The sequence below is a fragment of the Carya illinoinensis genome, chromosome 1, assembly GCF_018687715.1.
Source record: "Carya illinoinensis cultivar Pawnee chromosome 1, C.illinoinensisPawnee_v1, whole genome shotgun sequence".
NCBI classification, from domain to species: domain Eukaryota; kingdom Viridiplantae; phylum Streptophyta; class Magnoliopsida; order Fagales; family Juglandaceae; genus Carya; species Carya illinoinensis.
The window spans coordinates 38,637,297-38,699,846 of NC_056752.1; the positions used below are offsets into that span (position 1 = coordinate 38,637,297).

Sequence of the window (62,550 nt, forward strand, 5' to 3'; positions counted from 1 at the left end):
AGGATCCTTATATTTTGCAAATACAATCAGCTTCTCAAAGGACCTCAACAGCAACATATTTGGGTAAGTTAAAAAAAAAAACAAATTTTTTTTTTCTTTTAAACATTTTATCCTAATTCCTTTTTTCCAATTTTAAGATAATAATTTAATAATTATTATTTTATCAACTCTAAACAATTTTTTTATTATATTTTTGAATTGACTTAATAGGTACAAGAGGTCGTCGCTCTTTTACACATAGGCATATACTACAAAATGTTCCATTTGAAGCTTCTTTCTTACCAAATATGCCATCTTGTAGACATTGTAAAGCAAAGAAATTTTTCCACGAAACCAACAACTTTTGCTGTGCTGATGGATCAATCTCTTTGGCAACAAATGTTGTTCCTGAACAACTGTATAGACTGTTTGTTTCAAACGATCCTAAGTCTATGCAATTTCGAACATACGTTTGAACATACAATAATAAATTTGCTTTTACATCTTTTGGAGTTAAATTTGATAGAAATTTGAGTAAGAGAAACAGAGGTATCTATACATTTCGAGTTCAAGGTTAGATCTATCATTATCTTGCTGATTTAATTCCTTGAAACGGTCAGCCTTCAAATTTATAGTTATATTTCTATGATATTGAACATGAATTCGAAAATCGTATTGTTGATTCAACAAGAATGGATCCATCAATTATTGCACAGCTCATGGATATTCTTCGTGTCAATCCATATTGTACATTTTTTCGTTCTCTTGGGGATCTACCAAGTTTGGAATATCAAAAAATACGCATCAGATCAGATCCTGGTTTAAATCAACGAGTATACAATGCTTCTACATCGTCAGAAGTTGCAGGAATTTGGGTTGAAGATGATACTCTAGAACAAGTAAGACCTCGTGACATCTTTGTTTATAACCATGTCGGTGGAAGTCACATAGTTCAATATTATTTTGGATGTTACGATCAACTTCAATATCCATTGTTATTCCCTTTTGGCGATATAGGATGGCATCAAGGTATACAAAGAATCAACAGACGAGATGCATCTATATCTAATCATACTCATGCTGCACAATCAATTGATCCACACCAATCAATATCTGCAGAAGAATTACTTAGACGAGAAGAGCAAGGTTATATACACCACTCCAAATAATTTATATATTTCATCTACAATTTATATATTAAAATATATAAATTACTAAATTTTTAACTATGATTTTCTGTAGTGTTGAGGAGAAACAGAAAAGATCCATTTGTTTCATGTCGTGAATACTATTGTTATAAATTATAAATCAGAGAAGATGTCAATTCAATTCTTCTACTATCTGGTCGATTGCTTCAACAATTTGTTGTCGATATGTATATTAAAATTGAAACATCAAGATTAGATTATTTTCGCAGTAATCAACAACATATTCGATCTGAATTGTATCAAAGCATTGTGGATAGTATCAGTATTGGAGAAACAAATGCTTCTAGAATTGGAAAACGCCTGATTCTGCCATCATCTTTTATTGGAGGTCCAGGAGATATACAAAAAAGATACATGGAATCAATGACTTTAGTTCAACGGTATGGAAAACCAGATATCTTTCTAACAATTACATGCAATCCAAATTGGAAAGAAATCTCAGCTGAGTTGAAGCCACATGAAGAGACTCAAAATCGTCCTGATTTAATAGCTCGAATCTTCAGAGCAAAATTAGAAGAATTGAAGCATCAACTATTCAAACGAGAGATATTTGAAAAAGTTTCAGCGTATGTTTATGTCATTGAACATCAAAAAATAGGACTTCCACATGCACATTTTTTTATCATCTTACATCGAGATTGGAAATTATATGCACTAGAATCTTTTGATCAGATTGTTTCTGCAGACTTACCTGACAAAGATAAGAATTTGCATCTATATACAGCTGTTATAAAACATATGATGCATGGACCGTGTGGAGCCTTGAATCCAACAAATGTGTGCATGAAAAAGAATGGTCACTGTAAGAATAATTATCTGAGACATTTTGTGCCGAACACAACCATTAGGAATGATTGTTTTCCAATATATAAACGATCTGATGATGGAAGAACTGTGAAAATTAGAGGTCATGATTTGGATAATTGTTGGGTTGTTCCATACAATCCTTATTTGCTTGCAATGTTTGACTGTCATATTAATGGAGAAATTTGTTCTACAATAAAGGCAGTTAAATATCTTTACAAATATATTTACAAAGGTCATGACCGTGTTGCCTTTAATTTGGTTTCTGAATAACCAAATCAAAAAATTGATGAAATTCAATAATTCCAATCAGCCCGATGGATTGCTCCACCAGAAGCAATGTGGAGAATATACGGATTTATTATCAATGAAGTGCATCCAGCAGTTTATAGCTTGCATTTACATCTTAAAAATCAGCACCAAGTAATATTTCAAGCACATAAAAACTTGAATAATGTGATCAGCTCTAATCTTTCTCCAAAATCAATGTTAACAGAATTCTTTTCGACAAATCAAGTTGATGAAAACGCCAGAAAGTTGTTGTATAAAGAATTTCCAGAATTTTATGTTTGGAGTCAACAATATAAAATGTGAACTGTTGAAACGGGTTGTTATAGGCCGAATTGTGACAGCAAATCCTTCTAAAGGTGAAAGATATTATTTGCGAATTCTATTGAATCATATAAGAGGTCCTTTATCATTTGACGACCTCAAAATAGTCAATGGTGTTTTGGCCAGTACATTTCATGAAGCTGCTACGATGCACGGTTTATTAGAAAGAGATGACAGTGTAGAAGAATCTTTACAAGAAGCATCTCTATATCAAATGCCTTCTAATTTGCGTAAGCTATTTGTAACTATTTTGGTCTACTGTAATCCAACTAATCCAAGATATCTTTGGGAAAATTTTGAACAAGATATGTCATCTGATTTTGAATTAATTGAAGATTCTCAATCAAATGTGAGAATGCAAGTTTTACGCTCCATCTCCATGACACTTGAATCAATGGGTAGAGACATTAATTCATTCCAACTTCTTGATCGAAACATTCATTTTGATGAAGATGAATTTTTGTCCAGAGAGATTGATAATGAACTAGCTATTTTTATTCCAGAAGAGGATATTACTGCATCAACACTGCTTAATAGAGAGCAACAAATTGTTTATAATTTGGTTTTAAAAAAGGTTTTCACAAATCAAAGTGCTGCATTTTTTATAGATGGGCCTGACGGAACTGGAAAGACATTTTTATATAAGGCACTTCTTGCAACAATAAGGTCAAGACATTTAATTGCTCTTGCAACTGCTTCATCTGGTGTAGCTGCATCAATTCAACCTGGAGGTCGAATAGCACATTTACGATTTAAAATACCTCTAGACAGTAACAAAAATTCCATATGCAGTATTAGCAAACAAAGTGGACTCGTAAAACTGCTACAAATAACAAAGTTGATTATATGGGATGAAACTCCTATGTCAAGAAAAGAAGCAATAGAAGTATTAGACAGAATGTTGAAAGATGTCAATGATTCAAAACTATCTTTTGGTGGAAAAGTTTTTATATTTGGAGGAGATTTTCGCGAAATTTTACCTATTGTTCCAAAAGGAACAAGACAGCAACAAATTGACGCTAACTTGGTTTCTTCTTATCTATGGCCCACATTAACAAAAATTCGTTTGACTGAAAATATGCGCGCAAGATTGGATCTAGATTTTTCAAACTATATATTGGAATTAGGCAATGGAATGCCACCAATTACAATCGATGAATATGTCAAAATTCCTACAGCCATGTTAATTCCATATCAGAATGATACTGCTTCTTTGGATCAATTATTAGATGCTGTTTTTAATGATATTTCAGAATATTCAGTAAATATTTCAAGCATGATGAACCGTGTCATATTGACACCAAAGAACAGTTATATAGATGAGATAAACAATTTGTTGATACAGAGATTTCCAGGAGATATCAAACAGTATTACAGTTTTGATGAAACAATTGATGCATCTGAACAAGCAATCATGGAGGATTTCTTAAATACATTGACTCCAAATGTATTCCCTCCACATCAACTATTGCTTAAACAGAATTGTTGTAACAGCCCGCTAGAAATTCAATTGTGAAATTTCTATTAACTTTAAGAACCTAGTGAAGACCCCATAAGTTTTCACGAATCCATTAATCGTATAGGTTTTTGTCTAAATACATAGTTAGTGTTATTATTTACTATGGTATCATAAGTGTGTTTTTTATTATTGGAGATAGTTAGAAGTGTCAAAATGTATTATGGTTTGTGCCATTAAACTCGGAGGGTTATTTAAGGTCTTATGGCGCAATAACATTTTTTCATATTTTCGGACAAAACGTCTGTTCAAAACTGGAGATATTATTGGATAAAAATATCTTAAACTAATTTTGTGGATATTATTGGATAAAAATATTTTAAGCTAATTTCGTGGATATTATTGGGTAAAAATATCTTAAATTGATTTTTGTAGATATTATTAGGTAAAAGAGTCCTACACTACACTCTCACTCTGGGTAAGAGAGTCATACACTTAACTCTCACTCCAGCCTCATCTCTTCCATATCTCATCCATAAGTATCTCCATCCACCCCTCCCCACGAAATTATCTTCATTTATACTTTCCATTAAAAGAATATCAAACGCTCTCTCTCGGACAGCTTTTAGGAGTTCTTTTGCACGCCCATTTCGAAGTTTTTGTAAGTGTTTTATCATAAAGTCTCCTTCATATAAGTTGTTTCTTTTTTAGTCTAGTTTACATGGATATCTAATTTGTCCCATTTGAAGATCATTTGGTCAGTAAAATATAATGTAAACTATAGAAAGGTCATTCTGGGAGATAAACTGGAGAATATGTTATAGTTTGGAGTTTTTAACCAAGCTAATGGATAGATATTGGTCCGAAATTTTTATGGAGTATTGTTAATATGTATATATGACTATTGGTTGAAGATTTTTGCATGATTAAAGGTTTTGATGAAATATTTTCTTAGATTTAGAAACTTAGAAACTGGAAAAAGAAAAACAGTTTCTGTTTTGAGAAAGTTTAATTCTTTGGTGGTCTAAACCTATTCTAATGACTTTGATAAATTTATTGGAGGATCCTAAGCATCTTATATACATGTTATATTATTATTTTGAAGATATTTGATGTTAGTTTCAAATATATGAAATTTTATGCAAAGAGATATTCAGATAAGCCAAAGTGTGGATGTTCTTGGCTAAATTTATGTTTTGGTTAATTTCTAACCATGTGATCTTGAATTAGAAGTTTATATATGTTTTAGGACATCTTTTTAAATCATGTGATGGTTTGGTTTAAAGATCACATATTTATAAGTCATAGATCAAAAGGTTGATCAAAACAAGTTAGAAAACAAAAATCAATGGAAATAGCATATGAGAATTTCGGCCCTATGGAGTTTTAATAGTTGTGATTAGTTTTAAATTTTTCTAAATTGATATTTGAATTGAGGATAAAATTTACATGAGGTATGTAAATTTTGGTGACATCTGGAGTTAGTATGCAAAATCCTTAAGTTATGGGTAAAACAGTAATTTTCCTACATGCAGAGAGTAAAATGAAAATTTTACTCTTTAAGTTAGTATTTTTCATATTTTAATTTATTAGTGATTTAATGCTAACTTTTAGAATCACTAATTACAGTTCCTCATGATCGCGCTTAAGGTTTTATAAGAAATGCGGAGATCGAGGTAAGTTAGCTTTTAACTTACTAGCAGTCTACTGTGTATGTGTGCTAAGTAAAGGAACTATAGTGTATGTATGTGTGTTATCATATATGTCTTGCCATGCCAAGTTATCACGTAATTGTCTGTTATACAGAATTTATTCTATCATCAGATTTTATATGTTACATAATATGTTGTCATGTATTGTTGTACATTACAAGTACGTCATACTAAGTATGTCATCTATTACATGTATTTCAAGTCATGTAATATTTACTGTTGCAAGTATGTCATGTTAAATATGTTGTCTATTATATGTTATGCCATGTTACGAAATATTTCTATCTCAAGTTGGTCATGTATTTTAAGTTATGTTCAAGTTACGTTATGTTACGTCAAGGCTTCAGTCCTTTCGTATTCCAGTCACGTTTCATCTTGATTACTTATGTATGGGGTCACAGCAATTGTGGCGCATACACTACGTGAGACACAACAATTGTGACACGTAGAATACATGGGGCTACAACAACTGTGGAGTATGTATTTAAGCAGTTAAAGAATAAGTTTCCGTAGAATACATGAGGCCACAACAACTGTGGAGTATGTATTTACACGTAGAATATATGGGGCCACAACAACTGTGGAGTATGTATTTTTCATGTTAAGTCAAGTTTGTGTAGAATACATGGGGCCACAAAAACTATGGAGTATGTATTTACACGTAGAATACATGGGGCCACAACAACAGTGGAGTATGTATTTTTCATGTTAAGTCAAGTTTGTGTAGAATACATGGGGCCACAACAACTGTGGAGTATGTATTTACACGTATAATACATGGGGCCACAACAACTGTGGAGTATGTATTTTTCATGTTAAGTCAAGTTTCAGAACAAGTTCATGATAAGTCAAGTTTCATATCACGTTCATGTTAAGTCAAGTTTCAGAACAAGTTCATGATAAGTTAAGTTTCATATCATGTTCATGTTAATTCAAGTTTCAGAGCAAGTTCATGCTAAGTCAAGTTTCAGATCAAATTCATGTCAAGTCAAGTTCAGTTCATGTTTCAATTTAAATTATGTCAATTATGTTATGTTGTACGCCAAGTTATGCTTTAATTACTTATAAATTTGATTATGCATTTATGTTTTTACTGTCATGCATGCATCATTAGCTTGTGTGGAGGTTTTTTGTTAACTTACTGAGATTTGTAATCAAATCTCACTTTGGTAGTCCCAACTACCATTCCCCCCGAATGGTAGATCTTGTTACAGGACCTGAAGGAGAATCAGGAGCTGATCAACTAGACACAGTTGACTAAGCGACGGTGCGACGTCAATGTTAATATAGTAGTGAACGTAAATTACTACTTGTACGATGGAGTTGCATCTCTAGTACTTTTTGGATCATAACCATTTTGGACTAGTGTTGTGATCTGTTCAATAGATCTTTATGTATGAAGTATGTTTTAAACATTTGGGATATTTTCAATTTGGTGCATAGTATTGCTAAAGAAAAAAATTATCTGCTACGAATATTACATAATGTTAGATGCATGTTAGGAACATTGCATCTTATATGTCATAAACGGGGGCAGGTAACCTTGTGTTGCATGTCTCGACGTTTCAAATGTCCGTTCAATCCCAAACGGAATTTGGGAGCGTCACAATTGTCCTATTATGTTGCTTCAAAATATTAATCCTTCTGAAGGATTATGCAACGGAACACGGCTAATTTGTCATAATTTTGATCATAACGTCATTCATGCAGAAATTGCAATTGGCCATCAGACTGGCAAAAAAGTTTTCATTCCAAAGATCCCTTTTTTGCCCAGACCAGATGAAAATAGTGATTTTCCATTCAAGAGAACTCAATTTTCTATCAGATTAAGCTTTGCAATGAGTATAAATAAATCACAAGGACAAACGTTAGATTTTGTTGGAATATATTTACCTTAGCCAGTTTTTTCACATGGACAGTTATATGTTGCTTTATCAAGAGTAAAGACTATTTCTGCCGTCAAAATTTTAATACGACCAATCTCAATGGAGCCACCAGAGAATAATTCTATAAAAAATATTGTATATACAGAATTATTAACAATTGCAGCTTCCGATTGAAATTATACAGGTAATTAAATATTAATTTTATAATATATTTTTATCTCTAAAACTAAATTATAAATTCATTTGTTTATATATATTTCATTAATTTGATGTTTTTATATTACATTTTTACTAATTTTATTTTTTATATATTACTTTTTTATTACAACACTTACACATTTTTTGTTGTTGTAATTTGCACCTTTTCAAGATGCGGCCAATTTTCACATCAATTAAAGATATTTCTCCAGCCGTAAAAAACTGGAAAATCAAAATGATCGTCGCAGAAAAATTTCCCAAAAGAACTGGACAGCACTCACTAGTCAAATACCAAAATTTGACATTAATCGATCAAGATGCATAATATCTATTTTTACAATTTGTCTTTTATTACACAAATTTAACTAAATATTAAAATATTTGTATTTTCTATTATTTAAATTTTCCTCATATTTAATTCTATTTTATTTTCAAATTTATTTTTTTTAAACCAATTCTTTCAAAATCATTTAAAAAAAATTATTATAAAAAATTCTTACTTAAATTTTTTCATATAATGCAGAGAAATCGGGTTCAAGCAACCATGTTTGGGACATATATCGATTCAAGAAAAAATTCTCCGCATATCTTTCAGTCGTATTATATCACAAATGCATTTGTCAAACCATTGGATCCTAAATTCAGAACAGAATCATACGAATTTCAATGGATTTTAAATTCCAAGACAATTATTGAAGAAGTACCAAACGATGAAATACATTTAGAGCTGCCAAAATTCAATTTCATCTCTATTGATCAATTAGATCCCTACAAAGACTCAATTGCAGAAATAGATAAACTCTTATTTGTTTTAAATTTTTTATTGCCAATTAATTAACAGTTTGTATATTTTTAATCAGATCTACTAGCAATTACAATTCAAATCAGGCCATTCAAAGAGATAACATTAACAAGTGGACCAATTACCATTCAAGAAATTTACGTCATAGATCAAAGGTAAGAAAATCTATTAATTTTTATTTTCAAAATTCTTTTTGAATTTAACATTTATAAAATTTTTATTAATTGTTTTTTTTCATATGTTATAGTTTAAATCCAGTCAGCTTAACTATATGCGGACGCTTTGTGGAAGATGAATGTCAAAAAATTTCCGAAATAATTGAAAGAAAACCAATCATCCTTGCAACAAAACTGAAAGTTCGGTCATATAATGGTATCTTCAATAATTTTTATTGTTAAATATTTTTATAAATAATATATTTTTTAAATAATAATACTCAATATTTATAATGTAGGTTTGTCCTTATCATCGCGGCCAACAAGTGTCTTCACAATTAATCCTGATCTTCCTGACGCAGAACAACTACAAAAATGGTGATTAATCTTTAAACAATTTTTCATAATTTTTTTTTATTACTTTCTAACTTTTACTTTCCTTCCATATCAATTTATTTATGTTCAAAATTCTTCATGTGCATATATTCAATATTTAAATTATTTCTTTTTTCATCTTTTTTAAGGGCAACAATTAATGATGCAATACTAGATAATATTATTGCAAAATCATTAACATCTCCGCCTGCATCATTATCATCAATTGGTCTACGAGAAATAACAAAAAATTGTGATGTTGCTGCATTGATGAAAAGTTTACAACCAATGGAGGTAAAATGCTCTTCTTTACTACCAATTTCAAATTATTACTCATATATCTTATCTAACAAATTGTTTATTACATGTTACAGAAAGCAAAATTCTGGATTAAAGCAAAAATAAACATCATCAACTTTCACCAAATATTTTTTTATATGTCTTGCATCAATTGTAATAAAGGAACTGGACATGACCAGAATGAAAATTTCCTTTGTTACCACTGCAAACACCAAACTGTTGCTCAACCATGGTATATATTTTTAAATTTTATCATCTAATAATTCACTCTAAAAATTTTAAATATACTTCTTTTTATCAATTTTAACAAAAAATCATACTCTAATTATTTCTAGGTGTCGAGCATATGTTGAACTTGATGATAAGACAGGAAAGTTAGCTGCAGTGATGTTTGGCAAAATTGCTGAGGAAGCATTAGATTATTCTGCAGTTGATTTCATGAATCACAATGGAGAGGTAAATTTTTTTGTTTATGTAGTTTCTATAGCTAACATAAAAAAAAAAAAAAAAAAAAAAAAAAAAAAATTACTTTTTTATCATGATAAAATACTAATCATTTTTTTATTTTTATTTTTTTATGAATTAATTATTTACAAATTTATTTATTCTCTAATTTCATTAAATTTAAAACATATAGGAGCATCTGCAATTTATTGAGAATGTTGCAGTACAAGTTACAGAAAAACAGTGGATGCTCCAACTTACTGCAGATCCAGAAATATTCAATCAGCAACAACATAAAAATTTTAATGCTCTCTCTATTGGCCCTGTCCAATTTGGCCCAAAACTACAATGATCATGCAACAGAAAAACAAAATCTTGTTTATATTTCTATTTTTTTGTTTAAATTTTGTCTGAACAAATTTTTGTATGAGGTAACAAAAACAAACAATTAAGCAAACGTGCACAGCACGTTCAGCCTCCCCTAGTGTGTATATATATATTAGTGTACTTTCAGGCAAAGAAATTATATTATTTCCTAATATAATTATTAGAGTACAAGTTTAAATAAATTTCAGTCGCATTCCACAATATCCAAACTGACAACATGGTTATTTTAGCAATGATCAATCGCTACAATCATGGTTTCGATAGTACCAATATCGGATGCACGATCGAACACAATCACGGCACACTTTTTCAGATTTTCTCTCTAAAACACGTGGATGGATCTCTTCTCTATGAAACACGTGGACATAATGACTGTTCTCTTTCTTTTTACATTTCGTGCATTTTGATTTACTTTTCACATACATTATGGATGGGATGAGCCACCGTGACTTATGCTACCATATATACCATATTAGTGGCATTCAGCATCTGGAAAAATAAATTATAAATGCATCAACACACAATTATAAGTTCTCACAATCCACTATAAAAAAAAATAATAATTTATAACGGATTATATGTAACGATAATGACTATTTGTGATCTAAACAGACTCATTTTGACAGAAAATAATTAACCATAATTAAACAGTTTTCTTGTAGTGACCCAATCTCATAAAGAACCATTCCATCAAATCTGATTAACGATAATTTTGTCAAAATCTAAGGAGCAATTTGATTATTTTCAAAAGTTTATTGAGCGACAAGTTCAAATGAAAGCATCACAAAGATCAATCATCAATCTGTGCCCGAATGAAGTATTTAACCATTTATTTTTATATAAGATTAAATAATTAATAAATTAACCAAATAACTCATAAACAATCATTAACTTCATCATATTAATTCTAGTGTTGATCATATGCTATTTTCACATTATTAGTTCTAGTATTCTTAATTAAGCTATACCAAAGTTTCTAAATTGAATTTTAAATTTTAATTAAGATAGATCATAAACATGATGTCTTGTTCCTTGTTCTACTTTAAATTAATGAATTCTTGAATGCCACTTGAAAAATACACGAGCTTGCACGCACAGTACTTCTAGTTTTGTTAGTTTGTCTGTCAAGGAAATATTTAACTCACAAAAATAAATTTAAATTGACATGATTTAATATGTTACGTTTAATATAAAATTAATTTTATTATAATATAGATATAATATATCATATAAACCCATGTTAATTTATGAATTTATTTTTATGAAATTTCTTTCTAATTATAACATTTCTTTTGTAAAATTGAGTCGCCTGCCTAGTGATTTTACCTTTGGGTAGTTATGTAGGATGGTATATATATGGAACTAGAGGCCAGATTACATTTATTCAACCGGTGATTACATAATATTTGCATGCATTACTAGCTGCTTTTTATTCCACCTCTTACATATAAGTACCTTATCCATGCATGCTGGCGCATGGATTTACATTACATGATACGGCGAATAAGATCGCTAATATTTTTGGATTAGAACCCACCACCAATTCCCCCACCAGAACCACCGCCTCCTCCAAAGCCACCGCCACCGCCACCACCTCTTCCTCCTCCACCTCCACCTCCTCTTCCTCCCCCAAACCCTCCTCCAGAACCACCTCCAAAGCCGCCACCACCGCCTCTTCCTCCTCCAGAGCCACCACCACCCCCTCTTCCTCCTCCAAACCCTCCTCCAGAACCTCCACCACCTCCTCTTCCTCCTCCAAATCCACCACCACCCCCTCTTCCTCCCCCAAAGCCGCCACCACCACCTTTTCCTCCTCCAAATCCACCACCACCACCTCTTCCACTTCCAAAGCCTCCACCACCACCTCTTCCTCCTCCATATCCTCCACCGGAACCACCTCCAAAGCCACCTCCTCTGCCATCAGAAAACTCATCTTTCTCCAATTTCCGACATTCTGCAAGGCCTATCACCAACAGCACCAACATCACAACAAACACATGACCAAGGACGTACTTGGAAAGCTTCACCATCTTCTCCGGAAACCAAACGTCCGATAGAAGTACAAGAGAGAGAAAGGCTTGCTTGATGTTAGCAAATCGAGTAGCAGTGCCTTTTATAGAGGAGATCGAACATTCATGCATGCAGTTGAGGTGATGATCTCCTTGCTTAATTTCGCGTGCATGGCCGCTATTGTGGACTACTAATTAATTGCTCACTCAAGTGGTGCAAAATTCAACTGTGTCTGAATAAGGAATGATGAATAGGTGGCGACCTCATAATGGCATACACAGCTCCCAACTAATTCGAAAATGTTAGTGCATGCCCCACCCTTACTGAGTATTAATATTTAATATTCCAACCTGGCCTCGTTTTGTCCATTTTGTTTTTTTACACATAATCAAGAGATAATCAAAGAATAATAGAACATGTTGTTGTGAATCAATTGAAAAGAGAGAAGAAAAGTCAAGAGAGAGAATGAGAGAGAGGTTTTTGTTATTTCCATAATTTGACATATAAATATACTCATATCTATATATATATAGAGTTACAAAAATCTTAATTGATGGCTAAGAGCTGGTCAACAATGATGACTAAATGTGATCATATAATACAAGTTGGTTTATAACACTTCCCTTTAGATGATTATATTTAAAGAATATGTCTCGTTAAAATCTTGCAAAAGAAAAACCATGTGGGAATAAACTAATGGCGAAAGAAAAAGAGTATAATATTCATGTGTACCACCAAATGTTTTAGGATTGTCTCATTAAAACCTTACAAAGGAAAATCCAGTGGGATAAAAATTTAGCGAAGGAAAAATAGTACAATCAACACAAGTCTTCAATACATTACTCCTCCTGAAAAGTGCATGATAATAGGTTTTCAAGTCTCCGCATTTCAATGTTCTGCATAATCCTTTTAAATATTGCAGTTGGTAATGCTTTAGTGAATAAATTTGCCAAATTATCACTTGACCGTATCTGCTTGACATAAATTCCACTGAGATAAGGTACTTTAGGACCAAGAATTTCTTCATCGTCTTCACAAAGACGAAGTGGATTTTTCTGCTCATCGAATGATCGAGCAACCATTGGAATATTCAAGAGATGAGTTTTGTCCATATAAAAGTGCTTCAAGACTTTATAGTGAAATTCACCATATTGACTTAAGATCATTAAATTCACTACTTTTCTGGAATTGTACTCTTCTGGAGTTATTGTAAATAACTTAGTTAGTGGAGAATTCATCAAAATTAAGTCACTAATCTCATTTTTCAATAAAAACGGTGGCCATCTTTTTAGACCAGAGAAGCACCGCAGGCTTTTTCAGCTCTTATGTAGCTGTCAAGCGCCGCAGAACTATGATGCTATATATCTTGTCTCTTATAGATAGATACTTTACGAGAGATGCTGTGAAATAATAGAGATGTTTTGTCATAATTTTCTCTATAAAAGAGATATTTAGCTCATTTTCATTCGCATCTCATCTTCTTCACTTTTTTGTAATTATATTGCATTCTTACTTTACAATCTCTTTCTGCATTCTTACTCTGCAATGGCTCAATAATCTTCTCATGGCTAGTATATGAGGTATTCTGCACCTCGTTTACCAGTTGTTTCTACTTCTACCGTAGGTGCTACAATGCAATACAATAACGATCTGATTAATAAGTCAAATAATGAAGCTATCTATGAGCTTGTGAGTTTTTGTACCCGATACTCATCAAACATTATCTCATTTTCTCAGCGACTACAATCTAAAACTTGTGGGGTTAACAAACTCCACGAGAATATTTCTATCTTTCAGCGACTTCTTATGGAATCCAACATGAAGATATGAGCAATAAGTAAGAGAATAAGAATTTAAAATCCTTGTTTAAATTTTCTTTTCGATTGCCTACTCCTTTATATAAAGATGTTATGCAGATTCTTGAAAAACAAGAGCGTTTAAAAAATGAGGCGAAGAGCCTTAAATTTTTATAATTTTGTTTCGAGATAATAAAATAATATTTCACAAATATTCATATTTGTATTTCTATCTTCTGGTAGATGTTCTGTGTGCTCCATTTTATTTCTCTTTTAATAATGCACACTTCTTAGAAAATCGTAATATGAATCTGAAATACTAATTGCATTTAAGAGATGGTATTTCAGAACTAATAATTTCATTCATTTCCACTTTGAAGCCGCAAAAGTTTCAGATTTATATTTTAAATATGTGCAGTTTTCATGAGCTCTTCTGAAACTTCAATGACATTTAAATCATCTATATAAACTTCAATAGATACTGAAAATATATGAAAATAGCTTGTTTCACATGCGTTTGGGTTGTTTTAGATCATATAAGGATTTTTGAAACTTAATAGAATACATATTTATGGATGTATTCAGAGTAAAAGGTTCAGACATTTTATATCCTTTAAGGATTTTCATATATATGTCATGATCCAATGATCCATATAAATATATGCAGTTAATTATGCATATCCAAATTCTAAGTAACTTTCAAGCTAATAAAAACCTCAATATAATTTCAACCATTTTAAAAGCATATCAATATTCTTTTGCGAGAAACCGACTCATGATTTATATATCACATTTTCATATTAGAAGATTCAGGCATTTTATATCATTTATATAAATATTCACTGATATTCAACAAGCATCACCTCTTTAGGTGTTTGGACTACGAGTCCATATGTATCACATTTTACTAATGATATCAATTCTGCATGAATTGTCTGCAAGAAACTAACTTGAACTTTATATATCACATTTTTATTTTCTTTATATAAATACACACTGATATTCAACAAGCATCACTTCTTTAGATGTTTGGACTACAGTTCCCTATGCATCATATTTTACTAGTGATATCAATTCTACAGGAATTGTTTTTTTTTTTTTAAATTTGGCCAATATTTTTACGTCTATATTCTTCGACGGTTCTTGATTCACTTTTTTCATTACTTCTCGTAATGTTAATTACCATCTTATATGAAAATACGTTGTCGACTACGGTTTTATTTCTATCAAGAATTTCTTCAATATTCATGAAATGTATCGATATCTCGTTATTTTTAGGTACCTGTCCCTCTTCAAGGGAAGACATTTTATGAAAAACCTCTACAGAAGGCACTCTTCAGGAGATTTATACTCTTTAAGAATTTATATGGGAGAATTTTATACAGAAAATTTATATGGATCTTATTACTTGTTTTGTTAGTACGGCCTCTTCAGGAGCACTAAATTATTTGTACTTTTCTCTTTCGAGATGGTTTATCTTTTGTATCAATAGGTCTCACATGCTTTTAGACATGTCTTATGTTCATTAGACTGTTAAATTTCTTAATTGTCCTACGGGAATTTCAGTCCTCGCTGGGATTTTAGCAGTTAGAATATAAGACATTTTTATTTTATTGCATCCATAATTTAATTATCATCTGAACTTTTAGTTCATCTATGATAATTAAGATAACGTCGAATTATTTTATTTTATTTGCTTCTAGGAAATTTTTCTTTCCACTCCTGGTGGTAAGACTTTCTAGTAAAATAATCTTCTAGTTCTTTTATGGACGTCCATATGAAAATTTATTCGACTTATCATAATTGATTTCGGATGATCAAGATAATCATGAAAAACATACAAATATTTTGAATCATATCACTTTTGATGCGTCATAATATTGGATTCAATAGTTGTATATCATCTCAAAGAGAAAGCTGGTAGTTTTTCCAATATGAACTTCTGACCCGAAATTATAAAAGTATTATAAAGATATTCATTGACACATTCAATCTCTTAGTTTTTTTGAATAAAATGTATCATTCTCTTCACTTCAGTGAATAAAATGAAATAAATCCAATATCATTCACTTCAGGGAATGATGTGGAACTATTAGGACGTGACTAATGATTTCTTATCAAAAGTTCATTATTTTGCTTAGCCACTAGAAGACCAGATATAATTTTAGAATATCTTATGAACTTTTACACTCGATATTGCTACTTCAGGAGCACATTCGAGGCATCATTTTAAACATATATTCTTTAATGACTTTTCTCTACACAATTTCAATTATGCAATTTCAGGTGCATTAATCATAATAATCTTTTGATACATGTATCACTCATTTAAATTATGAGATATTCAATAAAATTATTGATTTAGAACGATCTTTCAGGGATGCTCAATTTCTATTTCAATATGAATCTTAACATCAATAATTCATAACAAGTATAAAGAGTAAATAGAATTTGTATATAAATTATGTGAATAAAAATTTACCACAGATATAACTGAAATGTAAATTATCAAAATTTTAATTCACTATAGATATAACTGATATGTAAACTATGTGAATAAATATAAAATTTTATCAAGTAATAAAAATGAATATAATCTATAATACTCACCTTGACAATTGTAAATAATATATTAAAAAATTTAATTAAAGTAGAAGATCACTAAATTCAGAATCATCAGAACTTTTTAGTCATCGATTTTGACTCGTCGTCTTCCAGTAACCCATTTTTTACTTTTATCATTTTTTTTTTGACTTGCTGACAAAAGCATTCTCTAATTTATTGTTCATTCATCCCAATTCCAGCTGTAGGTCTTATTTTAATAAAATAAAAACAAATATCAGCATTTGCGGCACGTCATTTGACCCTTTCCGAAAGATCGTTCTAATTGCTTTTGCCCAAGAATCACAAGAATAAAAAATGAGGCCTTAACAGTAAGTCTCACATTGCTCAAGTAAGACTCTTGTATGACCTTAGAGTTCTATATAAATGAGGCCTAGGGTGCTCATGGCATATGCAAGCTTGTGATGAACAAGTCTCACTCTCTTGTGATTCTTATGAACAAGTTTAACAAATTTAAAAATTAGTAACATAATTTTTATGTTATTAGTTTTTAAATTATATTATTATATATATAAATTTTAATTTAAGATTTAATTATATAATAATTTGGGTCTAAAAATAATATTTTTAGACACAAAAATTTTTTTAAGCCCATTGAAATATGAGATTCTTGAAATGGGCGGGGGGCGGGGTGAACACCCCCCGCGCACCGGAGCGGGGGGCCCCGCCCCTGCCTCACGGGGGTGGGGTGCGGATGAAATATTCATCCCCCGCATCATGCGGGGGCGGGGTGCGGGGAAGGGGTGCTACCCACGGGGTGAGATGAGTTAATTCAAACGGACCTTAATATTTAACACATATGATGCAAGCGGGTATCGCCATCGGGCCAGGCCTAAACAGTCATGGGCCAGCTTCTTGCTTCACTTTGACGCTCTTGAAGTCAAAGACTGCTTAAAAGCGAACAAAAACTTGAATGTAAATATAGAAAACTCGACTGCCCTCTTCGGGCTGCTCTGTCGTTCGCACTCCACAGCAGAACCAGTAGAGTTAGGGTTTTAGATTCTCGCATTTTGTTTTTGCAAAGAAAGCTATCGGTCAAAAAAATGGAGGGAGCAGACGACGGAGGCATTGAGAGAGTGGTGGACTCCAAGGACTTGCAGCAACAGAGCAAAGCCTTCGACAAGCTCACCGACCGCGTCGAAGATCGCCAGCTCGACTCCACTCGTGTGCAAGAGGTTCGATCCTCTTTCTCTCTCTCTCTCTCTCTCTCTCTCTCCCTCTGAAATTTGACTTTATTCTCTCTGTTTGGATGCTAATAAAACGCAGGAAAATAAACGAATTTGAGACGCACTCACTGGCATTTCAAAAAATGGAAAAGATTTAGTGTTCATTATGATTATGTGTTTACTTTTCCTCAAGGTTTTTTTGGATGACGTGTTAGGCGATGGCGTCGATCGCTGCATCAGCAGAAGCGGATTGGAAAGCTACAAAAATGAGGTAAGTATGGATTCTATGATTTAGCTTTTGATTTCGCGAGCTAAGAAATTGATCAATTCATGATGTCACGTTTTACAGTCTTACAGTAGATATTGTAGTTAATAGTTGAACTATTATAAATTTTTCTCTGATTTTTGTTTTTTTCTTTTGAATGTGGAAAATCAGTGTGGCTTTAACTCATTCTCAACAAGCTCTGAACGGTATTTGTCAGATTAAAATGCTGCTTTCTGAAGAGCTAAAACTATTTTTAGAACAGAATTAAACTAAATTTTAATGATTATTTTATGCCCCTTTTTAATCCATCAGAAATCTTGGTAGCTGGAGTTTGATACCTGATGTCCTTTGTCTTTATATTGTGATTAATGTAACCTGGTTCTGTGGTTTTCTTGTTACTTTTGAACTGCAATTCAATGCAAAAATAGCTCATTAGTGCTTGTGCGTGTATGTATTTGACTGCAATGGTGGATTTTTTCGGTTAACTACGTTTATGGAGGTTTTTTCTGTTGAATGCGTTGGAATCTTTGCTTTGACTTGCATATTCATTTTCCTGCATCCTGTGCAAGTATGCATTCTGTCATCCTTTTCCTTTGAAAGATTACATGTCATGTTTGTGTCTCTGAAATACATAAAACAGCTCCCCATCATAGCAAGGTCGTGGCATTCTTTTTCTTTTCTTTTTTTTTTTTTTTTTTGAACGGTAAACATAGTTTTATTAATCATAAGAATAGGCAAGAGCCCAAGCACACAGGACATAGACAAGAGCATCGCCTATGCATGCTCAAGGTTGTGGCATTCTTGATGTTGCTTTGCTTCACATGCTTCAATTATTATGGTACTATTTATATTTTGAGGACTGCTAGAGGTACCCGGCGATGGGTACCTGTTGCGGAATTGCCACGTCAGCCGATATAATAAATAAATTAAAAAAAAAAAACTGTAAATTTTTGAGGATGCAGTCTCTCCCCACCGCCGGTCGAAATCTCGACAAGTCACCTCTCGCTACATGTCCTCTTCCTCTTCTTCTACTTCTACGCCTTCTTCGACTTCCAATTCCCGACGATGTCCATCGCCGTTGGTTTCTCGGACGACTACGATGACGCCGATGCCTTCGGTATCGTCTCTGGCTAAACGTTCACAGTCAGTGGAGAGGAGGAGGACGGCCACTCCTCGGCCCAGTTCTCTGGACTCGAGAGCTGGGAGCGGCAATGGTGAAGTGTCTGCGGCTCAGAAGCTATTGTTCACTTCGGCGAGGAGCTTGTCGGTGTCGTTTCAGGGTGAATCGTTCTCGCTCCAAGTCAGCAAGGCGAAGCCTGCGCCGTCTCCATTGCCGAGCGTGAGGAAGGGTACTCCGGAGAAGAGGAAGGCGACGACACCGGCCAGAGCTGTCGATAAGACTGAAAACTCGAGGCTGGGGACGGATCAGCAGCGATGGCCTGCGCTGTGCCCATCGACGACGACTCCTCCAACGGGACGACCTCCTCCACCATCGACGGAAAAGCAGCAAACTGGGTCTCTTTCCAAATAGATTCAAGTTTTTGCTACGGTCTCTTTCCACCATCGACGTCGCAGTGCTCTTCTCCTCCACTTCCCATCGCCGGCATCCTCTCCACCATTTACAGAGCAGGTAAGGAAAATAAAAAACTGAACAAAATCAAAATGGGTCTCTTTCCAACCAGAATTGAAATAAAAATTCATCAAACTCGACTAAAAAAACCCAGAAAGTTTCGGGAAGGAGATGATAAAGCTTGATCTCAGAGAGAGAGAGAAGTTTCAGTGAGAGAAGCAGTTATTATGTGAAAAATCAGTATTGCGTTTTGTAACAAGCAGCAAACTGGAGCTTCGTTATCTGTTTGCTCTCACTGTGACGAAGGGAAGGGGGGGAGAACCGGGTGTATACGAAACACACCGTTTCATTTGCACACGTGGAGGGACGTGTACGCAGGGGGTACGCATTGCCGGGTGCAAATAGAGTTTTCCTTATATTTTACTAATAAATTTTCTTATTGAAAAACTTATAAAAAAGTCTTATTGAAAAAAGTGTGAGAAAAAATTTAATAAAAGGTCTTATATTGTTAAACATCTTATGGGCAATTAGGAATTCTTACAGTTTGGAATTCAATTCAGACTATTTTGAACTATAACACCATCAGAGTCGTTTGGTGCATGTGGTTTTGACGGGTGGAAGTTAAATTTACTAAACGCACCGCCATGCTATTATTGCCATGATAGTAGTAATGACTAGAATCTCAGGCTTATTGGCAACATAACTGTATTAGCTACCATTAATTTCTTAATTAGGAACTTCATTTATCAAAAAAAATTTCTTAATTAGGAACTACATGATGCAGCTCAAATTAACAAATTCATTTTTTTTCCTTTGAATTTGTTTGTTGGGGGATAATTTCACCCTCTAGTACTATATTTCTGCATTTCTTTGTTGTTATTCTCACTGTTTTTCAAGCAAAGATGGTTTTTTCTTTCATGCAGAGAGAAAGAACTGGCTGCTGTTAAGATCAGGGCAGCTGACTTTGACATAATCGCAAATGAACTAGAGGTTTGTTGCCTCATATTTTTCCCATGCTCTTTAGCGTATATCCCTTTTGCTGCCAAAGGCTCATGTTTTTTGGTCAACATTGGGAACAGTTGGACCCAAAGGTGGCTGAGAGAACCTTACGGGAGCACAAAGGTGACGCTGTTGCTGCTATTCGACATTTGCTAAGGTAGAAAAGGCATTGGAGTTATGAAATAGGAATGATGACCTTAACCAAGAAAAGAAATATGAACGATGAGGACTTGCAGCTAATATTATTTTGTCAGTAGAAGTATCTATCTTTTGTCTTCATGACAAACATGTTTGCTTCTTAAATATGCATTTGGCACCATGTGAATATTGACTCTGAGTAGTTAGGATGGCTGATTAATGCTTTTCAGTCAGTTAATACCAGAATAACACTCAATAGTCATCATTCCAGGCCGTGAAGGCCGAATTGCTTTGATGCGTACGGTGCACCCCTGGATATTGGAATCAAATCGATTTTTAGGCCATAGGTTTAGGAAAATGCTAAACATGTTAAGTTTTGCTACAAAAATCTTATAAACTGGGTTGGCAGTTTATGTAATTGGTGCCACATCACTCATGTAATAAATATTGTTTTGACTTGCATTTTGATCTAAACTTTTGATTTTTGATGCATCAATTTGTACTGGTAATTTATATTTCTTTCTTACACTTGGAAGTCCCGAATTTTGAAATTTCAATTTCTTAATATTTGAACTTCTCTAATCGTGCACCTTTTCTTCTTTTTTAATTTTTTTTAATTCCCCTATCTAATCACTCACTCCGGTAGTTGAAGTGTCACAAACGACACGTACTAATCAGATCGACGACATGAACTAGTGTTTTCCATGATAGGGATGCAAGTAATTACTAAGGAGTTACTTTCTCTGTAGAAAAATGACAAACGAACGTCACATTTTATAATATTTTACACTAATATTTAAAAGGAAGGGTATTTTTGTAAACTATTTTATAAAATTAACATCACTTTACAAAATTATTCTTATTTTACATGCAGAGTAAATTATTGTGAAATACATTGTGTATATATCATTTCTCCGATGAGATACAAAAATTTTATCTTATCTCATCATTATAATTTTTTTAAATTTCTACATAAAATATAATAAATAATTTAATTTTTTTAAATTTTAATTTAACTTTTTTAAATTTTAAAATAATAATAATATTATTAAAAAATAATATTTTAAACTTTTATCTCAAATTCAAAATTTTTATCTTACCACCAAACTTCAATTTAAAAGAAAGTATACATTCAGAACTTTGCAACACATAAGTTCACACATCATCTAACTTTTTAAAAATATTTTTTAGATTTACTCTTCTTAAACTAATTGGATTATAGGCTTATATTTAAAATTTTTCATATATAAAAGAAGCAGGAAAATAGAGAACCACGAGTTAAAACAAGAGAGCTAATACAAATGAGGAAAGTGACTGCTGCTAGTAGCTCTCTCTATTTAACACGAAAGTAAAACTTGGATTTTCTTTTGTACAAATTTTGTTTTTAAGTGACTTTCTTATATTCCCCCATCTAAAATGACTTCCCAGCACAGAGCATTCAGTATGAAGATTTGGTTATGATGCCAAGTGAAATAAACAAACATCACGAAACCAACCCATATCACTACCAAAATTAGGTTGCTCACATGAGGGAGAACCACTGTTTCTTCCCTAAGTTTTCCCTTCCCTCTTCATTTGGCCAAATGTTAACCAAGGATCTCTCAAATTTCAGCTTTGTGGTTCCAGTTTCACGGGCTGGTCATGATGGCGGTCGGCGGCCAACACTTTATAAGCTTTATGGGTGCAATCTTTGCTAAAAAAAATGCTGGCCATATCTGAAGAGAAAACCAAAGCACAATGAGTTGGGCCTACCATTAAGAATGATACAGCGCAAGGAAGAAGATGAAAATAACCTACTAAAGTGGGCAAAACAGAATGTGGGAATTCAATAATTGCATTGCTCTGTCATGTACAACCGTGGCTATTTATAGTTACAAAATAATGAGAATAACAAATAATGAATAATCAATTTATGTGTACAACTCAGCAAAACAAAATAACAAAGGGTATATCGTCTTCCAAATGCATTATTCTGGGTGCATATCACGTGTTTGACAAATTGTTTCCTTAAACTTCAATTACCTCCCACCCCCCCCCCCCCCCCCCGCGCCCGCGGAAGATGGAGAGTAAATGTTAATGACTCCTATCTTGGTAAGTAGTTGATTGAAGGTTGGAGAATGAAGGGGTTTTGTAAGTAAGTCAACTAACTGGTCAGATGATGAAACGTGAGCAGTGGTCACTTGGCCTTAAGAGATCTTATCTTGAACTAGATGGCAGTCTAGTTCGATGTGTTTCGTTCGTTCATGGAACACTGGGTTTGCAGCAATGTGCATGGCGGCTAAGTTATCGCATTACAATCGAGCAAGTGTTTGGATCATAATTTAAAGATCATTGAGTAGGTATCGAACCTAGCTTAGCTTACATACGGCAGCTGCTATGGCTCTATATTCTGATTTGGAAGATGAATGAGAAATTGTACTCTACTTCTTTGATTTCCATGAGACCAAGGAGTTGCCAAGAAACACGCATAAGCCAATGGTTGATCTTCTGGTGTCTGGGCAGTTAGCCCAAGTGGCATATGAGAATGCTATAATTTCCATTTTGGACGTTGCAGGGAGGAAGATATCTTGCCCCAGGATACCCTTCACATATTTGAGAATTTTGACAACGGCATCATAATGTGGGACTCATGGGGTATCCATAAAATGACTCAACAAATTGACACTGTAACTTAAGTCTGGCCGTGTGTCGGTCACGTAAATTAACTTGCCAACCAATTTGCGATAAAGAGCTGGGTCATGGAAGAGTTCACCTTTGTCCTTCCGCAGTTTGATGTTTGGCTCCATTGGCAAAAAGGAAGGTTTGCAAGTTAATAAACTAGTTTCGGCAAGTATATGCAGAGCATACTTGTGCTGACAGAGTTGAATTCCATTCTAGGTCCGAGCAATCTCCATTCCAAGAAAGTACTTAAATGATCCGAAATTTTGTTGCCAAGAACTGTTTGACTAAAGTGCTGGAATCGGAATCAAAACCCATTAGAATTATATCATCAACGTAGATGAGCAATGCTACAAATGCAGTAGGGGTGCTCTTGGTGAAAAGACTATAATCTGCCTTTGATTTTTTGAAACCGAACTTAGCTCAGCGAGAGAAAAGGTGAGTTTTTGCTGAGCTGAGTTTAGTGTTCCACTGACGCAAGGCTTGTCGCAGACCATATAAACTTTTGTGAAGGCGGCATACCTGATTGGTTTTAGCCGCGGCATTAATAGGAAGAGGTCGCATATAAAGCTCTTCATCAATCTCTCCATATAGGAAAGCATTGTTGACATCCAATTGCTGTAGATCCCAGCCTTTGATGGCAGCAATGGCTAGTAAACATCGGATGGAGACGTGCTTAGCCACTGGTGAAAAGGTATCATGAAAGTCAAAGCCTTCACGTTGGGTAAAACCTTTTGCTACTAACCAAGCCTTAGCTCTTTCAACTATGCCGTCAACATTGAACTTATATTTGTAAATCCATTTGCAATCAATCGATTGCTTGCCAGGAGGTAAATCCACGATGGTCTAAGTCCCATTAAGTTCAAGAGCAGTAAGTTCTTGATCTATTACCTCATGCCATATTAGATGTTTGATAGCTTGTGTGTAAGAAGTGGGTTCGATATGGAGTGAGATTGAGGTGGTGAAGGCACGAAATCTGGGTGATAAAGAGGTGTAAGATAAAATAGAAGAGAGAGGGAAAGAGATGTGCTGACCTGAGCTTGAAGAAGATTCAGGCACCATTGTCTTGGATGCCAAGGCGTGAGGGACAGAGGCAATGACTTGGTGACAATGGTAGTCGAGGAGGTAATTAGGGGCCTTTCGGGTGCGAGTTGATCTTCGTATGGGTTGAGGAGTTATAGTGGGAGGTGGGTTGGGCTAAGGTGCAAGTGGATTTGTAGATGTGGGTTGAGCGGTCTGGGAAGGTGGGTTGTCAAATGTAAGAGTGAGGTTGTCTATGTTTGTTGTGTCGCTGGGCTGAAAGAGTGGATTAAAAGGTTGCGATTAATTGTGCAATGGATCTGTATAGGTGGGTGCAGTGCACTGAGAAGGTGGGTTGTGAGGGAAATCTTGATAAGGGAATGGGTCTGTATAGGTGTCAATGGTAATGGGCCGAGGTGATGGCGTGGGTGATTCAATAATGTCATTCAGGTGTTTGAGTGAGAATATGCTCTCGTGAAAAATTACATCTCATGATAGGAATATGTGATTGGTGGTTAGGTCAAGTAGCTTGTACACCTTGACACCGTATGGATAGCCAAAGAACGAGAATTTGCAAGCTCATGGATCGAATTTGGTTCGGTTGTGGGAAAGGGTGGAGGCAAAACATAGGCAATCGAAGGTCTTGAAATTGGAGTAAGATAGTTTGGTGTGATACAGAATTTCAAAAGGGTTTTTGCGGTCAAGAATTGCTTAATTGGGGTGGAAAGTCTGTTGATTAAGTACATTGCAGTGGCAACGAAGTTAGACCAATATTTCATAGGTAATTTAGACTGAAATTTGAGTGCTCAAGCTACATTAGTATATGTTGGTGCTTATGTTCGACAATGACGTTCTGTTGGGGTATAGCAACACATGTGAGCCGATGTAATACACGTTTGGAATTGCAGAAAGTAGGCATATTAAATTCCGCACCATTTTCGGATTGAATAATTTTGATTTGAGTGTCAAATTAAGTTTCAACAAAGGAAAAAGAAATTAGAGTGAGCCGCGAGCTTCAAATTTTATTTTAAGTAGGTAAATCCATGTGCATTGCATGTATTGATCCACTATGGTGAGGAAGTATTTGTAACCATTGTATGATTGGGTGGGGTTATGGCCTCAGAAACTATTTCAAACGGTTTGTTTGTTTTGGAATTAATTTGGCAAATGGTAATTTATGTTGTTTAGCAAGAAGACAAATTGGACAAGGAACATCAAGAGCACCAGAAAGCTTAAAATCAGGATTAAAATCATGTAAAATATGCTTAGTCATTGAGTTGTGTCCAAGTCTATAATACCAAAGAGTAAATAGATCAAACTTGGCAACATTATTAATAAAAACTTAAGGTAACGGGGTATGGGAAAAGCTGTTTAAACTGTTCAGGTTGGGTCTTGTGAGTTGAAGATGATATAGCCCATCACGCACCATCCTCACTCCAATCATCATCCAAGATGAAAGGGGCTAAATATAGCAAGAGTTGGACAAGAAAATTAGACAACAATTTGAATGGTGTGCTAATGATTTTGCAGATAAAGGGTTAAAAGAGAAGCCAGGGACACATAATGCATTATGAAGAATTAAATCAGTGGACAAATGCACATCACCAATATGTGAGGCAGTGCCGAAAGCGCCATTTGGAAGCTTGATGGTTTGACGAATTAGAGTAACATTGTGGGTGAAGAATTTGGAGCTACAGATCATATAATCTGTAGCTCCAGTGTCAATAATCCAAGTGTTGGTGGTGTGTGAGATATGGTTGTGTGTGCTAGTAACATTGGAAAAGGAAATACTAGACATGGATGAGAACCTCGCTCTAATACCATATTAAGAATGATACAGCGCAAGGAAGAAGATGAAAATAACCAATTAAAGTGGGCAAAACAGAATGTGGGAATTCAAAAATTGCATTGCTCTGTCATGTCCAACCGTGGCTATTTATAGTTACAAAATAATGAAAATAACAAATAATTTTTTTTGAGAGAAATGAAAATAACAAATAATGAATAATCAATTTATGTGTACAGCTCAGCAAAACAGAATAACAAAGGGTATAGCGTCTTCCAAATGCATTATTCTAGGTGCATATCAGGTGTTTGACGAATTGTTTCCTTGAACTTCAATACCTACAGTTCCTTCTGGGGGCAATCTCCAGCTGCAGAGCGGGAAGCCTGAACTTGAAGGGCATACTGTCTCTGTAACTCTCTAAGCCTTTGCAACAATTCCTGGAATGTTGGTCGGCATGCTGGATCTCTGATTTTCATGTAGTTGTAGATTGTCATATTCGATATATTTGCAAGTTGACCCATCATGGAAGATAAAAACTAAAAACTACAGAAATACGAGGTCAAGAAGAAAAACAACTAAATTGACCACTGATGCTATAATGTTCATCATATTGCATATTGATCCAAACCACCGGCACCCCCCGCGCACACAACACCAAACTACCTTTAACAATTAAATGATAGCCATCCACAAGATCAGACTAGAAATCTTACAAGATGAATTCCAGGCTAAAATAAACCAAACAGATAACATGACCTTCTAAAGTATTATGGGACTCGATCCCAAGTATTTGGGCAACTTGTGTGAATATATATATTATTGAGCTCTAAGGGGCATGGCTTCTAGTCACACATGAGCACACCAAGATGATTATTTTGCAAGGTACCATAGCTTATAATTTAACTATTTTCATTTGTAGCTCTAGAAAATGGAAATCAAACTATGTGAAAATCATACAGATAACACACCCATGCCAGCAACTTTCGATAATAGAAGCCCACTCTGGATCCGTGTCCTTAGGTATCTCTAGCCGTTGGTGCATGAAACCTACCGCTCCAATCACCTGAACGTATCCAAAAGAAATTGTTCAGATGTGCAGAATTACCTTTATCTAAAAATGTTAAAATATTAAAAAAGAAACCACCATGAATGTAACGTTCTCTTATTGCCAGCCAACGTATCTATCTACTTTCGAGTACTGAGGGAATTTATTTACTCGCAATGGTTTTCTTTCTTCGATTAAAAGTGCCTGATATATTCTTTCAAATGAAAAAAATACCTGCATTGAGTTGAGATTATCCCAAGGGATCTTCTTGGTGGCAAGCTCCCACAATATCACCCCATAGCTATATACATCAGACCTAAATGTATCCAAAGCGGTAACAACAAATGTATGTTTAAATCTGGAAATTTAATGGAAAAAACATGCACTTGCATCAAAATACTTCAAATGACATTAAAGATCACAACATACTTCTCATCTGAAGGCTCATTACGAAGAACTTCTGGTGCCATCCATTGAGGCTAAACAACATGAAAACAGTAGTATCAATAGAGAACTTCTGTGTGTCATGTAATATAATCTAGACAGATTGGGCAGATAAAACTAATAAAGAAGAAATCAATCAGTGGCAGTTTACTACCGTTCCCTTCCCAGATGTCGTTGTAAGGTATGTGTCATGCTTGAGACGTGAGAGACCAAAATCACCAACCTGTTTAGATGAAAATTGACAAGATTAATGCCTTATATTGGTAGCAGAAAAATATACCCATAATAGAAGGCAAACCTTCACAGTCCAATTCTTATCAACTAGAAGATTTGATGACTTCAAATCTCGATGAATGATTGGTGGATTGTAACGATGAAGATAATTCATCCCCCGGGCCTGTAGAAGGAATAAACAATATAATAATACATGAATCATTATGGGGAAGATATTACAAGACCCATAAATGCAAACAAATTCATTTTTCCCAAAGCTAGAAAAAAGTGGAAAAGCAGACAGCTTACTTAAGAAAAAACATTGAAAAATTAAAGCAACAATGAAACACATACTAGTACTCATACTCACTATATCCAAAGCCATATGAAGCCTCCGTCTCCAATCTAGTTTGATTGTGTTCCTCTGTAGTAAGCGAAACAAACTTCCGCTGCATCAATAGAACATAGATAGATACAAGAGACACACATCAGCACTGGTGTTGCACTACATTTCTTGGAAAGTTCCCTATCAGTGTCAATTTTGTTATACATGTAAACATGAGAAAAATGTCAGAAATGTCTGCATTATAAAATTCTGAAAGGGAAGTAGAGAATAAACCGTGGAAGGAACTCTGTAACGATGCAGCGATGCTCGGATGAAGTAACAGCTCCCATAAAGAGCAAAACATTTGGATGTCGAAGCCTTTTCATAAGGGATACCTTCAAAAACAACAACATATTTTAAACCAAGTGTTTTAACAAATTTATGTTCATTAGAAGTAGAAAAATATGATCTGCATATGGGTCAGTGTATAGAAAGGTACAAATAAAAAAGATCCCAAGTGTGGACTGCACTTCACATCTATATGTATAACATATATAATTCTTGAAGTTTTGGCTTTGTTCATGTTGGCTACATAAACTAGTATTCTTTTAGATTTCCAAACACATGCTTTTTTTTAATAATTAATAAGAGAATTTTATTCCAAGTAAATAGGCATATCCCAAGTACACCACAGGAAGTATACAAGAGAATACACCTAAATACAAGCTAGAACAAGAAACAACTAAAGCAAGTCATGAAATTATCTCCATTCAATACAAGAGCCTTAGCCCAAAAACACAAAGTACTAAAGAAAAATTCCAGGGGTTGTTTGGATAGTGAGTTGAGATGAGATGAAAGTTGAAAGTTGAATAAAATATTGTTAGAATATTATTTTTTAATATTATTTTTGTTTTGGGATTTCAAAAAAGTTGAATTATTTATTATATTTTGTTTAGGAATTTGGAAAAATTGTAATGATAAAATGAGATGAGTTGAAATCAACTCATTATCCAAACAAGGCAGTTCTCCCATCGAGCATTCTCTATCTTCAAAGCACCGCCCATTCCTCTCCAACCATAAGCACCTCATCAAGTTTTTTTGTTTGATGTCATTAATAGGCATACAAGAGAATACACCTAACACATGCTTTTTTGTTTTCTCAACTTATGTCATTTTAGTTTGGTACGCTTTATGAATAGCTTTTGGCGCCTCTTCACTCAAGCAAAGTTGTGAGGTTTGAATAGCATCAGCCAAAATTTTGGAAATTAATATACTAAGGTTGAAAACTTTATAAAGTTTCTATTTATTGTATAATGCCTCAAGCATGCTATCTTAGTTACATAGAGTATTTTTCACTTAATTATTCCAGCACATCACACAGGTTCATGAGTAGTATGAATAAGATTCAACATTATTTATGTCCCAAATACCTCGGCAACAACTACAATAACAAGATTACTAGAAGGCAAACCTCTTTTCTGAAGGAATGGATTACATCATCTGAATATTCTTGCTTGGAGAATACCTTTACAGCAACATCCTGCAATAATAAAAATACAATCTCAATCACAAACGAAGAGAATAACAGTACAACCTTTATGTGATTCTTGTTTTCACGTAGCAGAAAAGGATAATTGAAACTTAAAAAAAAAAATCCCAGTTCAATCATCAGCATCATCATTTTATACGAGTACAAAAGAAGTGTCTAATAATGCACATTAAAATGGATTTAGTTCATTTGTGTAGCAGACTATCCAATTGTGCATAACATGCAGACCAGGAAAGTTTATGCATAATTTATGGATTCACAAGCCTTGACTCGGCTAGTTGGAAGTCAACACTACAGCATCTACTCTCAAATAATATAACCTGGATTCATGTCTTGTATTTATGCACACATATAAAAACTGAAGTTCTTTTTTTTTAATTATTATTATTATTATCCTCTTGGGTGCAAACAATTTTTAGGATCCATGGACTGGAGGAACTTCCCCTTGAATTACCCAAGGGGAAGTTTTAATTTTTAAATAAAAACTGAAGTTCATTAAAGCAAGAGGACAAGAAACATACTGATCCGTACCATAGACCATGATATACGGTCCCACAAGAACCTGCAGAAGGGGAAAACACAGCAAAACAGTGTGAGATTGGTAGAGGACCAAGCAATACATAACAGGATAGATGTATACACATTAACATGCTGTTCATTCAATCACACACTTTAAAAGCATTAACTAAAATTACAGCATTTGAAAAAATTCACCAGAATAGACTGTTAGCTTAAAGGATGATTACCTTGCCCAATTTGTTCTCCGATTGTCAAGTCCTCCCACAATATTTCATAATCCAAGCAGTCAATAGCCATTTCCACCTTATTAACCGCACTACTGCCGGTACTTCCGCAGCTGCTGACACTGCTTGTGCTGTTTACATTAAATGAGGACCAGGACCCCGATGCCTCATTATTGCCAGCCCGATTAACTTCACTCACTTGGTTCTCTGGTATCGACCCAGAAGAGGGACTCTTCTGACTATGAACTGGGTCATTCTCTTGATCATTTTGCAACCAGGGCCAGATGAATCGGCCAGTCCTTGCATCTGAACCTTCTTGCTCTTTCACTTTCCATGGCCATGACATCCCTTTCTTACCAATCCATGCTTCTGCCTTAGAGGTTATGATCTTGTGAATTGCAGGTTTCCCTTCATTCTCACCACAAGAATCTCTGGAGCCTTTTCCAGGGTACTCCTCGCCATGAGAAAATGCACCAAAAGGAGATGGAGCTATATCTTCCATAGGTGTGCTAGCTCCACTAGAAGTTGTATCCTCCCTATGGTCTGAGAGACCTGCATCCGATATGCTGTGATCAGTATGGTGACTATCTCCACTCCCACCTTCACGATCTGTGCTATTCTCTCCTGTCCTAATTCTTGACTTAACTTTGCTGCTCACCTTGGATGCCTGTTTGGATGATTTAAGAATTAAGATATGCAAGACGATGATAAATTAAAGGAACTTGAGAATACTAAAAGACTAACCAAATTAGAAATTTTGGAAGCAATCGCAACTTGCAGAGGCTGCTGAGAATCAAGACCAAGTTTATTTGCGATTGTGAGGCCACTTCTAGGCCGACCAAAACTTGAATCTGGTTCTGAATTCTGTATAGCTGATAACTCAACTCTCATTTCTTGAAAGTGCCGCGAATCGCTTGATACACAAATAATCCCAATCAAACTACCATCGTCATCATAGAACGGAGTATTGGTAGTAACAGCTGAAAAACCTTCCCCCTTCTTATTCTTGACTGGAATCTGCCCAGTCCGGCTCTCTCCCCTGGTGACGCGATGTACCACATTATTTGCTACAGAAAAGCTCTGGGGTTCTATCAGAAGCTCAATGGCGTCCTGGCCAAGGGCTTCAGCTGCAGAATAACCATAAAGGTTCTCAGCAGTTCGGTTCCTGCAAAAAGTGACAGCAAAAGCAAGCTGCTATGTAAGTAATACGAAAGATCACTTATTTCCTCTTAGAAAAGAAAAAAAGAAAAAGAAAGAACACGTTAAGTAAGTATAAAAACTACAAATGCAAGTCCAGGGTCTATCGTTGACACCGTAGCAACCCAATTTCAGAATCGGGACGCAGAGTCAATCTTGAATTCTCAATTGCAAAAAAGACCATCAATCTACAGTCGCAACAAGCATTTAATAAAAAAACCATCCAAAATCCCAACACACACAAAATCAAATATACCGCGTGACACGTAATTACATATGTATACAAATATAATCACAATAGAGTTTTACTACATACAAGTACAGTCGTGCATTAATTTGTATATCAATATTCTGTGTATCAATACTGATTTATTCATACTTAAAATTTAAACCAACACTGTTTTCAATCGAATCTACTTTTTGATCAATTATATCATATTAGTACACAGATTAGTACACAATAGTACTTATAACTATATTTTTCCTTCGCAATATTCTTGAAAAAAAAAATGACAAATGAACAGACCCATCAAAAATATGTAAAACAAGCCTCTCAAGTGAGCTACTCACCAGTCTTGTAGGAAACACGAACCCAAAAAAAAAAAAAAAACGATATTAAACAATACCCGAATGCATAAAACAAAAGACGCATCAAAATCTTAAAAAAAAACACATTTAATGAACTTAACCATACTACTGACCAGTAAATTATACGTCCATTAACATCAAATATATGCACAGCCTGCCCCATGGACTGCAAGAGATTGAAATACTGTCCATCAGTGAAAGTCACGGCCGGGGCCCCCCCAGCATTAACAGGCTCGCGGCTCCGGCTCTCTCTCTGCAGCGGCGACGAATACCGAAACGACGCCGAACCCTTCTTCCGAGCGGCTGTTCCGGCTTCCAAGCCACCTCTTCTCTGCGGCAGGGCCGAGCGCTGAGGAGATACGGAGTGGGACCTCTGGTGGTGATGGTGGTTGGCAGGTTGTTCGGATTTGGCGTTGCCGGAGATCATGAGTTTTGACAACTCTTGCTTGAGGTGGGCTTGACCACCCTCCAGCTCCTGGATCTTCCTTAGTAGCTCCTCCGCTGGCGGGGTACCCATTCGGGATTTCTGGGACTCTCTCCCGTTCTCACACTCTCAGCAATTATCCACTTGGAAATGATAGCTGCATATCCAGAAGACTAAACACACACACACTCTCTCTCTGTCTCTCCTCTCTCACTCTCTCTCTCTCTCTCTCTCTCTGTGTGCGCGCGCGCGCGCATATATCCAATGTCTCAAAAACTCCGTTTGAGTAATTAAAGAAGGCCCAGTTGAGGAATAAGAACGAGTATGGGTTTGAAATTGATAGGACCTGGAGATTTATGAATCTCTCTCCTCTCTCTGAGCTTGTTTCTCTTTTTCAGGCTCTGCTTCTTCAAAGCCTCTTTATGCTCCCTCCAGCTTCTATCTCATCGTTTTCATTTGAGTTTTGTTAAGAATAAATAAAGTGGCTTATTAATTTACATATTAATATTAATTTTTTTTATATTTAAAATTTAAATTAATATTATTTTTAATAAAATTTATTTTTTAATTAATCACAATAAATTAATATATATATTAATATATAATTATATTTATAATTAAATTTTTTCTTTTTATTTATATCCATAATGTCATTATTATAAATAATAATAATAATAATAAAAAAAAAAAAGGGTTTTACCCACGTTCGATTCTAGCGCGTGCTGAATTTCAGCCAATCATCACTTAGGATTAATTTCGTTCGGTCCAATACTCACCGCTTACTTCCCCCACGCGCATTGTTGGGTAATTAGCAAAGTTTTGCCTCTTTCTTTCAAGAGGCTCTCCGCAATTGGCCCATTTTCCTCCCCCTTTCTCTTTCTATTGCCGCCACTGACCAAACTCCATATTTCTCTCTGACTCCATGCAAAATGCTATTTTCTGATAATAAATTTTTTTTTTTTTCCTTCTCTCTTTCCGACAACGGAAATTAATCATCTTTATTTTTTTTTAAGAATATTACTTTTTATCTTTAATTTATCCTTTTTAATTTTATCGATTAATGGTAAAAAATAAAATATTTATATTACATTCCGCCACTTTTATATATTTTTTATATATTTTATTGATGTAATTAATCAAATTAATTATTTAATTTTAAAAAAATAATACAGTTAATCACATTACTAAAATATGTAAAGAGTACATAAAAATAATTATACATAAAAATTTTAAAAAAATAAAAATTAGATTAGAGAATTTTGTTTAGTAAAAGTAATTTTACCCATTTATTTTTTAAAACAATATCGTAAGAAGTTGATATGTATGAAAGGCTTGTTGGGTTCATGAATGTCCAAAATAAATTGAAAATTTGTTGTATAGCAGTTAAAAGCTGTCTCTTCTGGATTTATATGCATTTTTGACAAAAAGTAAAGACTTGAGAACCGTACCACCTTTCGTTGCAACTTGCCACTCTTCCTCGGGACGCCAAAGTTTAAATTCATCTATACCTTCAATTACTGGTTGCATATCCATTATTATTTATAATAAAAAAATAAAGATCTTCTTAAGGTTAGAAATATATAAAATAAAATATATTTTAATGAAATACTATCAGTAAGGGAAACAAGTGACACTGTTATGATTAATAAGAAAAGAGAAATAATATTTACAGTTGTAAATATATAAGCATCACGTAATTATTTTAAAAATAAATAAATAAATATAAAATTTAAATAAAAAATTAATTTTTTAATAATAAATTTTATTTTTTTTAAATAAATATATAATATTTATACACTTTACGAAAAAAATGTATCATTATTGGTAAGAAAAAGGCAAGAGCTCTAACATGGCAACCATCCTAATCTCCACCCACAAAAGAAAAATATACAATATAAAATTGACCTGAAAAGCTCATTATCTATCCAAGTTTTTAAAAAGGATATGGCAATGACATCAAATATATTCAAAAAAAGGTGCACTATCCTGATTTAATAATACGTACACATTAGAAAATTTCTAAAAGCATTGTTAAAGACTAAATATCCAGGTGTATTTTTATTTTTTTTTATCCCAATGAGCCACCTTTTTTTGGCGGCTACAGTCCAAAAACTAATTGCAAACCATCTCAGCTGCTACTATCTTTTAAATGGTCAAACTTAATCCAATAGGGGTACCAAATTTTCATGCATTAAGGACAGTGGAGAATCCTGAAAGAGATGGAGCAATTGGTGATGCACATCCAAAAGTGAACGAAATAGAAAAATGCATATATTGGTCATATGACAGAACATGGGGCATAAAAATCAACTGCAGCTGGGGGTGTTGGCTTTATTGCATCTTTCAGAGAGTCTGAAACAGTATCCAATACATCATACTAACTTTAGAGGGAGTAACCTCTGAATCATGACATTTAACATTTATTTTGGGAACTTGACTGTATACTATAAACAATAATTAAAACTGTGATACCTCATATGATAAAGATAATAGTAGAAGGTATATGAGATCCCATATTATTTGGAAATAAAAAATTCTTGCTCTATATGAGGTTCTAATAAGGCTCTAATTATATTATTGACTAGTCCTTTTAAAATATAAATTATGTAGTTTAGGTCTTCTATTAAAGTGTTATAAATGATATTAGAGCTTATCTCAACCAAAAATATGGGAGTTGAACTATATTACCTACAACAGACAGGCTCGACGAGAACGTTGAAAATTTAAGAAGGAAAAATTGCAATACTCTATTGGTAAAGATAAATGTAGGTGATGTATAGAATTCTACATTGCTTGAGAATGAAAAATTCTAACTCTTTATAAAGTTCTAATGAGATTTAAATTGTATTATTGACTAGTTATTTTAAAGTATAGACCATATAGTTTAAATTTTCCATTACAGCTTTACAAAAACGCATGCTTAAAGTCAATCGACTGATCTCATCATGGAACCCTCAACAACAACAACAATTTCGATGAATACGTATCGTGGCATACCATGCAAGAAGGTCGGTACATAACTACATTAGTATGATCTTAAGACTACATCAAGCTAGAAATTAATTAGCTTCCTTATAAATAGGTAGGTGTTTGGGGAACTATTCTTGCCCAAAAGCAAAGAGAATAACATTCCAAACGGGTAGAAGGACATGCTCTTAATCTTATTGAATCAGCTGAGTCAAGTGCCTCCGGTTCAAGTGTAATTACTGGATCTGGGTTGTGCAAAGCAAACCGTCCAAAGGGTGTATGCCTGAAGTATCTCGGGTTAGAACTGAGAAAGCTTTCAAGTTTGGGCCTCTGCAAAGCTGACGACCTACTCGACACTTTTTGAGCCTCTCTGAGGCATGGGAAGTTCAAGAATAACCAAGAAATAGCATCTTTCAGACTCTCTGATATATTGGACCTCACCATTCATGTGCTTCAAAATCTTCCTGCACATGCTCAGCCCAAGGCCTTCCTGAGTCATCCATCGACTGCCATGGAACATGTCCTGAACCAATTCAGGAGGAAGACCTTCGCCAGGGCATACCATCCTTCATTGATAAAATCAATATTGGTCACAAGAAAATCAAAAGACATAAAGAAGATTCATGTCTTCACACATATTTATAGCATCTCATGAGGGAAAAGAAGTTTCAAGTAATCATCAATTACTTCCATATATAATCTGTTCTTACAAATGAATTTGGCCAAAGAAACATTTCTCCCAGTATTAAAGTGACTAGCTTAATTTATGTTTAAAGCTCATTGTTGTCAAATTGTTTCTTGACAAGTCCACATGATAAATTATATATATATATATATAATGGAGACGTAACTCTGGATGGTTAGGACAAATTGAGGCTAACCCTAGTGCAGGCAATAGGCAACTCCAAAACCCACTTCTAAAAGTCTTGCAAAATAGTCTTGATAGGCTATAGGCTATAGGCATTGCAAAACTAGCAATATAAAATCATGATAATTGAAACCAGGTTAAAGATTCCACTAAAACATCCACATCTTGATTGTCTGCCATAAGAATCCATGACGACAAGGTTAACAGATGGCATAGATCTTAAAAAGAGTGATGATGCAAGTAAGTCTCAGAGGACCTATTAGCTTATTGGACCTCAAGATTATGGAAAACAAACCGCAACAAAAATAAGATTTGGACAGGAGGGCCAGGGGGATTGGAAATTAGCTAAGCATAGACAACCTTCTGGAATACAGGATGACTACAATGGATATCTAATATTCCTACAGATCCCGGACACTAGTGCAGGCCTCTTTCGCACCGTTGAAGTGGGTAAAGCCTCTGCATTGGGTAAGAGGAATTCTTGCAACTGTAAATCATCAAGTCCTGCAATGTTATAGGATAGTACATGCAAAAACTCATCCTAGGAGTAATGGTTGCCACACAAAAGATGTTGCCAAGGATACATCAACCACTTACATCTAAGTGAGAATCAAATGATTGTCTTAAATTACATAAGTCAACCACTTCAAATCTGATTGAATGCTTAACTTGGCCGAATCAGTGTCAACTTCTTTTAGGTTCAAAATAAAGATAAAGCAACAGGCCTGGCAGCATAATTTACAAAAAATAATTCAAAGAATGATCGAGAATTCAAAAATTGACACCATGTCTATCCTAAGAAGTGCTGAAGGACAAGAGGAGTGAACAAATTAAGAGAAGAATATGAAAAAAGAAGAAGTAAAGACTCAAAGTAAAGACTTAAGAGTAAGATAACTTACATGATTCCTAATAGTATGCCACATATGGTTAGGAAAATAAAAAATTAATGCAAGTCTAATATACCTGAATTCTGTATGTACAAGAGTCAATCCATCAGAAGTTTTCTTCAAGCTTGGATGAACGTGAATCTCAACCCAACCTTCTGGAGATGGTGCATAACGCACCATATTTAGCAAGAAATCAGCAAGGACCTGCTGTATCCTCACTTGATCACCATAAACAGCCAATGATTTGATTTCTTCCGGAATATCCCTAATCAATTGTAAATTTCTTTCCCTCAGCAATATCATTACTTGGCTAACAACAACATTTATGACACTCCCGAGTAAAAATTCCTCCTTCTCAAGTTCCAATGAACTGATTCTGAACGAATTTAGAAACTAAGTCAGGTTGTGTCAACAAAATTATTGCTGAAGCATAGATATCAATACAAGCGTGAAACTTGAACAAGGTAGCAAGGACTGAACACAAGATAAGAATAATATGGAATGGAATGAAAATACAAGGAAAATTTATAATTATTCTCAGCAAGAACATTTCTATTTCTTTCCCTATTTTGACAAGTCGTAGCAGAGAATTTTACCAATGTATACATATTATGTATTGGTGGCACTGTCAAGTTGAATGATAACTCAGAGTCCATGTAGCCAGCCATATATATTTACAATATTTTGATGAGTTAACTGCAATCTAATGATACTTGCAGTCAATAATTTAAATTTCATCATAGTACGCTATGGAATCAGTGAAGAAACTATTGTAGGGAACTACCTAATATGAAGCTGATAATACTATATCATGGTACATAATTGGATGCATCAGATCAGATTTAGTGGCAAAACAGAGATGATGATAAATTATGACTAGTTTAAACTCAAATTTTAATTAAGTAGTAAAATGTTTAGCAGCCAAATGACAATAAAGATTACTACATGCAGTACATTTTGTTTTGGGTAAAACTGTAGATCAAATAATTTGTTGGAGAAACTTACCCATCTTCAATTCTCTCCACATCAACGTCCTTTATAATCTTCAACATCTGCTTCTCACAAGCAGCACTCGTCTCAAGAAACTGCTTTTGATCTTCCGTCAATTCTGTAGCCTCGAGAAGAGAGTTTGTAAAGCGAATACCACTTAAAGGATTCTTTATTTCCTGGCAAATGTAAGCTAACTCTTTCATTCTTGCAAAGCATTTCTTCTCTTGTTGCCGCTGAACTTTAAGGGCTTGCTGCAATTCAGGACTAGCTATCTGCAAGAAACAGAAGGCTCCAATAATCTGGCCATCCATATTTGCCCTCTTGTTTGCTGTCAAGAGAGCTTGTACATATTTCCCCTTTCGATCAAAGAAGGAAAATGGAAACTTGTCTGTGTCCTGCCCTCCAATTGCATTATGCAAGACAATCATGAATTTTGTCAAAGCATCGGAACCCTTTAGTCGACAGCAACTGCCAAAAATCTCTCCAACCAACATTTTTCCAATTATATCCCCTCGGGCCCACCCAGTGAGTTTTTCCATGGCAGTGTTCCACTCTGAGCAACATGTGTTATCATCTGAAGCAAATATGGGAGGGATCAAAGGATTGGGACTGTGAACAATAGCCTTGTAATCACCTTGAATGTTGATGAACTTGTCCATCACCATTTTTTGACCAGTAACATCCTGACCAACAAAACAAACTCCAACTATGTTATTTGTGTAATCCTTGCTGGAGCAAGCATTGACCACCACAAATACAGCCTTCTTCTGATGCTCAGGGCCAAATGTCCTCATTTTTATCTCTACATTCTTTTCTTCTTCACCTGCATTAGTTAAATTAAAGTAATATAAACAAGTTTACCAAAAACAGCTCCCTTTCAAAGCCAATACTAAATACTATATGTCAATTGATGGAAGATTCCTTTCAAGCTCGAAATACAAATGAATGTAGTGCTAAACAATCATAAGAATAAGATTGTGACCTTTCAATCCATGAAACAAGAGATTAATAGCCTCTCTTTTGTGGCATGGGAACCATTTCTGAACACCAACAACATGCTCAGGTCTATGATTGTTAAGTCACTGCAGTGGCACTGCATACCCTGGATTGGACATTGACACCCATGCCACTGTCCATCTCCAGATGCTAACAGCATGAGCAGCAACCACAATGGGGCATCCATTAAGTTCATTATGGAGAACACAGTGGAAATTCTTCAACCTTTGGGCCAAAAATACTTATAGTTCATCATAAGGGACAATATTGCATGTATAATTTGAATTGTATATGTAAGCAATAGGTTATTAGATATTGTCCCCCTTTTTTTTTTCAAAAAAGGGACAATATCGAATAACCCTATCGCTTGCATATATAATTCACATTATATTATTATAACGAGCAATACCTATATTTTGCAAATCACAAATTAAATGCAACATACTAATAACTAATTTCCATGCTAAAGAAATCGTATTAGTTGCTTTAATTTCAAGGGCACTCTTACATCTTTTGATTTAATTCAACATAGATTGGATACCAATATATTATCCTATTAAACTTCTTGGATTGACAGGCACAAAGACAGTAGATGTAAACTGACTACCTCTTAAAGCGAAAGAAAGAAGCTTCTCTACTGCTTCTTTAGATTCTTTATAAACAAGATCATGAGCCAAAGACTTCCCCATAGCTTCTTCAACTGAGAGCCCTGTCAACTCTGCAACCTTTGCATTCCACCCATTTATACAGCCATCAACATCTACAGCAAATATAGGGGCAGTTGCAGTCTCTATTAACCTGACCATTTCTCTTGCCACTGAGCTAAGCTCATCTATCCCTTGCAACTCTAGATCCCCAAGCTGGGCATGTATAACAGCTTTAGAATTGTTTGCCTCATCATCTTTGAATGAGTCTCGCAGAATTAGCTGCAAAGAGTGGATTGCGTCCATTTCTGCATTATCCCATGGCAAGCTGCGGCTTTTTACCACTTCCAAAAATGCCTTGAATGATGAACGTGGATGCATCCTCTGCCCATCATCCTTATCCTGAGGGTGATGCTTTGCACCACCCCATTTGATCTCTTTTGCAGTGTGGGAACGAAACCAGAATAGAAAATCCCTTTTAGTGATAAAAGCAACAGCCATCCCACAAACTGCATCTCCAAGCAAGGCTGCTCCAGGGTACCCAGCATCAGCCAAACTGTCTGTGCTTAAACCTGTGGAATCTCCATGGAAAGCCAACAACCACTCCACTATGTCCTTGATCTGGGCCTCAGTCGGAGTCACACCTAGTGGGTAGTACTTCCCTTGATAGTAGAGGGCAGCACCATCACACTTCACAAGGTCCATAATACTAGGGCTTTGAGTAACAATTCCAGTGGGTGAGTCACGAAGAAGCATATCACACAAGAGGGTTTGAGTCCTTAAAACATGCTTCTCCAACAATTGTGATGCCAATTGCAACTCCATATTCAATTGAAGTCCAAAAGCCTGCATTAGGAACTCACAAGCATAGCGGAGCGGGAATGGAATGCAGCGAGCAGAAGTATGATGGCAAACAACCAAGCCCCACAACCTCATTGCAGTCCTCCCACCAACAGCTTCCTCATCATTCCCATTGATGATAACTGCCATCGCTAACGAGGCAATTGATCCCATATTGGCCATATACTGAGCATGACAACCATGAGGAGCACGAAGTGTGGAACCAACCAAGCACAAAGGCTGCATAAGCCCTTCATCCTGAACCACCTGAACAGGCGTGGCATGACAATCCACAATCATCCTAACCCTGTTCTGCTTAAATAAAAACCTTGAAGCCTGAGGAATATCCGTGGCAGGATAATGCAACCCAAAATACGGATCCAAATCAGCCCTCTTGCTCTCGGCTACAACCTCACCATGCTCATCCTCATGAAACTTATACACCATTACCCTATCATACCCAGTAAGCTCCTTCACGCTCTTCACCACAGTATCACACAAGAGCTTGATATCCCCACCGGGCAGCGACTGCAGCTGTGAAATTGCCCGCACTGCCAGCTTCTGTGACTGCACCGCCCCAGCAATAGACAAAGCTGGATCCTCCGTCCTCGCAGGCTCCAAATCAATCACAATACCTACATCTACCCTATGCAAAATCGCATAAAAGGGCTTCCCTGAATTCTTGGAATGAATCCAAACCGGGTTCAACAGGGTAATTTCCCTAGCTCCAAACGCCTTCTCGAGCAAAACCGAGCTCGAGGGCATGAAGAGCGTCCTCACGTCAGTCCCAACTGCCAAAATCTCTTGCTTATCCAGACTTGGGACCGACTGAGGCAAAAGACCCAGCAACTCGCGGGCGTTCTCGCTGTACGCGATTACGCGGTAAGTGGTTTCGTCCACGGCAATCATGCAGCCAAAGGGTTGGATATGGCCACCCCTTTGGATTCTGGACAAGTACGCTGTGATTTGTTGCTCAGGAACGGACTGTGTGGTTGCTCTAACGGACTGGGAGTAGTCGAAGGACTTACCTGACTCGCCGGACTGTTCAAAGACTGCGTGGAGGCGAGCATCGACGGTAAACTGTTCAATGGCTTTGGGGATGGAAGACTCCGCATGGTGGGGTCTCATGTTGCTCGCTGTGTTCGAGGACTGAGCTTGATTGTCGTGTTGTGAGCGTACGTTTCTACTACCTGAAGCCATTGCTGAGGTTTGGGAGGTGTTGGGTATTGTTCTTTCACAATACTTCCTCAGTGCGTTCTGTGTTTGCCAGGATTGGTGGTGGTAGTGGTGGTGGTGGTGGTGGTGACAGGGTAAGAGATCGAGAAAATATGAGGAAAGCCCACATGAGCGTGAAGATTCTCACCGATGATACTCTAGTTCAAATGGAAAACTTTGGGTGTTGATCACAAAGGAAGCTGCAATTATGTTTCGGTTAGAAAGCTGAACTCGCTGTTAAGTCTTCTATACTATTGTTTTTTCACCCTTCGATCAATGGTGGGTAAAGAAAAGAAAAGTATGCGTTTTTATTGGAGTCTTGTCAACAACACATACTTTTGGTTTTGGGTTCTTTGCCATACTCTGCTTCTGTTGTTGTTCTGTCGCTCTTGCTTGCCTTTTCTTTTTCGTCTTCTGTGATGGAAATTACTCTGAGGTTGGGTTATTTTTCTGTGTTCCATCTTCTCTGGTTTTTCGGTGGTAAGTATTTCCGTCTTCTTGTCTTCGACGGAGTTTGTCTTCACAGAACATTGAAGTTTGTCGGGGCAGCATTTTTAGGCGTTGTGAGGTTTGTCGAGGCAGCATCTAAGGCTGAGTTTAGACCGTGAAGAGATATTGAATATTTCTGTAAATACAAGTTAAAAGTAAAGATAAAATATTAATTATTCATAAATAATAATAAAAAATAGCTATAAAATAATAAATAATAGTAAAATATTTTTAAAATACTCTATTATCCAAATGGATCCTAATAAATCTTAAAATTTATATTAAATGGTACAAATTAATTTTAGCATAAAATTCGTTTTTTCAGAGTGAACTCCAACTTTTTTTAAAATAAATAAAAGCAAAGCATATGTTCTACCCAAAAATAGGATAAGTGGGGAGTATTTTCATATGGACTGCAGAATATCCCCCCATCTGTACTTTGATGTTGGAATCGCAGATTAGATTTTTGCCAAGTGGGCAGCCTGCCCACCACAATATGGATTTGCTTGGCAAATGTTCGGTTTTATTTAATTATATTTTATTTATCACTTTTGTATTGTAGAATAACTAAAAGTGACATGTTATTTTCACACAACACTAGGGGTACTTTCAAGCATCTTCTCTCTCACATTATTGCTCTCATCTTCTCTCTGGCATTATTGCTCTCATATATCCATCCCCATTATGTCTACAGAAATATTAATACACAATTTCAAGCACATCCCATTTTCTCTCTCTCCCTTGGTAAAACAGAATGCAGGATTAATTTCTAATATGAAAGATTACCTTTTTTTTTATTATTTTTTTAAGAAATTCATGATTTGAGCAGGTTGAAATGCTCTCTCTCTCTGGTGTAGAGTAGAGAACATGTTGCATTCTCCCATGGCTGGCATCTTAGAAGTTGTTTCAACCTCTTGTGGTCAGAGGTTGTGCCTGCTTTTTAAGGGCAATCAGTTCGAATTCTGTATTACTTCAAGGAAAATGCAAAATGCTTGATCCAAGATATAATAACATCAAGTTAATGAAAGTGTAAATACATTTTAGTCACTAACAAGTCATATCAGTGGCAGCGAAGATAGGACCATTTTATATCTGAGAGGGGGACCATGCAACTCTACGGCATCACCCTTGTGGATAAAAAGGGCTATATAGTTTCAAAACTCCCATCGGTAATGTGTCAGTTTCCCAGACTTGATGTATTGTACCTTAATAAGGGACACAAAACATAGCCCATAGGTCTGGATAAGAATATTTATAAGTGCAATCCATCTAAGCCAATCAGACCAATGGACTTTGCGTGCACCATGACTCCATTCGGATAGCAAATCTCGACAATCTCTGAATAACATGTCAATCTGATCTACTTGGTGAACATTCCTCTGCCGGCAGAGAAAAGAAAGGGACCCCAATTGCACCATCCACATTGAGCATGCACCTGGTCATTTTCCTTTTAGAGAGGTTGTCTGCTTCAATTTGCACAGCCTGCTCAATGCACATCGAAGCAGGGAAATGCATGCGTGTGTGCAAACCGTTTTAGCTATCAACTCTAATATGCCTGCCTTCTCTCTGTTGCCGCCTCTCTTGATCCTTTGCACTACAAATAACATGAGAGTTTCAAATTAGGATTGTTCATCCGGGTTCTAACCTGGGAAGTTAGGTCTCAAATCCAAGTCAAAACCCAATCCAGGTTAAGTCGGGTCAGACCTGGATTTCGAGTTTCGGATTAAACCCGATTTTTTTTATTTTTTATTTTAAACTTGTGAGCAGAGCTGTAGCGTAATGGATTAATGTAAGAAAAATTAAGAAATTAAATCCTACTCTCCCCATCACCTGTAAGAACATACAAAACTAAATGTTAAGTTTTAGACTTCTAGTATATATGCAAACAGATTAAAGAGATAAATTTTAAACCCTCATTCCCAGAGAAAGAAAGAAAGGAAGGAAAAAAAAAAAAAAAAAAAGAGGCATCTAAAACTATTAGCTATTAGCTCAAATAAAGGTGGCCCACAAAACTATCAGTTATCAACTATTAGCTATGCTTACTCCTTACAAGCATAAACTACCAAAAAAAGAAAAGAAAGAAAAGTGACAGACTAATTTGTTTGCCAGAATTATGCCTAAATCAACCATGAAATTAAAGGTCAATGCCACCACTAGCCCACAAAACTGCTGTTGTTGGCACTTCGCACCTTCGGAGGTTCATAGCTCATTGTAGAGAGAACTTCTGATATCTTCTATTGCTCGACTTGATAATTTGGAACAAGAGAAGTAGAATGAATTCTAGATCAAAAGAATTCAAACAACAGTATACATTCATGATAAAAGATTCAAACAGTGGAAAACTCCTTGGTGGTGATAGATAAGTGGCTACAGATAATAGTTCATACCTCAAAAAAGAATGAAACCTAATGGAAGAACCTTGTTTGGAAACATAAATTATTAATTGTTCATCATGTCTCAGGGATGATAGTAGTTCATATCTCTAAAACTGCATGATCGTTTTAGAAATTGAGGTTTGAGAAAATGTGATGCCTAACATATACTATAATTTTCAGGGCATGCGAGACTTTCTCATTACTGAAATCACCCAATACTAAAGAGCATCAAGCCAAGATTTAAAATTAACCAAGGACAAATATCACATTGATCGAAGCAGTTTGATGAAAAGTGGAAGAAAAGGAAAATTTCATTGACATTCAACTAAACTAACAAATAAGCCCGTTTATTGCCTATTATCATCTACTCCCTCATTATGTTATTAAATGAATGTTAACCGATATATTTAAATAAGTCAAAGTTTTCAAAATTAAAATAATATATCTAATTAAATTAATAATTTTCATTTAAAGTTAGCAGTAGTTCATACCTGGTTGGCCATCTTGAAAAACCTATTTTATTTATAGAGAAGGAAACACAGTAGTTCATTAACTTGTTAAATTAGTTTTGTCATGTGAAGAAGAGCAGATATAGATTGGAAAATGGCCTCCTTTAATTCTCAATAATGTAACGAAGAAAAAGCTCTGTGTTGATTATTATTATCGAAATGAAGCTGTTTCTTTAAAAAAACCACAAAAAAAAATAAATTACAATTGGTATTGCACGATGAGGGACCTCCTAGTATATATGTACTTTCTTCATCAACCTTCTCTTTTGAGTCTTTGGGTTCATGTGAATATTCATTGCCTATAACACTACAAGAATCAAGAAAAAACAAATGCACATGTCACTATTATAAAGACAACGTTATGAACATCCCATGGAAAAGAAAGAAATAACAAAACCAAAACAGCCAACTCTTCTTCATGAGTGGAATATGAGCAAACCTAATATATTCATTGTTTTTTTTTTTAATTTTTTTGGATACCCATATATGCATTGTTTTAATCTCAGAAACCAAACTCTTTCGCATACCCATTATCTTTGCCCATAATAAATCATAACGCTTCAAAGTTCGACCTTCAAAACTGTTGGGTACCCATCAAATAAAATAGAAATAGTACATAGACATGAATAAAATAAGAGAAAAATTTGTACAAATCACACCCAAAATCAAAAACCCAAAACAAATCACACCCAAAATCAGAAATTACACCAAACAAATCACACCCACTAAACAAACCACACCATAAACTAAAGAACCGAAATGGAAGAAGAGTTACTCAAAAACTAACCTTGATTTGTAGTCTTTTTGAGGATGACGAGATGAAGGCGAGTTGGAGACGACGGCGACAACGATGACGACGGGTGAGGGAGGGAAGCTAGGGTTCCTGGAAGATTGGTAGAGAGAGAGAGAGAGACTAAAACCCAGGGGGGGAGGGGAATCGGGAATTTGGGGGTAATAACCCAATGCCAAAATGATACCGTTTGGCACTGGTTATGGGTTTTAAAAAAAAAAAAAACCCGGGTACTGGGTTTTAAATCCGGTATCCAGCCCGGGAATACTTGGATTTTAGAAACCGGGTACTGGTTCGGATTTGTTTCGGGCCGGTGCCCGTAACTGGAACCTAGTTATCAGGGTTTCGGACCGAGCCGAAATAAATAAATAAATCCGGTCTCGTTGCCTAACCCTATTTCAAACATTCGGATTTACGACGTAGCCATTACAAGCATGATAATATTTTGAATTTATTATGTTACTAGTCTCAAATTGTTGAGAAAACGTAATAATCTTTTTTATGTCCTGACAAACACAGCAAAGAGATACCATTTAGATTGCTAGCTGCATACATTTTCTTTTTTGTAAACCGGTAAATCAAACTAACATGTTAGAGAAAAACTCAACCACCGTCCTTCATAATCTTCGACATAATTCACAGAATAAGCACTAGTCTCAACAAAGTGCTTAGATCTTTTGTCAAGCTAGCCTCCAAAAGTAAGTATGTAAGAAATGTAAATGCAATGATGCTGCAGCACTGAATAATAATAACGCCTGCCTTCAACCATATATATTGTTTAATTCAAATGGCATAAGTCTTGAGCAGAAAAGAATTCAAGTTTGAAAAGGATTCTTCTAGTACCATGAATGAATAAAATATTCCAAGCTTAAACAACAAGGCCCAGCCCATCAAAGAATTTATATTAGAAGACAAAAGAAGAGAGACAATAGAAGAGAAGGTGTCGAGAGGAAAGTAAGGAAGAGATGGAAAGAAAAAAAGTGAAAAGAAGAGAAGATGTCAGACATACAAGGTAAAAAGTTGCATTTTCTCACCACTACCAAGGGGCACGAGGAAAGAGGGGTCAGATAAAAGGAAACGGTCAAACGATTCCAGAAGGGCTTCCTCTTCTTCAGCTTCTTCAATCTCATGATGAGAGCTCCAGTGTGAATGTCTTCTCCAGCAAATAGATCTCCAACTTTTATTGTACAATGAGAAATGAGTGACTATGAGAGACTGTAAAACAAGTATATTATAGTGGATTTCCCCTCCCCAAACGCCCGTGGACATAGGTATTATACCGAATCATGTAAATCTGTGTATCATACTCTCTTTATTTTTCGTGCATTTACTTCTTATTCACCGTCATGGACATACGCAACGATGTCATATAGCCGCACCGAACCACTGCCAGGGGCTCCAAACCACACCAATGGAAACCCAAAGTCATTACAATAGGCTGGGAATGACTCTTTATCCCCTTCCAGCCTATTGTGTGATTTTTAAGGCATTAACAATTTGTGTCATATATGAGATCTGATTTAATATCTACATCGAATGCGGGAGAAGAACAATTTTCCGGCATGCCAAATGATCACCAAACAAGCAGATAAAATTTTTCTAGATAAGTATTTTTGAATTTTCAACTTTTATTTTATGAATAAGACCATTGCAAAAAATGGGTAAGTGAACCCTTTATAGGAGTACAGTGTGCACCCAGAAGTGCTACGGCCTCACTGTGGCACGATTGAGGGGTGGCATCGACAACCACCATAGGGACCGCCAATGTCGTCTATTTCCTCCGGGGTGGTCCTCGACCACCACCTTGTAGAGATGAACGCCATGCATGGCAACCCCAATGGGTGCATGGCGTGCACCCAGAAGAGCCATGATCCCATCGTGGCACGAACAACGGGTGGCATTGGAGGCCACCATACGGACCGTCAGCGTCGTCTGTTTCCTCCAAGGTGGTCCTCGAACACCACTCCACGGAGGTGGCTACGCGCAAACCACGTGCACGGGCACTCACATGGTAAGAACCACTCAGCCTGATGCCACTGTGGCACAACGGGACACTAGCGGCTACAAGGTGGACTATCAGTGTCCTCTATCGTCGCCTGAGTGGCCCCCGCCCATGGTGGCCATGCGCAAGCAGCCCAGCAGGGGGCACGGGAACATGCACCTGAGATAAATCTAAGGCTCACTCCATGAGCTCAATGGAGGAGACTAGCAACCACCACAAGGGTTACCAGAATTTTCTGCCATAGCCAAGGTGGTCCCTGGCAATGAAGACCATACACAGTGGACAACTAGTCCATGTTGCCATATGCTCCCCAAATGGAGCCCCAACGTGTGTTGCTTGACTACCCAGTGGCGAACGCCTCTATCACGGCCTCACATGCATCTCAGACACAGTTCCATAGATGTTTTATGGGCCACCTCTCATCAGCCATATAGTGGCGGCCACATGCTCCTCGGCCACACAGTGGCAAGAAACCAAGTTGCCTGACCACATGCACCTTAGCCACATAGTGGCAGGCACCTATTTCTCGCTCGGCCAAATGCTCCTTGGTCATGCACGCAACTTTTTCACCCACCAACTCCTCGCACGTGTTCCTCGGCAGCCTAGTGGCGAGCACCCATCTACATCTCGCCCACAATAGTCTCGCCTATCTGCATCTCAGCCAAGGACGACAGGTTACCCCTCGCCCATTGCATCTCGACCTCACCATCTCAGACCCACCCCTTAGGCCTGACAGCAGAGTTCCTCGACCACGACCATCTAGCTATGCACACAGACGAACTCACCATCCAAACTAGGGGGCATCAACCCTACGCAACTGAGTCACAAGTGCACCTCAGTCACATGCATCACGAATGGACAGGAACATCTCAACCACCACTTTGCTTAGCCACCCCACAGGTTGCTCGACCACAGACAATACAAAAAGAAACATCTCAGCCAACCCAATGATAAACTCGCTAATAGTACACGACCCATGAGAAAATGAACAGGAAATTTTCTAACAAATGATTAAGTCCACATTGTTTTAAAAATACTTAAAGATGGATGACTTTCCCAGCAGTAATCTAACTCGATAAAAAAATAAAATAATAAAATACAGACGATGACCGATTGCGGACAATTTCAATCAAGCAAAAATCAGCTATAGCGACTAAAAAACCTCGGTTTGTCTCCTTCAAAATTTGTGTGAAATTCATTTTTACTAACAAAATTGGCTTCTATGGTGTGGAACACCAGCTACAAAAGCCCCACTCTGGCGTATTAATATGTCTCCATCAGAATAAATTGCTTGGCATCGTGGCCACCCGGATCTTCTTCACTACCAAAGCATGGCTACCCACAAGCTTCACCGACATGCCTCCAACCTTCGCCATGCTCTAGTAGAGTGATTCAGGTTTGCAAACCTCACATTATGATTTGGGTTATTTATGCTAACTAGGTTGGCTTTTTTAGCATGGAAAAACATCTTTTTTAACAAAGCCGAGTCTCTTAACTTGTCACGATGCAAAAGTCGAATACGAGTTTATTCATTTGCCGACCCTTGCACCAATTAAGTCGAGTCCCCTAATTCGCCAAGAAGTCAGGCCAGACACAAGTCTCAAGACTTGCCCAAATGGCCCGTCAAACACAAGTCCCTTAACTTGTTGACCTTTGTACCACAAGCCGAGTCCCTTGATTCGCCATGAAGTTTAGCCCAGGCACCAGTCCTTGGACTTGCCCAAATGGCCAGTTGGACACAAGTCCCTTGACTTACCGACTTTCGTGCTACAAAACAAGTCCCTTTATTCACCATGAATTCAGGCCGGGCATAAATCCTAAGACTTGCCCAGGCAGTCCATCAGACACAAGTCTCTTTTGCTGACCTTTGTACTACAAGTCAAGTCCCTTGATTGGCCATGAAGTCAGGTCAAGCACAAGTCATTTGACTTGTTAACTTTCGTGTTAGGGCTAAACAACAACTGATGAAATCGGCCAGCACCAACACAGACCGACTGCAAGAGCATGAAACTGGCAGAGAACTGGTCAGACATCGGTAGAAATTCCTTAAAATCAATGTCGGCCGGTTTGATTCCGGTTTGAACTTGGTTCAAACTACAGAACCAGCCAATTAAATAAATATATATTGTCTACATATATCGTAGTTAAAACGACACTGTTTCACTTGTTTAAGTGAAACAACGTCGCTTTTTACCTAAAGTATACAAAAAAAAATACATGTGAAACGACGACGTTTGGTCTTAAACCAAACAACATTGTTTTATACATAATATATTAAAAATATATATATGAGTGAAACGACGTTGTTTGATTTCAAACTAAACGGCGTCGTTTCGATTTGAGCTCGTCTTCTTCTCCTCCCCTATTCTTCTCTAATTTCTCAATTTCTCTCATGATCTCTCTCCATTGCAACACTGTCTCTCTCTACTCTCTTAGATGGACATTGTCGCCAAGGGGACTGAGAACCACTAGAGTCAATACGACCTATATTTCTTCTCCTCATCGATTGGTACGGTCGATTGTTCCATGCAAATCCCCTCTATTGGTCGACGTTGATTTTGGTAAAAAAAAACCATGTCTATAGGGTCAGTTCTCACCCCTACTTCATGCTACAAGTTGAGTCTCTTTATTTACCAAGAAATTTAGGTTATACACCAGTCCCCAGACTTGCCTAAACGACCAGTCAGACATTAGTCCCTTGACTTGCCAACCTTCATGCCACTAAACCGAGTCCCTTGATTCATCCCTAGATAGTAACAAACACAACATCTTCCCTAGCAAATGTCAAGTGCTACACTCGTGCCATAACAATAGCCTTAGACCTTTAATACACTCTTCCGAGACAATTCAGGTTTGCAAATTTCACATTTGTGATTGGAGATTATTCACATTAACCACTTTGACATTTGCAGCTTTGTCAAACATCTCCTACTTACCTTCCCGTCGAAGGTCAATAGGTGGGTCTAGCCTTTTGGTAGCCCGGCCTACCTCAAGATGAAGTGCGGATCCAATGTTCCGACTACTCGACATTACTCCTAAGCCGGCATCTCCTTCAGCAAATGCTAAGTGTTACACTCCTACCACAACCGCCTCTCTTGAGTTATCTTCAACAACGAGTCAACAAACGAGAAAGGTTAGGGACCGCCCGACTCCTTTGGCGCCCAACAAGTGAGCAAGTCATTTAACTGCTTGGTCTTCACACTCCTAGACCTGCTTCATGCTTGCACTTGATACAATTGAGCCAAACTCCTGTTTATCTCACCCAGACGAGCTTTGCACTCACACATGACGCGGTCAAGCCAGCTCCTGCTTATCTTGTCAAGACGAGCTCCGCGCACACACTTGATGTGGCTGAGCCAACCTTCTGCTTATCTCACCAAGATGAGCTCTGCGCTCACAACATATGCAGTGAAGTTTGCTAGTCACTTATCTCACCGAGACGAGCTCCATGCTCGCACTTTACATGGTCGAGTATATTTCCAGTCACATCTGAACTCTGCGCTCACATCTTATGAGATCGAGTACATCTTCCGCCAAAGCCGAGCTCCATGTTTGCACTTTACGTTGTTGAGTCGATCTCCTACCACATCCAAGTTCCACCCTCGCAGTTTACGTAGTCGAGTATATCTCCCGCCACATCTGAGTTCTACGCTAGCATTTTACGTGGTCAAGTACATCTCCCGCTTAACTCCGTGCTCATATATCTTTATCACTTAATGCAAGTGAAATGGATAACCAGGAACCCGTTCTTGAGATTTATTTCTCTACAGACTTTGGTGGATTATTTCAATTACATATTTTATCTTTAAAGATTCTAAAGGTCTTTTTTGGAACAAATCGACTTTAAGAATTGCGGACAACTGAAGAGGATAAAATATCTCAAGCCCAAACAACCAAACTTAGCCCATCAAAGAGTCCCCACTAGAAGACAAAAGAAGGAGAGAAGAGTGGGACAAAGGAAGAGAAGGTGTTAGGAAGAAAGTAAGGAAAAAAGTGAAAAGAAGAGAGAATGTTAGACAGGCAAGGAAAAAGTGGTCGTTCCTCACCACTAACGAGGGGCACACGAAAAAATGGGTTAGATAAATAAAAAAGATCAGACAACTCCAAGGGGCCTTCTTCTTTTTCAGCTTCTTCAACCTCACAACTAGAGCTCCAGCGTGAATGTCTCCCTTAGCAAATAGATTTTTTACTTCTATTGTACAGTGAAAAATGAGTAACTACAAGAAACTGTAAAGCAAGCATATTATAGCAGATTTCTTCTCCCTAAACGCTCGTAGATTAGGCATTATGTTGAATCACGTAAATATGTATATCCCACTCTCTTTATTTTTCCTGCATTTATTTCTTATTCACCACCATGGATGTATGCATCGACACTGTACAGCCCCACCAGCCCATTGCCAGGGACTCCAGACCACATCAATTGAAACCTAAGTCGTCACAATCGGCTGAGAATGACTATTTCTCTCCTTTTCGACCTATTGTGCTATTTTTTTCAGTATTAACATACCCTATACAACTTTATTAGTTCATTATAGACAAAGGATACAAGCTTTTAGGAAGAATGGAGGATACGAAAGAAGGGAAAGAGGCAGTTTGCAATAGAGTAAAATCATTGCTTGTAGATATCCCATTATAGGTGAATAAATTCTATAAAGGTTCAATTACCTAAGCTGAGGCACTTAAAATGGCATAGACCTGAGGAAGGAAGGGTTAAACTAAATGTTGATGGATGTTGTTTAGGAAACCTAAGGCTGATTAGAGGTGGTGGGGTAGTAAGAGATATAAAAAGCAAAAGGGAACTGCTAGGCCACCGAGAGGTGTCCTGAGAGTTTCTACCGATAAATGCAATTTTTTTTTTTTGTGTTTTTTTCAAACATTTTTTAAATTACTTTAATCATTTAAAAAAATGACAAATTCATTAAAAAAACATTTTGTTAACCATTGAGTAAAAAAAAAACAATCAAATTAGTAGAATTTGTCAGAAGAATTTATCGGTGACTTAAGCATTTTCCAAGGTAAAAATGGCTAGTTGTTGTGGCTTTTTGTGCATTCTACCAAGAAGGAACTCATAATGCAGGTGAAGCCAAATCCATATTGGATGGAGTACTGGTATGATGCATGCAGAGAAAGTTGTTATGTACAGAACATGAATTAGACTCTAAGAAATTAGATAGGCATTCTTTGGTTATACAGATGAGATGAGATAATAAATCTTTTAATAGTAGTGAGATAGTTTTGAATAGTAGTGAAATAGTTTCAGTTAAAAGAGTTTATGAGATTTTTGGAAAGTAGACATAAAAAGTTGAATAAAAATATTATGAAGTTAAAATATTGTTAAAATATTATTTTTTAATATTATTTTAATTTTAAGATTTAAAAAAGTTGAATTATTTTTTGTGTTTTGTTTGAAAATTTTGAAAAAGTGGTAATGATTAAATAAAAAAGTTAAAAATTTTAAATTGAAAAATGTTTATATTTGTAGTATTTGGATATTGAGACAAAATTGGATAAGTTGAGAAAATTTTACCATCCAAACTAGGTCTTAAATGAGCCGCACATGCCACTTAATAATCTAATTTTGTTGGTGTCAGATAGAGTTAACGACTCATTAAAATAACTACCAATTGATAGTTTTTTTTTTTTCATGAAAAGCTTGTATTTTTTTTTAAGAAGAGGATGATATCCCAATTATATTATTAAAAAAAACCCTCACTTATAAGGTAGGAATACCATGGTCTGATACTCTTAACACTGCAAGAATTACACATGTCAATAAAGTGTAAAAACCATAGCTAAAACTTGTTCCCAAAGTTCTTACCTTCTCACCTATATCTTATATGTGGTAAACTCATTCTATCTATTGCCAATAAACCTTACTTCATGTGAAAACTCCTTCACATATTGCAAAGTGACTCCTTTAGGTGTTAGTTTGGCTAGTGAATCTGTTACTTGATTCTCTTCTCTAAAATTATATGATTTTCTTATCAGAGTGTTCTAATCCCATAGCTTTTTGATTGACCATGGGATATCTCCCATGCTGCTTAAGATGAGACCAACTGTTTATCCAAACAGGGCCTTACAAACTTAGTGAAGATATGTCTAAAGCGATTTCTAGTTGATCGCTAAAAAGGGAGTTTTATTTGGTGGGAAATGTAAGCAAATTCTGTTAAAAGGTCTTACTGTAATTCAGGGCTAGCAATTTACAAGAAGCAAAAGGATCTAATAATCTGGCCATTCATATTTTGGTATGTATTTCCCATGCTGATTAAAGTAGGAAGATAGGAACCTTATCAAAGCATCTAAACCCTTGATATTGTCTAAAGCAAATATGGAGGTAGGTATCAAGAAATCAGGACCATGAACAAGAGCCTTTTAATCACCTTGAATGTTTGATGAATTTGCAATCCCCAACAAAACAATAAGTGGGAATTTATATGGAAGAAGAATTATTGAAACATTGAATCATCTGATCTACTTGTGTAACACGTCGGTCAGTAGCTGTAGGATTTTGTCAAGCATGACAACTGTGACGCCCTCAAATTCCGTTTGGGATTGAACGGAAATTTGAAGCGTCGAGACATGTAACACAAGGTTACCTACCCCCGTTCATGACATATAAGATGCAATGTTTCTAACATGCATCTAACAATATGTAATATTCGCAGCGGATAATTTTTTTTTTCTTTAGCAATACTATGCACCAAATTGAAAATATCACAAATGCTTAAAACATACTTCATACATAAAAACCTATTGAACAACTAAAATCACAACACTAGTCCAAAATAGTTATGATCCAAAATTACTGGAGATGCAACTCCATCGTACAAGTAGTAATTTAACTACTATATTAACATTAACGACGCACCGTCGTTCAATCGACTGTGTCTAGTTGGTCAGCTCCTGATCCTCCTTCAGGTCCTGTAACAAGATCTACCATTCGGGGGGAATGGTAGTTAGGACTACCACAGTGAGATTTGATTTCAAATCTCAGCAAGTTAACAAAAAACTTCCATACATGCTAATGATGCATGGATGACAGTAAAAGCATAAATGCATAATCAAATTCATAAATAATTAAAGCATAACTTAGCGTACAACATAGCATAATTGACATAACTTAAATTGAAACATGAACTGAACTTGACTTGACATGAACTTGATCTGAAACTTGACTTAGTATGAACTTACTCTAAAACTTGAATTAACATGAAAAATACATACTCCACAGTTGTTGTGGCCCCATGTATTCTACGTGTAATTACATACTCCACAATTGTTGTGGCCCCATGTATTCTACGCAAACTTGACTTAACATGAAACATACATACTCCACAGTTGTTGTGGCCCCATGTATTCTACGTGTAAATACATACTCCACAGTTGTTGTGGCCCCATGTATTCTACACATCACAATGCAGTTAAATACATACTCCACAGTTGTTGTGGCCCCATGTATTCTATACAAACTGAATGTACTCAAGATGAAACGTGACTGGAAAACGAAAGGACTGGAGCCCTGACATAACATAACGTGATTTGAACATAACTTGAAATACATGACCAACTTGAGATAGAAACATTTCGTAACATGGCATAATATATAATAGACAACATATTTAACATGACATACTTGTAATGTACAGTAATACATGACAGAATATATTATGTAACAGATAAAAATTGATGACAGAATAAATTCTGTATAATAGATAATTACGTGATAACTTGGCATGGCATGACATATATGATAACATATATACATACACTGTAGTTCCTTTACTTAGCACACATACACAGTAGACTGCTAGTAAGTTAAAAGCTAACTTACCTCGATCTCCGCATTTCTTATAAAACTTCAAGTGCGATCACGAGGAACTGTAATTAGTGATTCTAAAAGTTAGAACTAAATCACTAATAATTTGAAATATGGAAAATACTAACTTAAAGAGTAAAATTTTCATTTTACTCTCTACATGTGGGAAAATGACCGTTTTACCCATAACTTAAGGATTTTGTATACTAACTTCAAAAGTTTCCAAAATTTATATTCCTCATGTAAATTTTGTCCTAAACTTAAATATCAACTTAGAAAAATTTAAAACAAAACACAACTATGGAAAACACACTATGGCCGAAACATCCATAGGCCATTTCCCTTGATTTTTTTGTTACAATTCTTTTCAACTTCAAAACTCATGCTTAAACCAAAATTTTGCAACAAACATCTTCCAATCCTAAGTTCAAAACCATGCTTAAAACATCCATTTAGAAAAATCTAATAATCAACACCAAACTTTTTTGTAAAAAGATCTAAGCACTTGAATCACAAGTTTTGACCTTAAATCAAAACATCTCCAAGAGTTTCAAAAATCAAATCTTACTTCTAACATATTCATAATATCATCCCAACATCAACCATGCTTTAAATCATCAAACCAAAGTCACCAAAATCACAAAATAACATTTGGAGTTTTTGGTTTTACACTTAGTCCAAAAACAGAAACTTTTTCCTCAACTAGTTTTGATAAATCTCTTGATCTATGACTTATAAATATATGATCTTCAAACCAAACCATCACATGCTTTAAAAAGATGTCCTAAAACATATATAAGCTTCTAATTCAAGATCACATGGTTAGAAATTAACCAAAACATAAATTTAGCCAAGAATATCCACACTTTGGCTTATTTGAATATCTCTTTGTATAAAATTTCATATATTTGAAACTAATATCAAATATCTTCAAAATAATAATATAACATGTATATAAGATACTTAGGATCCTCCAATAAAATTATTAAAGTCATTAGAATAGGTTTAGACCACCAAAGAGTTAAACTTTCTCAAAACAGAAACTGTTTTTCTTCTTCCAGTTTCTAAGTTTCTAAATCTAAGAAAATCTTTCATCAAAACCTTTAATCATGCAAAAATCCTCAACCAATAGTCACATATACATATTAACAATACTCCATAAAAATTTCAGACCAATATCTATCCATTAGATTGGTCAAAAACTCCAAACTATAACATATTCTCCAGTTTATCTCATAGAATGACCTTTCTATAGTTTACACAATATTTGACTGACCAAATGATCTTCAAATGGGAAAAATAAGATATCATGTAAACTAGACTAAAAAAGGAACAACTTATATGAAGGAGACTTTATGATAAAACACTTACAACAGCTTCAAAATGGGCATGCAAAAGAACTCCTAAAAGCTGTGCGAGAGAGAGTGTTTGATAATCTTTTATTGGAAGGTGTAATTGAAGATAAGTTCATGGGTGCTGGCTGGACATATTTATGGACGACATAAGGGAGGTGATAAGGCTGGAGTTGAGAGTTGAGTGTGGTTTTCTCCTACCCAAAATATCTATAAAAGATTATCTCATAATATTCTATCTAATAATATCTACAAAAAATCAACTTAAGATATTTTTATCTAATAATACTATAAAAATCAACTCAAAATATTTTTACCCAATAATATTCATGAAAATTACCTCAAGATATTTCTTTTTATCCAATAATATCTACAGTTTTGAACAGACGTTTTGTCCGAAAATATGAAAAAATGTTATTACGCCATAAGACTTTAAATAACCCTCCAAGTCTAATGGCACAAATCATAATACATTTTGACACTTCTAACTATCTCCAATAATCAAAAACACACTTCTGATACCATAGTAAATAATAACACTAACTATGTAGTTAGATAAAAACCTATACGATTAATGGATTCGTGAAAACTTATAGGGTTTTCACGAGGTTCCTAAAGTTAATAGAAATTTCACAATTGAATTTCTAACGGGCTGTTACAACAACGAAGTGAAGGAAATGAAGCATCTAGAAATGGAAGACAGAAGTGAAGTGAGGAGTTACTTCGAAGTCCACCTAGTTAGTTCTACGAGCTTTGGCTTAGTTGGTTGTAAGGTTAGGCTTGTCTTAGCCTTAGTCCCTTAGCCTATAGCCTTATGTTATGTTGTTAGTGTTGAGTAAGGCCTCAGTCCATTTAGCCCATTTCATTTTAGCCTTTATGTTTGTAATAGACGTATGTGGTGGCCTCTGGCCCATGAAGTATAGTTGCTATTAGTGGCACGATATGTAGTGGAATTGTGTAATGGGAAAGACATGCAAAATCATAATCCAAACAATTATTTCCTTATCTCTCTCTCTCTCTCCCTTTTCTGGAGGATTACTCCCCTCGAAGTGAGTAGCTTACTGAGAAATATTATCAAATAGTAGAGGTGTGTTACCATTCTAGTATCAGAGACACCAATCTCTATATACAAAAGAAGAATGCAAGTATGGCTAAAGGTACAAGGCTTAATCAGTTACAAGATGGGCTCACTACCTTAAAAAATCCACAAATTCCCAATAACAAAATCTAGAAACATAAATGCTGGCATTGAAGAGGCAGAATGATTCCATCGTCCAACAGCTAGCAGAGTTGACAGTAGAGTTACAAAAGCGCCACCAGAATAGCTTTCTAGGAGAATCTTCAGCAGGTGGACTAAGAGATGGAGCTAATAACCAGTATTCCCTGGGAGAGATTCATGCTCGTACAATGTGCCTAGAGTTTCCACCTTCCATGGAGAGGATCCTACAGGCTAGATCTACAAGGTGAACCAATTTTTTGCATTTTATCACAAGCTACCCTAACACCTAACACCATATCAAATTGGCCTTTTTCCATTTAGAGGGAAAAGCTCTAGTGTGGTTTCAAGATTTGGAGGAGATAGGTTAACTTACTGACTAGGACTAATTTATTAAAGCCCTGTTGATTAGATTTGAGCCTAATGCATACCATGACCCTATGAAATCTCTAACAAGATTAAGACAGGCGGGTTCAGTAATGGAATACAAGGCTAATTTCAAAGCGCTATCAAACTAGCTAAGAGGCCTATCAGATAATTACAAACTTAGCTATTTTCTAGGTGGATTGAAAGTGAGAGTACCCGTAAGGATGTTTAACCCTACCAACTTAATTGATGCCTATAGTTAGCCAAATAATAAGAAGAAAATGTCTACCTAGCTAGAAAAAAATTCTCGATACAATGTTTCATACTTAATTGACACATGCATCTTCAAAACCTCAAATCCTAGCCCTAAGGACCTAAACAAAACCACCTTTAAAAAGCAATTACCCATTCATAAGATAAACCAACAACAAATGAATGAGAGAAGAGAGAAATGGCTCTATTACTACCGTGATGCTAAATGGGGCCCTGGATACAAATGCCAAAATCCTAAATGTTGCCTAGATGACTAACACAAGAGAGGGGATTAATTGAGTTGTATTAAAAAAATAACAATTATAAATCAAATATATAATATAAAATATAAACAAAATTTGAAATAACAATAAATATAAAGAATAAGGGTAAGAGAGAAGCAAACTCAGTATGTTAACGAGGTTCGGCCCCACTGCCTACGTCCTCGCCTCAAGCTACCCCTTGAGAATTTTCAAATTCACTATTCAACCTCCTTCAGGTGGAGATAGAAACCTATTACACCTTTGAACAACACCGCTACAAAGGATCTATGTAAAACACCCTCTACACTTGCAATCACCTTACACGTGGTGATTCAACTATTTCTCGTATAGAATACTTTCTACACGCACAAGGGTTATACACACCCTTTTTCTGATACAAAAGTTGATAGTGGGTAGGTTATCAGAAAACACTCCTCAATGAGTGAAATAAGAACAATACAGCACAAACTATATCTCTCAAAATGAACAAGGATTAAAGCTCAATACTTAGAGAAGAGAGAATGAAAGTTTTGAATGAATGTTGTATGCTCTGGATGTTGTAAATGTGAAGCTCTCAAATGATCTATTTATAGGCATATGAGACTTCATATTCAAATTTAAAAAGATTCACATGTCAAAGATAACATCATTCACTTTTTCAAAAAAATCAAACCTAATATTTTACTTTTGGCATATGACAAAAGGAGCACACTTTCCTTTTCAAAAAATTCAAACCTAATTTTTTACTTTTTGCATATGACAAAAGCAACACACTTTCTTTTTCAAAAAATTCAAACCTAATCTTTTACTTTTTGTATATGATAAAAGGAGCACACTTTACTTTTTAAAATTTTCAAACAAAATCATCTACCTTTTGTATAAGTCTAAAAAAGCATCAATCACTTTTGAAAATATTCAAATAAAACATGCACATGTGAAAGATGACAATCAATCATATTTAATATTTTCAAAATTCAACCCTTTAATCAAGGCATGCACATGTAAAAGATGACAATAAATCATCTTTCAAAATTTTTAAATTTAATTTTCAAAAATATTCATGCACATGTGGAAAATGTATTTTAATGCTTTATGATAAAATATTAATTTGGAGCATTAATCCTAATTTCGAATTTTGAAGAGATTTACAACATTACTCGATAACTTTAATGTGAATTTGTTCCCTTCTTGCTCATGTTTGTTTCCTTGATGTGCTTGACTCCATTGTGTAGACAACTTGAGCTTGAGACTTCTTTATTCTTTGAATTCATTTGTTATCATCAAAATTCATATGTAGATATATAATTACACAAAACTTGAAACCTTGGGTTCAACAATCTCCCCCTTTTTTATGATGACAAATACTTGATAGAACCTGAAGCCTATATTGATACTTAAGCTCCCCCTGAGAATGTACGTTAGTTTTTCAAGTAAAAGTATAAATATAATTCCAAGCAAATATAATAAGTTTAGCAATTCAAGCAATATTAATGTTCTAATCTAACACTTCTCCTCCTTTTGGCATCATTAAAAAGGATCTGCAACAAGTAAATGGATTTGAAGAAAACGGTGCGTTAGTAGACACTGTAGATAGTTGAAAAAAAATAAATAAATAAATTTGATCCGTCCGTGACCCGAAAAATGTGGCTGGAGATTTGAAAAAATCATCTGATGTTGTTGACAAACGAGATTGAAGGCTCCGAGTTTCTAAAAAATGTCATTTTCACCAATCGGAAAAAAAATCACATTGCTCTTCGACTTGGATGATAGCTCGTCTGGTTCTTTATGCTATCTCTATAAAATCAGTCTTAAAGTTCATCCAATTTGCATCAAGTTTTTTTCTCATCTCTATAACTCATCTGCATTCTTTCAACATTCTTATTTTAAGCCTTCTATTCTTTTCTCAATGGCTCATTCTTCTAACATTTCTCTAGATCCATCCATGAGGCATTATGCATCTCAACCTCCTGCCCTTTCTGCAGCTGCTATTGGTGCCATGTTGCAGCAAGAAAATAATAATCTGACTAATAAGTCAGATTCTGATACTATCTATGACTTGACGAGTTTTAGGACTCACTACTCTTCCTCTATTGTTGCTTTTTCCAAACGGCTACAAGCAAAAAATCATGAAGTTGAAAAGCTCAAAGAACAAATTGTTGTACTTCAACGAATTGTTCAAGAGTCTCACACAAGGGAAGGAATCATTCGGCAGAAGAATAAACAGTTGAAATCTTTATTAGATTCTTCATTCCGCTTGTCGATTCCCATGAATAAGAATGACATGATATTGTATGAAGAGAATGAGCGTCTCAAACATGAGGCTAAGAATCTCAAGTTTATGTAAAAATATAAAAACATTTATCTCTATTTTTATTGACTCTGGTCTATCTTTTAAGAGATATTCATAGCATGCATCATACCTATTTCTCTTCTGATCATACATAATCTATCTTCTGGTAAAGGTTTTGTGAAAATATCTGCTAACTGATCATGTGTGTTTGTGAACTCTAGTAGTATATCGCCTTTCTGCACATGATCTCAAAGAAAATGATATCTTATTTCAATATGCTTAGTTCTAGAATGTTGTATTGGGTTCTTTGAAAGATTTATAGCACTTGTATTATCACATTTAATTGGAATGTGATTATACATGAGTTTAAAATCTTCAAGTTGTTGTTTCATGTAGAGAACTTGAGCACAATAACTACCAGCAGCAACATATTCTGCCTCAGCAGTAGATAGTGCAACAGAATTTTATTTTTTACTAAACCAGGAAACTAATGCATGACCTAAAAAATGGCATGCTCCAATAGTGCTTTTTCTATCTATTTTAC

General features: G+C 35.5%; 4 protein-coding genes across 6 annotated transcripts; 1 reads left to right on the forward strand and 3 right to left on the reverse strand.

Moving 5' to 3' along the window:
- Nucleotides 1-11,671: 11,671 nt before the first annotated feature.
- LOC122317928 (glycine-rich cell wall structural protein-like) lies at nt 11,672-12,422 on the reverse strand. Its single transcript, XM_043135014.1, has one exon. The coding sequence runs from the start codon at nt 12,346-12,348 to the stop codon at nt 11,845-11,847; it is 504 nt and encodes a 167-aa protein (XP_042990948.1). The 5' UTR covers nt 12,349-12,422; the 3' UTR covers nt 11,672-11,844.
- A 5,231-nt stretch (nt 12,423-17,653) lies between these two features.
- Nucleotides 17,654-21,346, forward strand: LOC122317937 (huntingtin-interacting protein K-like). The gene is made up of 4 exons (XM_043135025.1): nt 17,654-17,921; nt 18,128-18,183; nt 20,671-20,737; nt 20,827-21,346. Exons 1-4 carry the CDS (start codon nt 17,790-17,792, stop codon nt 20,905-20,907), a joined length of 336 nt encoding a protein of 111 aa, XP_042990959.1. The 5' UTR covers nt 17,654-17,789; the 3' UTR covers nt 20,908-21,346.
- A 5,105-nt stretch (nt 21,347-26,451) lies between these two features.
- Nucleotides 26,452-33,331, reverse strand: LOC122317947 (probable serine/threonine-protein kinase DDB_G0282963). 3 transcript variants are annotated; one of them, XM_043135035.1, is made up of 13 exons: nt 32,566-33,331; nt 31,412-31,832; nt 30,671-31,334; nt 30,446-30,486; nt 29,847-29,915; nt 28,670-28,770; nt 28,421-28,499; nt 28,136-28,234; nt 27,992-28,060; nt 27,823-27,872; nt 27,628-27,709; nt 27,317-27,411; nt 26,452-26,813 (listed from the first exon to the last, which is right to left on the reverse strand). In XM_043135035.1, the coding sequence occupies exons 1-13, from the start codon at nt 32,967-32,969 to the stop codon at nt 26,687-26,689; spliced, it is 2,301 nt and encodes a 766-aa protein (XP_042990969.1). In that variant the 5' UTR covers nt 32,970-33,331; the 3' UTR covers nt 26,452-26,686. The 3 variants fall into 3 exon arrangements, 2 of the variants coding, with proteins under 2 accessions (XP_042990969.1, XP_042990976.1); XM_043135042.1 differs by having other exon boundaries at nt 27,306-27,411; XR_006244693.1 differs by lacking the exons at nt 26,452-26,813; nt 27,317-27,411; nt 27,628-27,709 and having other exon boundaries at nt 27,818-27,872; nt 28,405-28,499.
- Nucleotides 33,332-35,846: 2,515 nt separating this feature from the next.
- Nucleotides 35,847-42,892, reverse strand: LOC122317963 (phytochrome B). Its single transcript, XM_043135057.1, has 4 exons — nt 40,192-42,892; nt 38,604-39,411; nt 37,675-37,974; nt 35,847-36,409 (listed from the first exon to the last, which is right to left on the reverse strand). The coding sequence occupies exons 1-4, from the start codon at nt 42,266-42,268 to the stop codon at nt 36,190-36,192; spliced, it is 3,405 nt and encodes a 1,134-aa protein (XP_042990991.1). The 5' UTR covers nt 42,269-42,892; the 3' UTR covers nt 35,847-36,189.
- Nucleotides 42,893-62,550: the final 19,658 nt, after the last annotated feature.

Coding starts and splice junctions, on each gene's coding strand:
- LOC122317947 (XM_043135035.1), bottom strand. CDS start 32,969: ATGGGTACCCCGCCAGCGGAGGAGCTACTAAGGAAGATCCAGGAGCTG. Junction 31,833..32,565: donor AATGGACGTATAATTTACTG/GTCAGTAGTATG, acceptor CACTTTTTGCAG/GAACCGAACTGCTGAGAACC. Junction 27,873..27,991: donor CGACATCTGGGAAGGGAACG/GTAGTAAACTGC, acceptor CATGTTGTTTAG/CCTCAATGGATGGCACCAGA.
- LOC122317963 (XM_043135057.1), bottom strand. CDS start 42,268: ATGGCTTCAGGTAGTAGAAACGTACGCTCACAACACGACAATCAAGCT. Junction 39,412..40,191: donor TCTTTCTTTCGCTTTAAGAG/GTAGTCAGTTTA, acceptor TAACTAATGCAG/GTGAAGAAGAAAAGAATGTA. Junction 37,975..38,603: donor GTGGAGAGAATTGAAGATGG/GTAAGTTTCTCC, acceptor AAATTCGTTCAG/AATCAGTTCATTGGAACTTG.
- LOC122317937 (XM_043135025.1), top strand. CDS start 17,790: ATGGAGGGAGCAGACGACGGAGGCATTGAGAGAGTGGTGGACTCCAAG. Junction 17,922..18,127: donor ACTCCACTCGTGTGCAAGAG/GTTCGATCCTCT, acceptor ATGACGTGTTAG/GCGATGGCGTCGATCGCTGC. Junction 20,738..20,826: donor TAATCGCAAATGAACTAGAG/GTTTGTTGCCTC, acceptor CATTGGGAACAG/TTGGACCCAAAGGTGGCTGA.
- LOC122317928 (XM_043135014.1), bottom strand. CDS start 12,348: ATGGTGAAGCTTTCCAAGTACGTCCTTGGTCATGTGTTTGTTGTGATG.